The 68,076-nt window shown below is 43.8% G+C and overlaps 1 protein-coding gene and 1 non-coding gene across 7 annotated transcripts; both read left to right on the forward strand.

Moving 5' to 3' along the window:
• Positions 1–1,163: 1,163 nt before the first annotated feature.
• On the forward strand, positions 1,164–47,807 carry Ptpdc1 (protein tyrosine phosphatase domain containing 1). Of its 6 annotated transcripts, none has more exons than XM_085831112.1 (10): positions 1,164–1,446; positions 19,653–19,740; positions 33,720–33,824; positions 34,813–34,893; positions 35,098–35,216; positions 36,247–36,384; positions 38,343–39,589; positions 42,456–42,641; positions 44,821–44,931; positions 45,834–47,807. In XM_085831112.1, exons 3-10 carry the CDS (start codon positions 33,796–33,798, stop codon positions 45,939–45,941), a joined length of 2,019 nt encoding a protein of 672 aa, XP_085687238.1. In that variant the 5' UTR covers positions 1,164–1,446; positions 19,653–19,740; positions 33,720–33,795; the 3' UTR covers positions 45,942–47,807. The 6 variants fall into 6 exon arrangements, with proteins under 6 accessions (XP_085687238.1, XP_021036470.1, XP_085687236.1 ...); XM_021180811.2 differs by having other exon boundaries at positions 1,165–1,446; positions 33,720–33,891; positions 45,834–47,806; XM_085831110.1 differs by lacking the exon at positions 1,164–1,446 and adding an exon at positions 14,298–14,427 and having other exon boundaries at positions 33,720–33,891; positions 45,834–47,806.
• A 5,355-nt stretch (positions 47,808–53,162) lies between these two features.
• On the forward strand, positions 53,163–53,294 carry LOC115029140 (small nucleolar RNA SNORA17). Its single transcript, XR_003834709.1, has one exon. It is a non-coding gene; the product is annotated as a small nucleolar RNA SNORA17 (small nucleolar RNA).
• The last annotated feature ends 14,782 nt before the right edge of the window (positions 53,295–68,076 follow it).

A 68,076-nucleotide genomic window follows, 5' to 3' on the forward strand; every position in this document is an offset into this window, starting at 1 on the left:
AAGGACATGGTGGATGGTGCTCCGTCTACGATTTTTAACCATGACACAAATTGAAAGGAAGCCTGATTTTTTTAAGGGTGACATGGCAGAATGTTTGGATCCCTGGGTAGAGCTTTAATGAGAAGGCATGCCTGTGAGTTTAGATCAGGATTCTGGAACCTGGGGTTTCTATTACAAGAGGGCAGAGACCAGTCAGCCACTATTAATGACAGGGGCCCTGTTCCTGTCCAGACCTGGAGTCACAAGAGGCTAAGATGCTGGCAAGGCTTTGACAAAGAAAGTCTAAGAATTGCAGGAGAACAGAAGGAAGAGGCTCTGGTGTTATGGAAAACTGACTAAAGAAGAACCAAACACCACTCTGAGAGTTGGAGAATTCAGATTTATTAGGCTAGCCTACTCCACTGTGGAGAGACATAGTATTTATGGGTTTTTAGCTTTGGTCATCCAATTGCTACAGCACTGGTGTCTTTAAATTACTGCCATAGTGACCATTTGCTGATGGTCTGTTTCAGAACAACCGAGGGGAAATTTCTACTTGAGTTAAAGCATGCTTACAGAACAAGTGGCAGTTGGGACTTTCGTTAGCAACACGGATCGTTGCTAACAGATACAGTCGTTTCACCAGATACCTACAGGACCCATACTTGTGACAGCACTTGGTCTTCATTTTATCCCCCTCTACATAATTCAACTTCCCCCTACTAGACCAACTCCAGAAATTTATATTTAAACTGTCATAGTGCAAGACAATATTGACTATATTAGACAATATTAAATATAATAGTTCAAGAATATTAGGGGGAGAAATGAAGACATTCGATGCATAATATGGGCTTTTCTTCTTCTTTGGGCGCTGCGACGGAACACGTGGTTCCGTGAGCGAAGCTCCAGAGCAGTCCTCGCTCCTCCTTACTCACCTGCGACTCCGCACCGGGACTCGTGGGGAGTCGGTGCCCCTCGCCCCCCATGCTGCAGGCTGGCGGGCTTTCCGCGCACACGCCGTCGGCTCAGCGCGCGACCACTCAAGCCCCAGCTCGGCCTCCCAGCGGCGCCCGAAAACCTTAGGAGCTGTCCGCCGCATCACGGGCCGCCTCGAGTCTCCATTGGCTGGCGCGTGTCACGTGCACCGAGCGGCTCCGGCTATTGGCTGTCGGGTCGGGCGCGGGCAAGGCCGCGGCGGCGATAGGGCGTCCTCGGCGGCCGGGCTGTGGAGTGGCCCGTGCGCGCGCCCGAGGGAGACGTTGTGTAGCGCGCCTGGCGGGGAGTCCCCCTGCTCAGAGGCGCGGCGGGGAGGCCGGGCCTGCGGGCAGGCCAGCGCCGCGGAACCCGCCCGAGCAGCGCCCGGGGCCGACCGGTCCTCTCCGCCCGCGCCTCCCGGCCCTAGACGTGAGACACCGACCCGTCGTCTCCAGGGCTCCGAAGCCGGAGAGCGAAGCGCGCCAAGAGGTTCGGAGTCCGCAGCCAGTTAGGCGCCCGCCGAGCGGTCCCCAGACGGTTGTCCTTACGCGGCGGGTTATCCAGGGAGGCGTTATTTGGAGGCGCATCCCTAGAGGCGGGGCGGGGGACCAGGGCCACCGGGCGCCCCTCTGTCTTGCTCAAGTGCTGCGACACTCTGATTTCTCGGGAGCAGTTGGAGGCTTGCTTGGGTGTTTTAGTTGAAATCTCTTGATTAGAAATATTGGCAACTAGTTCTTCATTACAAATAAAGCAGACAAGACAGGCACAAGCAGCTATCAGGCTACCACTTTGTGATCCCTAATTCGGACCTCATTCTGTCAGTAAACGAGTCACGTGACCTTGACCAAGTCACTTTTTCTCCTGACATGCATTCTCAACGTTGATAATGATGATGATGATGTCGATGTCCCTGCTCTGGTGTGTGTGTGTGTTTTCTTATATAATAAAGGGTTTGTGGCCTTTCAGAGGACCACACCATAGATACACCCTACCTGTGGTATTAAATTTTAATGGAAAAGAAAATTTCGTAAACAAAGGCCCAGGGAGGAGAGGGGTGGAGCTTGAGAAACAGTGCTTTAGGGAAATTATTAGGAATTAGTTATTGCTAAGACGGACTATGGACTTCCAAATGGGAATCGTCTATGAGGTCTTAGGCAAATTTCATGCTGGTCCCAGTTTGTCTCTAAGACCTGGGTATCCACACTTTTTAAAAAGCCACAGGTGGGGCTGATGAGATGGCTCAGTGGGTAAGAGCACCCGACTGCTCTTCCGAAGGTCCTGATCAAATTATTCCAGCAAGCGTTGTCTATGCTAAAAACTGAACACAAACTTATCATTCGTTGACTGCGAGCTGAAGGAGCCTGAGAAGCTGTTATCATGGCGGGCACCATTAACCTGTGTGAACATGTATATATCCACCTCCACCTCACCCTCAACCCCGACCCTGCACAGCATAAGCTTTCTTGAGTTTAACCACAAAGTGTCATTCCAGGTTGTTGTTTTGTTTTTGTCTTTCCCTCAGAGAGAAAGGAAGGCTTGGGTGATTTGCCACAATCAGAGCTGTTAGTGGAAAGAAATAAGAAGTAAACACGCATGTATGGCCCCAAACCACTCACTCATCACCATGTGGTTTCTACCTGTTCAGTTGTAGTGAAACTTCTCGCTACCCACGAATCCCACCTGTGGCTTTTTTTTTTTTAAGATTTATTTATTTATTATATGTATGTACACTGTAGCTGTCTTCAGACACTCCAGAAGAGGGCGTTACGGATGGTTGTGAGCCACCATGTGGTTGCTGGGATTTGAACTCTGGACCTTCGGAAGAGCAGTCGGGTGCTCTTACCCACTGAGCCATCTCACCAGCCCCACCTGTGGCTTTTTAAAAAGTGTGGATACCCAGGTCTTAGAGACAAACTGGGACCAGCATGAAATTTGCCTAAGACCTCATAGACGATTCCCATTTGGAAGTCCATAGTCCGTCTTAGCAATAACTAATTCCTAACCCGATACCGGTGCCTTCACAGCATTGTGTCCTGGAGACCCAGATTCCCCATCTCAACAGTATTTCATGTCCTTTTAAGGGAGGATGGGTTTTCATCAGAAGAAAATCCTTTGTTGGTGGAATCCAAACGAATTGAGAGAACACTATTGAATAGCTCTCTCTCTTTTTATATGATCTTCCTTGACCACTACTGAATACACTTTAAGAAAAAAAAAAAAAAAAAGAAAGAAAGAAAGTCAAAGCGAGGCATGGTGGCGCACGCCTTTAATACCAGGACTCGGGAGGCAGAGGCAGGCGGATTTCTGAGTTCAAGGCCAGCCTGGTCTACAGAGTGAGTTCCAGGACAGCCAGGGCTACACAGAGAAACCCTGTCTCGAAAAACCAAAAAAAAAAAAGGGTCATTTTTAACAGATTCTGAGAAAACTAAAGGCAAAAAAGGCCATCTAGAGTTTCCCATGACCACAATCATATCTTTAGTGTCTCTGAAAATATTTATGAACACTTATGTTCCAGGCCTTTGATACTGGTGATATGAAGAGGATCTTCAAGATGCCTGGTCTTATAAAAATTAGTATATGAAGAAAACACTAAATAAAGCAGTGCATTTATAGATTGTGATAAATCTAACTAACATCTACAAAACTAACATGGTCAAGAAATATGCTATGAAAGTCTTAAACACGTAAGTCTCAATAAAAATACATTGTGTGTCAGAGAATAGAGGATTTAAGGAAAATAAGTAAGAGTACAGTTAAGGATTTCCCATAATTTTATAATTTTTATAATTTTAAAATTCTTCCATGAAATGCCAGTATTCTTCAGCTTAACTTCTAACACACACACACATACCCCTCTTTTCCTTGGTTTTCATTTTTTAAACACTAATTACTGCAGGTACCTTGCTTGGCTGATATTACTATTTGTTTGTGTATTATCTGCAGTACTGGGGATGGGACCCAGGACCTTGCACACGCTGGGGAAGTGCTCTACAGCATTCTATTATCTCCGTTCTTCTGAGGCTTTTCCTATAAATTACTCTAAATTGGCCATTTGTACTTTTATATATTGCTATATAAAATGATGTTATGATTTGTGACTGGTGTGTGAAGTAAATTAGCATCTACTGCTTCATTTTTTTGTGGTGAGAAAATCTGAAATTTGGCACTCTGGAAACATACAACACGATAGTGCTGAGTGTAGTCATGATGCTGTACAACTGAGGGGAAAGTCCTGTTCCTCCTGTGTGACCGTTTTCTAGCATTCCTGCTGACAACCATCTCTCCACTCCCCTGTCATCCCCTCAACCTCTCTGACTTCTGTTCTGCTCTCTTCTGTTGTATTTTCCTTTCGGCTCATTTCCTTAGCATCGTGCTTCCCACCTCCAGCCGTGTGTAGAAACTAATAGGGTTTCTATGTGTGTATGCATATATGCGTCTGTGTATGTGTGCGGGCGCATATGCACACTGTGAATAGTGTAGCGTAAACATGGGAGCACACATAACACTCTGACAAACTGATTTCAGACCTTTGTGTAGATGCTCAGACATGGTGTGTTTGTTTGTGTTTTGAGGAACTGCCATACTTTTCTCTGTATTGCTTAGAGCAATGCTTGTGTCTCCTGAGGGTTCACAAGTGTCCTCTTCTTCATAATTCCCTGCACTTTCTTTGACACACTGATAGCTGCCATAACGCAAGTCTAGGAATTACACAATTCTAGGACTTAAAATTTTACATCTTCCTTTTAAATCTTTGATATGTTTTGAGTTAATTTTTTTTTTTTGAGATAGAATTTCACTATATAGTTCTGGATGTCCTGGAACTCATTATGTAGACCAGGCTGGCCCTGAACTCACAGAAATGTCCCTGACTCAGCCTCCCAAGTGCTGGGATTAAAGGAATGCGCCACCATGTTCAGCTTTGAGTTAATTTTTGTAAGTGGTGTAATTTTCTTTTCCTTTCTTCCTTCTTTTTCACTTTTTCTTCTCCTTTCTTGCATATGGGTATTCAGTTTTCCCCAAAACCTTAATTTAAAAAACTGCATTTTTTTGCATTGTGTATCCGCAGTGCCCTTGTTAAGTGTCAGTGGAATACAAGTATGTGTTTATTTAGATTACTCTTTAACCATGCTTTAGAACTTAGCACTTGACCTCAGGTCATTACCATTTTAATTTTTTCTTGTTTTTTCCCCATTAATGTGTATTATATCATACAATAGGTTTTATTATGACACTTACACACACACACACACATTGATATCACATTCACCCTATCTATTTCCTTTCTTACCCACTTTTCCCTTCCACATCTCTAATAGATCCTTTATTTTCATGGCCTTCCCAATCTTCACCCCTAGATGCTCCATATGAAAGAATGTAAGTGACTCTTCTCTCCATGGAGTCCGCTTGTTTTGTTTAGGATCGTGATCTCCAGTTCTATTTCCCTCAAACATCACAGTTTGTTTTCTGATTCCTTTATTGGTGGCACCAAGATTAGTTCACTAACTAGGCTGTGTCCAGCAGTAAACCTGGATATGCAGGTATTTCTGTGGTAAGCAGACTTTGATATACCCAGAAGTGATTGGTATAGCTAGCTCATACTGGTTTCCATGATGGGTGGCTTATATTCCCATCAAAAATAGAACCTTGGAAGGCTTCTTTCCCTCTTTGTATTCTCATTAGCATTCACTGGTTTTGAGGTTTTGGGGTTTTGTTTTTGTTTTTGTTTTTGATGACAGCTATTATGACTGAGGTGAAATGGTATCTCAAAAAAAAAGGGGGGGGGTAGTTATTTAGTTAACGACTTTTTGAGTGGCAGATCTACATAGCCTGGATCTGGCTGATACAAAATACTTCATTTATTTGGGATCTTTCTCTCTCAGGGTGGATAACTATGAGTCTCTAGACCAGACTTCCTGTTTGAATGCTGCCATTTTTATATAGCAAACGTAGCTGGCCACCATAGGTGAAGGCAGGTTAACAGACGACCCACAAATAATCACAGGAAGGAAATGGCGTCGTTTTTAAAGGTCTAAGTTATCTCTATTAATTATAGTTCAAATAAAATTGTTCTATACACACCTGTTCCATTTTGTGGTTAGGACTTTATTCCCTTTACCCAACTTGTCTCCCTATATGTAAAATTCTATAGCAAGTTCCTATGGATATAAGGAGGACTCTGAGGTTACCTACTTAGGGAAACATTTTGCATTTAGATTCACAGCTTTGCCAAGTCAGACTTTGATAGTTCTTATTTATTGTTTGTTTTTAATACCTGGTTCTAGAGATTTTACATTCGCTCCATTGCTTGAGCCTTCTGTTAATTGCCTGCTTTTAAAATTCATGTCATGGCTCTGCTTTTATTTTATTTTGTTCCCAATATTGCTTCCCAAGAAGTATGACATATAATACAATCATGTTTCATAAATAAAATGTTTTTCTTCAAAGATATATAGTCAAATTTAGAAAATAATCTGTAATTAGAAAAGAACATAAAAATCTATAATCTATTCTTTATATATACGTATATATATATATATTTAAGATTTATTTTATTTTACATATGTGAGTACAATGTTACTGTCTTCAGACACACCAGAAGAGGGCCTCTGATCCCATTACAGATGGTTGTGAGCCACCATGTGGTTGCTGGGAATTGAACTCAGGTCCTCTGGAAGGGCAGTCAGTGCTCTTAACCACTGAGCCACCTCTCCAGCCCCTATAATCCATTCTTAATTTTTGTTGTGTATTCTTCCAGTCTTTTATCTGTGTGTTATATGTAGAGTGGAAGTATACTCTATATGATGTGTATGTGTATAAGCTGTATTGTTGCTGTGGTGTGTGTAGAAGTGTGGGTACATGCATGTCATGGCCCGTGTTAGGTTAGAGAACTACTTTTTGGAGTTGTTTCTCTCCTTCCACAGTGGGATCCAGGGATGGAACTTAAGTCAGTCAGTTGAGGGGGCAACCACTTTTATACCACTAGCCATCTCGCCAGCCTGTGTATTAGATTTTGTGACATACTTTTTAATATGATGCTCCGTGGCAATAAGCATGTTCTTTACCCCTGTGCCTCCAGTTCTGTTTAGACAGCTGTTTTGTTGCTAGAGTTGGGACTTGAAGACTCCTGTTACTAAATTACTGCACAGGACAAATTCAGAAACCTAAACTGCTGACCCAGGAATAAAAGACCCTTCTCTTTTTCTTCCTTTCATTCCTGCCCCATTTCCACTTTCCTAGTCCCAAGACAGCGGGGTTCTGTTGGCGGCACCCCCGAAGGGAGATTTAATCAGAGACATAATCAGCACTGTACTTTCCTTCTAATGTTTTCCAGATGTAGTTGGCTATGCTAGAAAGTCTTGAATCTGAAAGCATCCTATTTAAAGGTGGTCCTATAGCTCAAACCAGTGGAAGAGGTTGGCTTTATAGGTAGAGAAAGCAGAAAAGCAAGGAAAGGAAAAAAGCCAGATTGGTCATTGGAGGTAACTACAGGAGATATGCAGGTTTAGAATGGCTTCTATTCATCTTCTTCTGTTTGGGACACTGGTTCCTTATGAATTCTGTTTGACAACCTGACATCTAGTGCGAGTGAGCATTTGGGCTGGGCCTGGCCTGTTGGGCCTAGTACAAGAGCACAGTCTAAACCGCTGACCACTTCAGGTTTTAATCTCCACCCTTATTATCTGCCTTGGATGTATATGTGCTAAGTGTATCAACCTTTTCTCCACTCACACTTTCATGCTAGAAACCAAATGCAGGGCCTGGCACCTATTAGACAAGTACTGTTTCAGTGAGCTGTACCCCAGCCATTAAGTATTTTTAACCCGTTGTAAGAATGGGTGGTGTTTTGGTTATCTGCAGATATCTGAGCCACCATGAGCTTTTGAAGAAAGGTGACTAAACTAATTTTCAAAAACTAGTTCAATCATCTTAATAAAATAATAAGACATAAAGAAATTATGTAGAGTAAAATGTAGAAACATAAGTGGGGAAAGCTTCTTTTCTTTCCTCCTCCTCCTCCTTTTTTTTTTTTTTAAATAATTCCAGGGGTGTTTGTTGAGCACAAGTGTTGAGCACAGGGTAGCATCAGACTGCCCCATTTCCATAGTAATCAACAGGCCTGGTCACAAGCTACAAGTTGTTGCTTCCATCTGTGTGAATTATTAACCTAAATTTAAAAGGAGAATTTGCTTTTTTAAACATTAACTTTGTATCAAAGTTGTGTGACTTAAGAAATACAAAAGTTAAATGAGCAGGTGAAAAACTCAACCCTAATGGCTGTCCGGTTAGCTTTGAACTTTGTCTGACATGTTTAAGCAGTCAGCACCCATCTGGAGAGTAAAGGTAGGTGGGGCTTGATGACTCTATACAGGTCATCTCCATACTGCCTTTGGCATATGTGGGTCCAGCCTCAGGCTAGGTACCATGACTAAGGAGGTAGCACAGGACCTGGCCAAACCCTGCAGCCAGAGTAAATCAAGAAAAATGGCTCTACCTGGCATTTCCTAGCTTTGGGGCTCCCAGAAGGCATTTCCTGCCTTTCCAGCCCCAGCTATGGCCAGATTGCAGGTCTCTAACTGGAGTTTATGGTTACTGCAGACTGGCTACTGCTCAGCTCTGGGCCTTTATTCAGAATTCTCTGTATCCAAAGGAGAAGGCTGATCCCATCGTCTCAGGCTAGGGTGAAAGGGAAGGAGGGTTGGCTCAGATCAGGTGCTGCCCCTTAGAGCTGGGGCTTAGAACATAGGAGAAGCCAGAGCAAAGCATGAATGTCATCTCACTGGACAAAAGGCAGGCAGAACACAAGTGAGAACTGTGGCCAGCTGCTTGCACAGCAAGGCCCTTTCCTATGCACATTTACATATATAGAATTTTATCTTTGACTTCCTTTGAATTCTATTTTTGTAGCATTATACCTTGATTTTTTCATATTTTCGTGTACTGCCAAAATAATATGCCATAGTGAATGCCAGCATGTATCTCTCCCAACTCCTCTTACATGAGATTTCTACTAATTGGCTGCTATGTCTTTCTTTCTACCCAGTAGCTGAGCTCATTTCAGTCATGAAAGTCTTTGTACCTAATTTGTAAAGGTCCTATCATGCCACCATCTTATCCTGCCTTATTGTGTAAGGCAAGGACTGTACGGAATAGCTGACTTTAGTTCAGCATTTGCTTTCCTTTGAGCAGAAGCTTTTTAAACAAAGATGATAAGGATCAACCACAGGGGAGGGCTTTTCTCTCTGCGGTTAGCTATGCTTGTTCTGATACACTTGGGGAAAGTATTCTCATTTCTGTCCTTCTCTATGATGACATGGTTCAAAATATGGAAAGCGGAATGCTACTGATGATTTGTAGATTTTTTTGAAGGGTGAATGCCCATAATGATTTAAGTTGATATAAATGTATGGCAGAATAATTGCACTTCTAGCCTGCCTATACCTCCCATTTGTTTTCTGAGTTACTATTACTTAGATCAGTATAGAGTTCTTGACAGACAAATCAACTCCTCAAATAAGTGAACACAAAAATCAAATTGAACAATTTTTTCTATATTAAAATTTAGACTTTTAAATGTTTTTTTTTTTTTTAGAAAATTAACTTGTCTAGGTGATCTCAAATTATAGAATAGCACCACTCTTTTATTGTAAAAAAATTAAGGTGAGGGGCTGAGGAATTGGCTTTGTGGGTAAGGCTTGTGGTGCAAACATGCGGAGCTGAGTTTGGATGCCAGGTAAGGTGAATGAGGTGGCATATGACTTTAGTAATCTCAGTTCTCCTACAGCAGGATGGGAGCTGGAGACAAGAAATCATGGTAACTCACAGATTGGCTAATCTGGCATAGCTAGCAGTAAACAAAAGACTCTGTCAGACAAGGTAGAAGGCAAGGAGCTATACCTGAGTTTCTCTTCTGATCTCCACTCATATACTCAGTACATGTATGTCTGCATATTCATAGATTTAAAAATGACATATTACCTTAAAGTCTGTGTTAGGCATGTGATGAAGAGATCTTAGAGCCCAATGCAGCCTATTATAGACTAGCCTTCAATCTTGGATTCTCTTCAGATTGTATCAGATCTGATTTCCCTTGCTTACAGCATCCTTAGAGTATTTGCACTTGTTAATTTCAGGGTGTGCTCTTCTATCCCTTTTACTAAGCATGTACTTCCTAAAGGTCAAAGACTGTTTTATTTATCCTTGCTCTCTACTACTCTGCATACCATGTTTTTTGTGGTTCCTGTTAAAGGCTCAAGTATTTCTCAGATTGAGTTGGTTCATGTGTGCCTGTCACATGGTCTCTTTCTCTCTGAAGATGTACAGGTATGTCTGCCTCCCCTTTAGCCTTTATTTCTGTATGTGCCTTTCTCCTGTTTTGGAAAACTATACCAGCATAATGATATCATTTTATGTTATCAAAAGTTGATAAAATGTTACATGAATGGCCTGAATTTATAGTTGTGCATGTGAGGGGATGTTGCTGCTAGCCAGCGTGGGCTCTACTCTGCTTGTCCTGCTCTGCTGTGCTCTGTTCTGCTCTGCTGTGCAGTGCTCTGCTGCTCTCTGCTCTGCTGCTCTCTGCTCTGCTCTCTCTGCTCTGCTCTGCTTTCCCTTCTCGCTCTGCTCTGCTTGCTCTGCTCTGCACTCTCTGCTCTGCTCTGTTCTCCCTTCTCACTATGCTCTGCTCTCTCTGCTGTGCTGTGCTCTGCTCTATTCGCTCTGCTCCAGCTTAGCCATCAAGCATGCTTTCATTTGGCTCCTGTTCCTTTGACATTGTCAACTAGAGTTTTGAGTTCTTACCTGCTTTGTAGCACTACAAGATGATCTAGGCTTATCTTGAATATACCCTTCTCCAGCCCTAAAAAGAGTTGGTTCCACAAGGGTTCCTGTGTCCCTTCACTGGAGAATGGTATTAGAAACCAGATTTGCTCTGATATGCTCATCAAGCTAGGGTTTCATTGCTTTCAGGTAACTGACTGACTGTGACCACAGATGTGTGAGTGTGTGTATGTGTGTGTGTATCACATATATGCTTCTACTGCAGTGATCTCTTATTTGTGGTTTTGCTTTCCATGGCTTTGGTTATCTATTTAACCATGGTTTGAAATTATGAAGTGGAAAATTCCAGAAATTAAAAAAAAATTGTAAATTTTACATTGCGTGCCATTCTGAGCAGCATGGTGCAGTCTTGCACTCCACCCTTTCCTGCCCTGGCCATGAGTCATCCCTTTGTCCAGTGCATGCATGCTGTGAGTGCCACCTACTCATTAGTCACTCACTCATAGGCCGTCACAGGCCTCCTGTTCAATTATATAGCAGTACATGTGTACCTTTGTGCAGCAGGCTAATGGCTGCATCACAACACCTGTGTCCTTCTCCTCTCTTCATCTAATCATGCAGGCATTGTATTGTCTAACATAGAAGCTAGAATGTAATAAGATATTTTACATAACTGTTAGTGGTTACATAACTATTAGCAGTATATTGTTACAATTGTCCTATTTTGTTAGTTATTGTTAACCTGTTATTTGCCTATTTTATAAATTATTCTATAGCAAGTGTGCATGCATTAGAAAGAGTGGAGGACATCTGTGGCCATTACTGTGCCTGGTTTCAGGCATTCACTGACAGGCCTGGAAACATGTCCTTGCAGATAAGGGAGAGAACTCTGTTAACTTAGCAGGAGTTTCCCACAGTGCCACGCCTGCAGCCATGGTTCACTTCCTCCTTACTCCCCTGTAACTTCCTAGTCCACGTTCTGGGTCGCCCTTCCTTTGCTGTCTTTTCACTTGTATTCTCTGTCTCGGTGAACACGAGACAGACTTAGGATTGCTATCCTGACCGCCGTAGAAGCAGAACCTAGTACCCATGGATAGATAGTTCCCTCTCTCTCGCCCTTCATTTCCAAAGTTACTTGTACCTTTCTCACCATTCCCACAGTGAGCGTCTGTCTTCCCTTTATAATGCGATTAAATTCCTTTGCTTCCTCTGGGATCTGTGCTGCAACCCATCCCCTTCTTGGTTAATGTTTTAAAATCTTGAATTTTAAAATACATTGGTAGGTATTCTTTATGTTGTGAAAATCTATGGTCCTCGGTAACTAGATTATATGTATTTATCATAACACTAAAAAATAAGATAGTTTTTTTGGTCCTGAAAATAATCTGTGCTGTACCTGGTCAGCCCTCTCTACCCTTCTGAAAACCCTTGCAAAAACTTGCTTGCTTGCTGTCTGTGCAGTTTTTGTCTTTTCCAGAAAGCCTATGAATGTATTCACATGATATATAGCCTTTTCAAACCAGAGTTTTTCACTTAGCACAATCCCAGAACACGTGTGGAGAACAGTCAGTTTCCTTTTAGGATTTACCTGAGTCCCTCAGATAAACAGCTCTTTCATTTCCATCACAGAACAGCATTCCTAGTACAGTGTGACATCACAGCTCCATCTGGCTTTGTGCGATCATAAATAATGCTCTGTGAGACTCATGGGCAGGTGTTTGAGTGATGGGCATCAGATGGGGACACGATTTTCAGATTTCATGTAACACTCTGTTTAGCTTTATGAGCAAATGTAAAGGAGTGTTCCCACCACTCTCTGTATTTGCCAGCACTTGATAGACTATTGTTGGACCTCTTTGTACGCTCTGGCTTCTGTTTTATATGTGCATCCCATGTATGCAGAGGACCACTCTGGGGAGTCCATTCTCCTTGCACAGGGTCGGTTCTGGTTGGCCTTACGTTGTCAGGCTTATGCAGCAAGTGCTTCTGTCTGCCAAGCCCTGTTGCCAGCCCAGGCTCTTTCTTATTTTTCCTTTTAGCCATGTTAACTCATGGTTAGTGCTATATATTATGGCTTATTTTTCTCTTTCCATATATTGAGTGAACTGCCAAATGCTTGCATCAGTGTTCTTGATGTGTTTGTCCAGGTACTGGACCATTTCTTCTTTAAGTTAGCATACAAACAGATGCATTTCATCCTATCATATTCAAGCACATATTTGATTTTACTTTGTTCTTTCTTATTTATTCCTCCTTTTTTATATCAAAAGTATATTTGATTTAAAGTTCAAGCAACGCAGTAATGTGCAAAGGGAATGCAGTGTAACATAATCTGTCTTTGTTCTGAACCTAAGTCCCTCATACTATGTTATTGTTCTCCTTGTAGCGATACAAATGGCATTCCCTCTTGCTTTGCAATTTTTTCACATAGTTATGTGAAAAATCACTACACTGCAACTTAATTTTACCTTTTAACTTGTTTACAGTCAAATTCCCAGGTCACCATTATGTATAAGTCTGATTTAAAATGTAACTGATTTCTTGCTGTGTTGAACTTGCCCCTTCCTGCCTCTACCTCCTAAGTGCTGGCATTGTAGATATATGGTACTAGATAGAGCCCATACTACTACTAACTCAAGGTTTTTTACTTAAAAACATTCTAATTACCACCAGTTGACTTTTTACAACAGAGATAACAGCGTTTTCAATGAACTTGTTTGTGTAAGTTGTCTGAATTGGATGCTTGACCACCTTTATCACTATGTAATTTGAAATATTTTCTCCCAGTCTGTTTCCTCTTCTCATTCTCTTAATGTCTTTGACAGAAAGAAAGTTTGAACAGTTTTTTTGTAATTGAAAATAGATTCTTGGGCTGGAGAGATGGCTCAGGGGTTAAGAGCACTGACTGCTCTTCCAGAGGACCTGAGTTCAATTCCCAGCAACCACATAGTGGCTCACAACCACCTGTGATGGGATCGGATGCCCTCTTCTGGTGTGTGTGAAGACAGCTACAGCGCACTCATATACAATAAATAAATATTTTTTTAAAAGAAAATAGATTCTTTTCTCATACAGTATACCTTGATTATAGTTTCCTGTGACTCTACTCTTCCAAGTTCTTCCCTCCTCCCCTCCCCTCTGGATCCACTCCCTTTCTGCCTCTCATAGAAAGGAACAGGCTTCTAAGAGATACCAGACACAACAAAATAATAATGATATAAGAATAGCAAACAACAACAAGAATAATAATATAAAACAACTCATTACATATAAGTTGGATAAGGCAAACCAACAGAAGGAAAAGAACCCCAAGAGCAGGCGTAAGAATCAGAGACCCACTTGTTCAGATGCTCAGGAGTCCCCTAAAAATAGTAAGCTAAGCTACAATATATACACAGAGGACCTGGTGTAGACCCGCGCTTGCTGCTGCAGTCTCTGAGTTCATATGAGCCTTGCTCAGTTGATTCAGAGGGCCTTGATCTCTTGGTGCCCTCCATCCCCTCTGGCTTTTATGCCTGCCTCCTCTTCCTCAGGGATTCCTGAGCTCTGAGGGGAGGGGTTTGATGGAGACAGCCCATTTAGAGCTGTGTGTGTTCCACGGTCTCATTCTTCCTGCACATTGTCCTGCTGTGGGTCTCTGTATCTGCTCCCATCTGCTGCAGGAGGAAGCTTCTCTGGTGATGGCTGAGTAAGGTACCAGTCTATGAGGATAGCAGAATTCCATTAGGAGAGTCATTTTGTTGATAATGGTTTTTTGTTTGGTTTGGTTTGGTTTGTTTGTTTGTTTGTTTGTTTGTTTGTTTGTTTGTTAAGACCAGTAGTATTTGGTTTTACCCTGGGTCTCTGAGCTGTCTAGGTTGAAACTTTTAAATGATGTTAAAAAGTACTTTAAGTCACTGGAGAAATGGTTAAAAACAGATGCTACTTTTGCAGAGAATCCTAATTTAAAACTCAGCAGCTACATCAGGTGGCTCACAGCTGTCTGAAACTGGTTCTAGAGGATCTCTTTTGGGTACCAATGTGTAAATACAAAACTAACTAATTCTCTCTCTCTCTCTCTCTCTCTCTCTCTCTCTCTCTCTCTCTCTCTCCCCCTTTTCCTCTCCCTCTCTCTCCCCTCTCCATTTCCCTCACTGTATTTATAAAATTAAAAATTTTTTAGTTGGTTAACTGTATTTTTTGACTCTGCTCGAATCTGCTTTGTTACATTGATTGATGCAACAAAACTCTTTCCTTGCCCCTCCCTACTCCTTGCTGTAGCTTTACAGTAAGTCTTGAGACTCATGATGAGTCTACTAACTGTGTTCTTCTTTCTCTACAACTGAATTGTCTAGTGAGAATCATGTAAGTTTTAGAGAAAGCTCTTGCATGCGTGTGTGTGTGTGTGTGTGTGTGTGTATGTGTGTGCGTGTGCGTGTGTGTGTGTGTAAACCCAGGTAGGGTTTAGAAGCTGTACTTTAACCCTGAATTAATATTCTTAAGAATATTCTTAAGAATATTAATTCTTAAGAATATTAATTCAGCAGCAGTTTCTTAAATGATGAAATAGGAGGGCTTGTGGAGTGTTGTTTTTCCATGCTGTGTGACTTGTCTCTTGGGAACCTTGCAATCAGCTTGCAGACTTCCCTAAGGTGTAGTTCAGGTGTGAGATCACAGAAACTGCTAAGTAGATTTGTCAGATGGCCTCAGCTCTCTCCCTAAGGATTGCCAGAAGCTGTTTTAATAGTGTCCAAGCCTGCATAGGTGAGCCTTTCTTCAGATATGAGTCCCATATATAGTTGGCATTTGAGAAGGCTTCATAACAGAGAGGAACTACGGGCTGGGGCTGAGAAGAAAACAGATCCAATCTCTTGAGGATTCAGAAAGAGGACAAAAAGATTGTCAAGATGAAAGACTTACAAGAACTTAGAGAGATGTAAATGTATCCAGGAATCTGAGATATGACGCTGTCCTTGTACTTGCATTGTTCTAGGTGTGTGCTGTGGCCTGTGCATACACACTAAATAAATGTGAAAACCAAAAGTCTACTAAAAGTAGGAATAAGTGTTCTGTCTTATGTAATAGGGTATGATAAGAATTAGAAGAAATAAAGATATATAAAGGAATTGGATTAGTTCCTGACATGGAGTGAGCTAGTATCATTTGGTTATCATCTATCTTAGTTAGGGTTTTACTGCTGTGAAGAGACACCATGACTAAGGCAACTCTTATAAGGACAACATTTAATTGGGGCTGGCTTACAGGTTCTGAGGTCCAGTCCATTTTCATCAAGGCAGGAGCATGGCAGCATCCCGGCAGGCAGAGGTTCTTAAAGCCCACAGTGAAACACTTCCTCCAACGAGGCCACACCTACTCCAACAAGGCTATACCTCCTAATAGTGCCATTCCCTGAGCCAAGCATATTCAAACCGCCACATCATCATATTATGAATGAGCATAAAATACGCTTTCATTTGAGCATCATAGTGTCTACATGGCTTGGATAAGTCATCACCTTCCTGAACTGTGATTATTGTCTAGAATCTTAGCACATTGGCAGTGTTGTGCTTAAGAGTGAACAAAACCTCACACATCAGAACGCCAGAGAGTAAAATCTGAGTGCCCCCTGGAATCAGACACTAGGAAGCAGGGACAAGGAATCTGCACTTCACAGGTGCCCAAAGTGTCCTGATGCATGCCCAAGGTGCAGTGCTGGAGCTGAGAGCATCAGGGAAGGGTTGGAGCACTTGCTTAATGCAAGACCTCACAAATTCTCTCCAAGAAATACGCACAACACAGTTGCATCCAGAAAAGAGAGGAGAGTGCCGAGGATTCGCTAGTACCTCACCACTTAGTCTGTGAACAAATTCCTTAGGAAATAGAACATTACTTCCTAACTGTTCTCCTTAGATGTGTGAGTAATAGTTCACCACTGCACTTGAGCTCTAAGTGCTGGGTACTAATTAGTGAACTGTGTGACTAATTCTGAACAGTTGAGTCATTTTCGGAGATTTTAGGGATAAAAGAACTGTAGGATATAGTGAACAAAGCACTTGTCATTGAGTCAGGAAGTGAGTTACATAATGTGTGATCACAGAGTGAACGTCGGGATTCAAATCGAAGCTCCTTGTTCTGTAGGTAGGCATATGAATAAAGTCAGTTGTGAATGGGCCTAATGTTTCCTTAAGACTTTTTGGAAGCTCAGCTGTTACTACTAGCAGAAGAATTAGACAGGAAATGCAAAGGATCTCTTACAAACTCTTTAAGGTAGGAGCAAAATGAAGTAACTGTAGCCAAGAAGAAATGGAAAAATAGTACAGTATTGTAAAGTAAGCTAACAAGTGTTTGCTTTGTGGCTGGCCTTGCTTTAGTGGTGTTACACATGCACAAACACTAAGTCTTTCATAGGTTGTAAGAACCTATGAAAGTAGATATATATAATCCTCATTTTGCAAAAGAAGACAAACAGCGCTCAAGCCAGTTCATATCGTTGGCAGTTGAATCATTAAGTTTTAAACAGAACTTTGACTCTATAATATATTTAAATCATGATATTTGATCAGCAATTATGTATAATTGTACTGTTTCTATGCAATGGTGGCATACTGCAGACATTGTTTCAGAGATCTAAGATTTGAATTTCAGAGATGAGTGGAAAGATATCACTCCAAATAGATAAATAAGCAGATTTCTTCTTACCCTAACTAAAATTCTAGACAACCTTTTAAAAATGGTTGGAAAGTAGGCAGCCCAGGCTTCAGTCTCTTAGACTGAACAGGGGGTAAACAGGGGAGTCTGAGGTTGCACCAGTTGCCTCCCTGGGGGCAGTTTCCAGACTTAGTTTAGGGAGAGGACCAGGCCTTCCAGAGATGCACAGAGGGATGAACTCAACCGAAGGCTCTGCATAGATAAGGTCTCAGAGAGAATGAGGGAGACCCCACCCTAGAAAGCCCTCAGAGCTTTGCTGAACTGCAGAGTGGTGAGTACTGATCTGTACAAATGTCTGAGGCCAGAAAAATGTAAGAGGTCAGCTGGCTGCAAGTAATTCTGCTCCCTTAGCCAGAGTGGGAAGGCCTCTGGACACCTCACTGCAAACCCTTGGGAAGGTTAGCCTTAGCCGTGCATCTAAACTAACCCGGAGTCAAGGCCAGAGGTCACTCCCAACAAAAATACCAAAGGACATTTCCAAAGAAACCAATTAACCCCTTTAATGAAAAGTAGATAGTTAAGACCTGATGGAAATATATCCAGGCTTTTCTCGAGGAAGGTAGGTGAGAAGGAGTCTAAAGGGGGAAAATGGCGGAAAAGTTACAGCCATCTGGGCAAAGAGGAAAACTTAAATTTCTACAGCAGTGAAACTGAGGTAAGCAGATTCCCAGATAAAGGCAGATTGACAAACACAAAGAAAGGAAGGAATCTGCATGGCGTACTGGAGGGCTCTGCAGATATGGGCAGAGCTGACTTTCTGTTACCTGAGGGTCTTATAGTCAATTTCTCAAACTGACTTTTTATTACATATCTCAGATTTGTGAAAATTGACCCTGTAACTCAAGTAATTATTCAGGTAATTAAAGTCAAACTTTCTATTCTGCTACACTATTTGTTTTGGTGGAGGCTTTTCACAATGAGAGGGGTTGAACCCAGGCCTCCAGCAAGCTGAGCAAGTGCTCTAGCTTGGAGAGCATCCCTTGTATCTAAGGAGATAGGCTCTACCAGAGCCCAGCCCTCAGTGCTGCAGAGCGGGCAAGGGGTTGGTTGGTTGCTTGCTTGCTTGGTTGGTGGGGGTGGGGGTAGGGTAGGGTAGGGTAGGGGGTGTATTTGTTTTGAGATAGTGCCGCACTTTGTAGCTTCAAATTTGAGATCCTCCTGCCTGCCTCTTGTGTGGTCAGCCCTTTTGAGGACACCAATCTGTGCACAGTCCCAGCCACAGATGTTAACAGCGATGCAAGCCAGAGGCATGGGACGAGCACACTGACCCTGTGGAGAGTGGAGGCTGCGCTTTCGGAAGCCACTTGGTGGAAATACTTCATTTTACAAAACAAAATAACCCCCATTCTTCCTGTTAGATTTTTTTTTTCTTCCCAAGGAATCAAAATGTACCCAAGTATATGATTGTCAGTGGGAATGGGCACAGAAATCAGATATGGACAGTTTTGCATTTTCATTTTTATGTGAATTTTCAGTATAAATTCAGGAACATAAAACATTAAGTCTAAACATGACAAAGAAAAGCAGTTTAACAATATAATAATTGTAAATAAAAATGTAAGAATTTCTGTACCATATCAGCATCTAGTTTTGACTTTTTTGGTGTCTGTGTGCATGATGTATGTGTGCTATGTGTGTATGTGTGTGTGTTGTGTGTAGATGTGTGCATGTTAGGGCACACGTGGAGGTCAAAGCACAATCTTGGTTATTAGTAGTAGTAAGATTGTTTTTACTTCTTTCTCTACCTTTCTTTCTCTAACTCTAACTCTCTCTCTCTCTCTCTCTCTCTCTCTCTCTCTCTCCCTCCCTCACTCCCTCTCTCCCTCTCCCTCTCTCCCTTTCTCTTTTCTTTATTTTCTTTTTTTGAGACAGGGTCTTTCTATATTGCTCCGGCTGTCCTGGAACCCAGACAAACTCAAAGAGATAGATCTGCCTCCCCCATGCTGGGATTAAAGGAATGTGCTACTTTGCCCAAGTTTAGTTTACCTTTCTTTGTACTGAATTTTCAAACAGTACATTTGAACCTAGACTGCCTATATTTCAAGTATTAGGTATCTAGGGATGCAGCTCAGTAGTAGAATACTTACTTAGTATTTGTGACATCCTGAGTTCAGCCATACAGGGAAGGGAGAAAAAAACCCGAAAGGGCCGTATAGTTAATGACTGCCATATTGGGCGGCAGATGGCTAACGTGGTTAGTAAGTAATGAACTTCTTTAAATTTTCCAACAGACGAGGATGGCTGCAGGAGTCTTGCCACAGAATGAAGATCCGTATTCCACGTTGGTGAATAGCAGTGGGCATGCTGCACACATGGATGGTAATAACCTCTTCAGTGTACTTTCTGTCGCTTTGTGGAAATTCACACTTAATAAAAGTACATTGAAAGGCTCTGAAAGAAAAGCTCTATTCTTCACTTCAGAGGCCCAGACCCAGGTGTTGTTTATGGCCTGTGCTTTCTGCCTCACTGTCTGGCCTGGTAGAATTCCTTTACAAAACCCTGAATAATGTCTTGGCCTTTTGAAAAAGAGGTGTGGCAAACTGAGTTCATCTCCTGTGTTATCATCTTAGGCTGAGATTTGTTCCTGACCTCACACGCCTGCCTGGGAAGCAGCCATTCATTTCTTTCCCCTTCAGTTACATGCAGGAGTCCCTTGCAAAGCGCATTCAGAAATATCCAGGCCCCCTCTATCAGTGGCTTTTGTGTGGGTTTTTCCTATGACACCCAGGCAAGGAAGTGTGCCATAACTTACTCTCCTATTGCTGTGCTTGCCTCTCATCCTTTTGCAGTTCTGAGCTAGGAAATGGATGAAAGAGTCCACTCTGACCTCCTTGGTTGTGCTAGGCATCATTCCATTGCTGTGGCAAAATACTGAATAAACAGTTTGGGAGCCAGTGAGATGCCACTGGGCCTGAGTACCAGAGTTTGACCCCAGAACCCATCTGGTATAGGGAACCAGCTCCTGCAAGTTGTCCTTTGAGCTCCATTCTTCTGTACTCCCCCTCCCCCAATATAAATAGATGTAGTATGTAATAAAACTTTTAATTAATTTAAAGGAGAAAATGTTTATTTTGGCTCATGGTTTCAAGTGTTTCAGTCTGTGGCCAGCTGGCCCATTTCATTTGAGCCTGTGTGAGCCAGATATCATGAAGGAAATATATGGCAGAGAAAACTCCCTGGACTGGGAAGCAAAGACAGAGGGAGGGTCAGAGTCTCAATGTTTCTGTTAAGGGCATGCTCACAGTGACTAACTTCTACTATAATCCACCTCTTAAAGGTTCCACTACCCTTCAATAGCACCACAGACTGTTAACCAAACTATGAGCGTAGGGGCCTTCGAGAGACATTTAGGATCTCAGCCATAACGTGGGTCCTGTTGCTGTCAAGTGATAGCCAGAAGAGCTGTTGAGCATTTTCTTGGCAGTCTTCTTGCAGGATTTTCTAACAAGTTCACTTTAGTGCTGTGGAATTAGAAACATTGCAGGATTTCTTCTAACGGTTCAGATTAGATGATGGGAAGGTAGAGGAGGAGGCCCGGGCTGCAGCCGTTCCTTCCTTCAGTGCTTACTGGGAACAATCAGCTCTCAGTGCATTGTGTTCTTACTGGAATCTATCCACTCTAGGAGGGCCCTTTCTCACATCAAGAAAAACAGTGTTTCCCACATGGCCAATCCAAAGGCCTTGTAGATTCTCAGTCTGTCTGCTGCTCTAGCTTTAAGGGGAATACTTCTGTACCTACCATTTATGGACACTTGATGGGCCAGTCCTCTTACCTGCTCATTGTTTGGTCTTAGAGAGAAGTGCTAAAAATATCAAGTGTGGTGACAGTGTCCAGCCTGTGCTTCCCTTGTAGAGTGAGTATTCCCTGGGTGTCACCCCACAGCCTACACGCCTGCTTCTGCCCTCGTTCCTTCATCAGGCTTATCAACTAGTGGGGTTCTCTCCAGCAGGGTCTGTCAGCTTTGATAGGGTGAACTCATTACACAGGAGAGAAGCCGGGCTCCAGCTACTGAGTCCAGTCAGCAGCTCTTAGGGACACCAAACCGTTCTGTGTGTTCCTGGACACCCAGGCAGGGAGACTGTTGTAGTCATCCACTAGAGAAGATTTTATTTTTTAACCTTTCAAATTTTCTAATTGAATAATTTATTAATATTGAATTTCTCCCATAAGTACAGCTAATTTTATATTAGGGAAAATATGAAAACATAAAATTCCTATTATCTAAAAAGTATATCTCATTAAATATAGTCAGTTATACTTTATTTTATTTTAGGATAGAGACTAGGTTTTTGAATGTTGGCTAATGAATCATTGGAAAATTTAATGTCAGGTACATAAGTAAAATTCTTACTTTTAGACGGAAGTAGAAAATTCGTCAAAAACCAGCTTTATAATGAGACAAACCTAGGTTTAAATCTTGGCTCAACCACTTAAAAACAACTATGAACAGAGAATTTCAGACATTCATGGAAGCACAGAGGACAACCACTTAAAAACAACTATGAACAGAGGATTTCAGACATTGATGGAAGCACAGAGGACAAAAGAAAGTACACACAGTTGCCAGCTGACAATTGCAGTCACTCACGTCCTCTGATCATTTTCTCTGCGCTCACAGCAGGAATCACTTTATTCAGTGAACACCTACCTCCCTGCCATGAAGAAAATCCTAATTCATAGTATCATCCGCTCTCTGAGTCATGTTCAGACTTCTCATTGTCTTCTGATACTCCTGAGGACGGCACCTCCTGCCTGCATCTCACACACACACACACACACACACCACACACCACACACACACACACACACACACACACACACACACACACACACACACACACACGCGCGCGCGCGCGCGCGCGCATGCAGTCTCTCAGTTTCTCATATGCATGCAGTCACCTACAGCAGATTCCCCATTCAAGTTTTTGACTGCTGTGCCTATAATACCTATAATACCTTTTTAAAAAAGATTTATTTATTGATTATATGTAAGTACACTGTAGCTGTCTTCAGATGTTCCAGAAGACGGTGTCAGACCTCATTACAGATGGTTGTGAACCACCATGTGGTTGCTGGGATTTGAACTCAGGGCCTTTGGAAGAGCAGTCAGGTGCTCTTACCTGCTGAGCCATCTCACCAGCCCCCTATAATACCTTCTAACAGCAAAAAGGTCTTCTTTTCTTTTCTTTTTGCAAGGTTTTGTCATGTAGCCCTGACTAGCCCCAATCTCTCAAGCGACCTTGAACTTTGTCAGTCCTCCTGCCTTGATCTCCCAAGCACTGAATTATGCATGCTGTAATGTCCTGGCCTTCTAAGGAGGTTTAAAACTCTCTCAAGGACCTTAGGTCTTTTCTTATGACCTTAGTTTGTTTCCAGTCATGGCTTAGTTTCTTTGTGTATCCAGATTGTCTGCTCTTTCCTAACAGTAAATCTGAGATTTTGCAGTTTTGTTAGAAGCCTTATAGAAAGGAATTTCTCACTGTGACCCCCAGGTGACCCAAGCTATTGTGCTTCATCACTGGGAATGTTAAGTCGGATCACATCAGTAAGCTGGTCCCTGCCAAGATTTGCCCAGTATAAATTATCCTTTCTCCCTTCGTAAGTAATACTTCATAGAAAGATGCTTTGAAGCCACATACCATCCTGTTCCATATCACCTTTGACTCAGTAGCGTTAGCACCTACCGATGTTTCTCCTGAGTCATACTGTGGTCAGTAAGTATATTTGTTAAGTGGCATTGTACTGTGAGCAACAGTGTTCTCTTTGCTCAGTTATTTCAGGGGATTTGTATTTTGTTCAGTGAAACTGGTCTCCTGTCATTTGCCTTGATGGTTCAGCTACCTAAACTCAGCCAGCCAGAGCCCTGCCAGATGCTCTGCTGTGTCTGCAGTGTTCCTGAGACACATGCTGCAGGGTCTACTAGCTCATTTTAGTCCATCTCTGTCCTCGCTCTGAAAGCAGACATTTCTCCAAGAAGTTCTAGTTCATTTTAGTGGGGAAATGGCCCTCTTAAAAACCTAATCTGGATTGGAGAGGTGACTCAGCAGTTAAGAGTACTTGCTGTTCTTCCAAAGGATGGAAATTGAGTTCCCAGCACCCACATTGATAGTCTCATAACCACCTGTAACTCCAGCTCAGAGGGATCTGATGCCATCTGGCCTCAGTATGTGCATGTGCACATTTGTGCACACACTCTCACACACACACGACACACGTGTTTTACATCTTACACTTAGTGCTACATATATGTATGTGTGCATATGTGTTGAAAACCACAAGTTGGCATTGTCACCTTGACGTTTAATCCAATAGTATACTGTCCTTGTTTCCCCCATCTATATAAGTCGCTTGTCCAGAAATGAGGCACCTGCACTTACCCTAGCTTCCTTATTTCTCTATTCAGCCCTTCTCTTCTCAGCCTCCCAGCCCTGCCCAGACACTGCCTGTTTTCCTACCCAGGGCTGTACCCACTCAGGCTCCAGTTTTCCCCACCCTGACTCTGGACTCTGTTGGATAGCCCTGGTTTAGGTCTACCTAGTGGATCTTCTCTGTGATAATATATTTTAAATTAGGAAGTTGAGGACTGATACTTTATCTTGTTTATACTGTCTTTGAATCAGAAAACCCTCACATTATAGAAGGGGACTGGATATATGCCCCATCATGGCCTGGAAGGTATTATGTAAGAGTGCTACTCTCCTTTAAATGTCTGGCAACATTCTCCAGTAGTCTTGTAAGCCTAGAGATTTTTAAAAAGACACTTAAGAACTAGGTTTCTTTACTCCTACTATGCGTGTGTTCTTGTGTTGAGTCTTGGTAGGTTAGAGTCTTTAAGAGGCTGTTCATTTCTTTTAAGTTGTCAAGTGTATGAGCTGAATGTTCTTCTTACTAGTTTTGTATTATCCTTTCAGGTGTGTCCAGCCCATGGCTCTCAGGCTAAATGCAGCCAAGAATAGCTAAGAATGTGGCCTAACACAACATTGGTGTGTGTGTGTGTGTGTGTGTGTGTGTGTGTATGTGTGTGTGTGCTGTAACTTGACTGCACAGTTCTTGAGTGTGAACTGTGACGTTGTGCCACACTGTCAAGGTCAGGCATACGAATGAGTGGCAGATTGAAGTGATGGCTCATCTTTTGATCTTTATAGTTTGTGTTGGCTTTCTAGACATTTATGAGTCACACTAATATTTTCGTGGAGCCACTAGGAAGCTACCACTGTTTTTCCCTTTTCATTCTTTATTTCTCTTCTTTTCTTACCATTCCAGTGCTTGCTTTGTGTCCTGTTTTTGTTTCTTGTTTTGGGTTGTTGTTGTTTTTTTTTTCTCTCTCACCTTTCCAGTGACTGGGCTTGGAACTTGGGTTGTTGACTGGAGACCTTTCTTCTTTAGAGCAGTATACGTTTCCTTTATTACTGTGCTGTGTAATTCAGTGTATTCAGTTTCATTTTGACTCTACCTCTGTGTTACGTGAGTTTCCGTTGAGACTCTCTTTAACCCACAAATTGGTTTATACCTTTGGCATTTAAGTCTTTATAGAGTTTTTCCTCTTGACTTTGTCTTACTGATTTCTAGTTTAGTTCTTTTTTTGTTCAGAGAACATTCTAAGCTTCCAGTTCTTTTAAAGATGAATGCCAGGGCACGTTGTAATTGCAGTTCTTATTGAATAATTTCAGTGTTACATGTCTGCTGATCAATCTCTTCTCAGTCAAGTTGTGATTTCCTTAGTTCTTGGTGCGACAGAAGATTCACGACAGATTCTTGGCCCCTGCATTTTGTTTTTTCTTACTTAGCAGGCAGTTTCCCCATGGGCAGTCAGCTACAGATTCAAGCGAGATCTATCTGCTCAGCCTCCCATTGGCAGGCTACCACCCATACAGCCCCATGGCATGTGGGTGGGGTGGAAACACTGCCCTGATGACACCTGCAGGGTAGAAGTGGAGCTGTGCCTTGCATAGTCAGGTTGCCTTTGAATCGGGTCTGATTAGCTCCTTGAGAAGTGAAATGATGATCTGGGCCCCACTGCCATCTAGGACAGATGGGAGGCGACTTGTACAAACGCTTTGTTGCTGTGCTCTGTGAGTCTCAAAAGAAGAGGGGGTGGGAACTCACAATAGAACAACGACTTTAGTCTCACCCTTCTTGGCTCATAGATACCAAGTTGAACTGCGGGGTCAGCTACCCACTGGATCCCACTAACACGGGGATAGGAAAGGGAGTCTAGACCACCACATATCACATCCCTTCCTTCTCTTTCCTAGAAGGTTAGGGTGGAGAGACTCGGGTTCCCTGGGCTCCCCTGACCCTGAAAGCAGCAGTGTGAACCAGCTTGGCTTCCTGCTTCCTTGTTCAGCCTTGTTCCTACCAGGGGAATGTGTAGGCTTTTCTCCCTACTAGGCATCACTAAGACCAAAGTTTGGGGAAAGTAGCCAAACTTTCCACTTACCAGCCATAGCTAGCACTGCTTTCTTCAGGCTCCTTGATGCTGGCTGAGAATGGAGGCTCAGCTGAGGAACCGGCGTGGGAAGAGTTGTCAAGGCTAGAATTGACTAGCTGTGAATCAGGCTCCCATTAGGACTTGGTGTGGCAAAGCAAGTATAGACCCAGGCACTGCTTGCCAGGAGAATTTCAGCATTGCCCATTTGTGCCTGATAAGGATGTGAAAACCTCTTCTCCCAGCCTGTCACCTCATCCCCAGCAGGCGACCCAAAGTGCGTCATCCTTCTTTCAAGCAGGATACAGAAAGTTAGGGCTCTGCTGGATCCTCGCTGCCACCCTGATAGACTTGCTCTTGCTTTTCGTGTTGGTCCATCTCCTCTTCTGCAGAGCTGGGATGTTGGGAGATGAGCAGCTTCCCTGTGTCCCCTCTGAAACTAGACTAAGAGAGACATTAGCAGTCCCCAACCCTGGGTCTTCCTCCTTCTCAGCTATCCTAAGAACTACCAGTTAACTTTCTGTCCTCCACAGAGAAATTTCCTTTTCCTGAACATTGTTTACACAGAATTATACAATATGTGGTCTAGTGACTTACTAATTTTGTTTGACTTAATGACTTTTGGAGTTCAATTGTGATGTGCATGTTAGTACTTCTGACCTTCAGTTGCACAGATAATAGCACATTGTAAGGGGTCAGTTGATGAGTTTTTGGGTTGTCCCCACATTTTGACTGTTGGAAGTATTGAGTCTGTGCAGGGCTGTGTGTCGAGTGTTTTCTCTTGCTTGGCTTTATAACTAGAAGTCGAAGGCTGGTTCATCTGTCACTTTCTTTAAGCATTTTAGGAGCTGCCAGACTATTTTCCAAAGTCGTTGTTCTATTGTGAGTTCCCACCAGCAGTGAGGAGGGGCTCCCTGTCTATCTCTCCTCATAAGCACTTGGAGCTCACCTGCCTGTTCAATTATAGCCATCCTGGAAGGTGTGAAGACATACTTTGTTGTGGGTTTTATAAACATCTTCCTAATGACTGGTGGTGTTGAACATTTTTTAATCTATTTGTTGATAATTTCTGTATCTGTTTGGGGAAATTCCTATTCAAATTACTTGTTATTAAATTATTAATATAGAATTTACATATCAAAACTTCACTCCTTTAAAGAAGTCATTGGATGCTATTGTAAACATACAGCTGAGTTTTGTTCCTCACTGTCTTGATCCAAAGCGTTTCGTCAGACCAGAGAGCAATCTTGTGATAACTGGAAGCCGATTTCCATTCCACCAGCTCCCTGCTCCCAGAAATCACTCTGTCTTGACCCCTATCAATCTGCCAGTAGAGTTTTGTATTTAGGAAAAATGAAATACTGCAGCATGTGCTCTATTGTGTGTGCACTTAAAATAATGTCAATCTTTAGCCTCATGTAAGCAAATTGTACTGTGTCCTTTTTATTACTAATATTCTATTATGACTATAGCACAGTTTGTTCATCCGTTTGGGTGGAAGGATACTTGGATTTTCTCTGCTTTGGTTGCTATGAGTAAATGTTGTTGTGAATATTTGTATTTTTCTGTGGGTGTATTCCTTTTTATTCTTAGGCATAAATGTTGAGTAGAATTGAGAACCCATGTGGGAACTGCATGTTTAACATTTTGAAGAATTAAAGCCACCACATGTTTTTGATTTGCATTCCCTACTGCCTACTGATGTTGACTGTTTTTCAAGCACCTGTTGACTATTTCTTTGTCTTCCTGGGAGGAAGGCCTGTTCAGGTTCTTGGTCAGTTTTGAAGTTGGGCTGTTGGTCTTTGTACTGTTGAGTTGGGTCTGTTGTTAGAGTTCTTTGGATTCTTAACTTATTATATTCCACTTTTCTTTTTGCTCTTTCTTATTCCCTTCTTGTAAGGTTTGTATTATCTTGTATTGTTCATTATTTGAGTATAATTTCTGTTCCTCCCCACTTCTTTTGTGCTTGTAATGAAGTCACGCGTCTCTGCTGTATGGCCAACAATGAGTGCAGTTACATGCATGTTGTTTTGTATACTTCTTTTATATCTCCTCAACTTCTGCATTTTACCAGTGTTGCATCTTTTATGTAGGTCTTATTCTTGGCCTGGGTAACTTGTTTTTAACACAAAGATTTTCTAGGCCCTCCTAAATGGGCCTGCCACACAGCAAAATTCTGTTCCTATTTATCTGAGAATGCCTGTATTTCTACTTCTTTTTTTTTTTAAAGATTTATTTATTGATTATATGTAAGTACATTGTAGCTGTCTTCAGACACACCAGAAGAGGGAGTCAGATCTCGTTACGGATGGTTGTGAGCCACCATGTGGTTGCTGGGATTTGATCTCCGGACCTTTGGAAGAGCAGTCGGGTGCTCTTACCCACTGAGCCATCTCACCAGCCCCTCTACTTCATTTTTGAAAGATGATCTTGTAAGATTTTTTAATTTAAGTGTTTTATTTTTAGAAATGTGAATGTGTGTCCCTATATTTTGAGGCTTCCATTGTTGCTGATGTGAAATTTGGCATTAGTTTTATTGGGTTCCCTTGTAGGTCAGGAGAAAATGCTTATCTTGAGGCATCTTACAGACCCCATCTGGATGTGGAGCCATGTGTTCTGCTGCCTAGAGCTCGCTGAGCCACTCAGCGACTCCACCCTGCTCTTCACGGCATCTGTGATGCTGAAGCTGCAGTTTCTCTCTCGGCGATCTTCTGGGCTCTCCTACTACATTCTCGGTATATGTGTTGGTACACTTAGTGCTGACCACATTTTACAGAGGCTTTCTTTATTCCTCTTTATTCCCTATTCTTTCTGTTCTTCCATGTATATAACTTTTGTCATCAAGTTCTCTTACTTCTGGGTTTATGTCTGCTGTTGAGTTCCACAAGTACATATATATTTGGTTTTTTTCTGCACTTCTACATCTCTGAATTTTGATCTGCTATACTAGAGGACAGTGCTTTCAGTGGGCTTGCTTTCCTTGTCTTTCACATATCTTGCTTCCAGGCTGTTGTTAATCCCCTTCCTGTGAGGATCTAGATCGCTGTGTTGTTAAACCACACTCAGGAACCTCTCTCTCCACAACTTGAGCAGTGCTAGTTTTGCGGCCAGCCTGGTAGGCTTGCATTTATTTACTCTGTAGGTTACTTCTTGGTTTTGTCTCTCCCTGTTCTGTGCCACGCTACCGTATGTGTGACTTAACTTGTTCTCATAAAGCTGCGTGGCTCTTCTTAGATCTGTAACACCACAACCTTCAGTGGTGCCTTAAGCTTAAATTTCCCATACATTGCTCCAGATAGAGACAGTTGCTTTGGGAGGAGCTCCACAGTCTGCTGTATTAGGTGTTGTTGCTGTTTGGTTTAAGGAAAGGTTTAGCACTGGCTAGCTTCAAACTCACAACCATCCTTTATCTCGGCCTCTTGCACGTGGTTAGAGGCAGGTTCCTCCATGTCTGGCTGAGTGCTCTCTTTTACAGTCTGCTTCTCTCTAAGCAGACTCCCTAGCTGTGGATCTGGAGCCTAGGACAAGAGCATCGGCTCATTCTGGGCCGTGTAACACTCCTGCCTTCACGGAGCAAAGGCAAGAGTCTATGGTTCTCATGGCTTCCCTGGAGCAGTAGACCACGCCTACAGATGAAGTGGGAGTGCGGGCAACTTAGACTTTAACACTCTCAATGTGCTCCACTGGAAATGGAGAAGACTAGGAAGGAGAACCAAGGGCCCAGAGAAATGCAACAGCTGGCTATTCATGAACCAGAAGACAGCACTGTTTCAATGCCAGGGCAGTCTAACATGGTCGACAGAGTCCCTTTTGAAAGCCCCTAGGCATAGGAGAGAAAAGTCCATCTAGGTTGTAGGAAGAATCTCAAAGGACCTCCAGACAGGCAAAATAATCTTGAAAAATAACAAAACATTCATTCCCTAGTCTTAAAAACTTTTATGCAATGCTACATTCACCAAAACAATGACAAATATAGTGTAATAGAATGAAAAGCTAGAAATCATCTTTGCCTGTATGACTGGGGTGGCAAGGCAATTCCATGTGCGACAGTAGTCTGTTCAACAAAGGATAGTAGGAACACTGGCTTATTCACACGCAAAAGCTTGGTGCTGGGTTTGTGCCTGAGGCCACATACATACAGACATTAACCCAAAGGCCACGGTTTTAGGTGACAGAATCAGAAAGCAACTTCAGTGTCCCATTTCATGACTTACATCACCTGGAAGTGTTTTAGTAGGAGAGTAATTTTTTTGAAGGGCCGTGCTTTCCAGACACTTCTCAGGTGAAGAGGTCTTCACAGAGCGAACCTTTAGCAAGTTAGCACTGTACAGCCTGCTCATCCCGAGCAACCCTCTTCCTCGTCATTAGAATTTATGTGCAGATGACAAGCACCGCACCGCTGTCACATCCTCACACACCTCTAACAACTAACGCGTGCTTCCCTCCGCTGACAATGCAGTATCCAAAGGCGCACACAGGAAAGAGTGTTCAGTCTCCTTTACACTGTGAACACAAAGCACGGGACACTATGCTCCCATCTCTCTCCTCTCTCCACTTCCAAACACGCTACTTGGGCTTCTACCACAGCCACTGCATAAGAGTGTGGGGCTGGCCAGGGTCTGAGCTAACGGCTCTTGTGGCCACTGCCTGTTTGCAGCTGGGCAGAACCAAGCTTAGACTAATACTTCAAGAGAAAAATGAGATATCTTATACAAAATGCAAAATTATACATTCTCTTGGTGAGCACAAGGAAAACAAGCCAGTTCAGCAGTACCAAGTGTGTCCTTGGCTTTTCCTCTTTGATTGTTCCAGGAGGTGGTTCAAATCCCAAGCATCCCAGGCAGGCCCTGCATTCCAGTAACTGGGCATTTTCTTCTGAGTTCAGGGTTTCAGCAAGGGCTGTTTCCTGTTCAGACAAAACCATATGACAGGAAGCCTTCTAGGCAGTCCAGGGGAGCAGAGATCCACACACTTATGTTCTTGGTCCACAGATGAATCCCCTGCCCATATTCCTACTACCTGTGATTGTCTCTAGACCCTTCCCTGTAATTCTCCTGAGGCCCTTCTCTTCCTGCCACAGCTAAGTCTTTATAACACCTCTGCTGACGCTATCAATCATCTCTGTTGCTTGTCCAGCCTCACATCAGCTCTGGCTGCTGCCTCTGGGGTCCCCTGAAAATTGTTAAATGGGCCTCTTTGGTGATCCATTTAAAGTAGATGCTACAATTCTATTTGCTGAGCAGTGCATAACACAGACCCTTGGGCTTTAATTATTTAATATCTTTTAGAAGGTTTGTTTTCATTTTGAAGTCTTTCAGACTTGGTGTGGGGGTGGGGAGTTACAAGTTACAACACAACGATGATATATCTGTTCCTTGAGCCGTGTGAGTGTGAACTGCAGAAGCTGTTTCTGAGGTGATACAGAAACCATCCCTTCCTTAGCTTAGTCCAGGTAAATCCCCCACATCAGATCACTTTGGATCTTAGTTCCCTCTATAGACACCCTTCAGTGCCCATTCTCTGGAATCACCCACTGACTGGCACTCCCCCAGTTGCCTTAAATATCCATGCCTGCCACGGAGCTCGAGGGTTTCTCCCACAGCCTGTACATAGGCACTGTGTGAACCAGCTGAAAGATCTGTTGGTCACTTGAGCTGGACTTCCAGCTCCACGGTGACACCATAGCAGTCCACCCCTTGAAGTGTTTCCCATCCACAGCTCCAGTCCTCGTCAGACCAGAGGGAGCCTCCCATCCTTGTCTCATTCAGACTCTCCTTGCACTTCCTGCCTGCTTAGAATCCCAGTCTTCTCAGACTCTATCACCAGAGTAACAAGCACAGCTCTTAGGCCTCCTGCCTTCAGGTCCCTCCTTGCTTTCTTCTAGTATTTTCTATGTTTTCCTCTCATGTAAACTCCATGGAACTGCCATATATAATTCTAAGGGTCCAGTAGGCCTTGTCTAGAATGTTTTTCAGGGCATTCTTTCAGGCAGAATGACTGCTTTCTGAAGGAGGGGAGGGGAAGGCAAGTGGAATTCTTATCCTTTTCCATTTCTGTGTGATACTACAGATAAAGTAGTAATTGGAGCATCAAATTAGACTTCTCTGTCTCCGTCTTGTTTCACAAAAGTACACGATGCCAGGGCTGTGAGGGTGGAATTTTAAAAGCATAGATTGGAGCCTAATCTATAGCAGTAGTTATGTTTCCGCCACACACCACTGAAATACCATTTGTGCATCGAGCACAGGAGAGAGCGCAGGCACAGCCTGACATTAACAAGAGAGGAGGCGGACAATAAGTGCATTGCAGTTGTTGAGTTTCTGTTTTCTTTCTATCCTTTATTCTCAAACTGCCACCTCCCCCTCACCCAGTGCCTTTAAAAATGTGATACTTTAGTGAATTTTATTCAAATGCCTCCACCAAGACTTAGAGGCTGTTTTTCTCCCCTAGCAACGAGAGGCAGGGACTTACAGTTTTGAACTTTGGGAAGGCATGCCTGCTCGTAGTTATTCTCCCAGCAGCGTATAACCAAGAGTCAGGTTTCCACCTCTGAAAGTACAAAACAGAAACGACTTCTTAGCTCTAAAATGTCTTTATTTGTTCCATTCAAATATTTCTATCAAGAAAAGAGAGGAAGGTGGTAGCTCTGAGATATCGAATAATCCTTTAATAATGTTGTAGGTTCTAGCATAGACCTCTGTATTATGATAAACTTTTTATTCTATCCTTTTTCAAAGAAAAGTAGAAGGATTTTCTTTTAAAACACCTGAGGACCGGCTATGAAAAGCACAACAAAATGTAAACTTTTTAATATGTGTAAAAGGCAGTGTTTTGTCATTAAAAAAACATTTTAAAATTTATTATAGTGTTTTGGAAGTGATTCTTTGAGGAGTCAGATCTTTAAGTGCATCTAAGAAGCAAAATAATCTAGATTTAAAAGCAATCTACTTTAAATGCATATTATTCTCCCCAGTATTTGAACAATTTGTCCAAAACACAATCCGTTCGTGTAGGATTTTTGCCTGTTCAGATCTAAGTGGGAATCAGTAGTTTCTTTGTTGGTCACTATGGAAACGAATCAGCCTATCGTGAAAAGCTCTTAGATCATACAGACCGATGCCTGTGTCTCAGTGTAGCTCCTCACTGAGCAAGTCAGAGCTGGCTGGCAGCTGCCTGCCTCCTACTCTAGCCTGCCTGGAGCCAGTGCCATGCAGATGCAGGACCCATCCCGGAGGCCCTCAGCGGCCGTGCACTTCCTCAGTGCCTTTCTGCAGGGCCGCCGGCACTCCACTTCTGACCCAGTCCTGAGGCTACAGCAAGCCCGGCGTGGCTCTGGCTCTGCCACCAAACTGCTGTCCTCATCTTCTCTCCAGGTGATGGTGGCTGTGTCTTCTGTCAGCCGGACAGAGGGGACTCCAACTTTCCCGGAGAGAAAAAGTAAAACTCTCTTCCTTATAATTTGCTAGCCCATGTGTCTACGTGTAAGGACTGTGAATAGGTAGTTTCAACTGTACTTGTAGAATGTTGACAGTTAATTGTGTTTATGCTTTTTACTCTGTGTTTGCTAAGACCAAATGGATATGTAAGAGGAGATAAAATGATGGAATGATTTGTGGATTTTTTTTTGTTGTTGTTGTTGTTGCTAAAAGTGTAGTTCTGGACAAAATTGATCCTCTTGAAAAAGATGGGCTTTTGTCTTTTCCTTTTATCAATATGTAGAGATTATTGCCTGGGAAAGCTTTTTTTAATGTTGGACGAAGGGATTGGCAGAGCTCCCATACAATCCTGAGGTAAAATGAAACTGTTTCCCATGGTACCATACTATGGGAAGGATAGAATCTTGACTCTGACCTTCCTTGTATATTCTAGAAAATTCAGGACGCCCAGCACCAAAATACACGAAGGTGGGAGAACGTTTGCGGCATGTAATCCCTGGGCATATGGCATGTTCCATGGCGTGTGGTGGGAGAGCGTGTAAGTATGAGAACCCAGCCCGCTGGAGTGAGCAGGAGCAAGCCATTAAGGGAGTATACTCATCCTGGTAAGTGTGGTGTGGGTCTTGCACAGCTGGGAAGGGTGGGAAGAAGCAAGAATGCTTATGGGACCAGCATCAAGTTCCATGGAGGACACATGGGCCGGGAATTCGGGGAACCTTGCACACATCCCTGGGTTTACCAGTAGGCTAGCTGGGGGATACTGGCTTACTCAACCTGAGTTTCCCATTTACAAAATGGAAATAATTAAGCCCAAAGCTTTTTACATTAAGTGAAATGATATGTGTGAAGTGTCTTAAGTTAATAGGTAATTAGATAGTTCTTAAATTTCAAAATTTTCCAGAAATTTTGCCACTACATACTTTCAGATACCACTCATTTTCATAAAACCTTGTGAGATGTTGATGCCATTTTATTGGTAGTCCAAAGAGATTAATTAATTTGCTTCACAGATAGAAAGCAGAAAACCAAAACAGCATTTAAAGTCAGTTGACTCTGGGTCCCCACCCCACCCCCTTCTTTGCTAAGTTACAGCACATTGGTATTTATAACCATTGTCCAGGATTGGTGGTAAAGATGAATTGTATGTGCACATCCTATTAACTTCTCACCAGCCCTGTGGGTGTCTGCATTACTACCCCATCTCACATCATGAAACTGCTGTCCAGTACCAGCCCCCAGTTGTCCTCCATTTAGTAGACTTGCCCTTAGGCATAAGGTGAAGTTCCCTTGTATATCCACTAGAAGGTATTGAGAGCCCCTGGAGACATTTTGTCAGAATCCTTAGGTCCTGGAATTTTTTCCCCAGGGATTTAAGGAGCTGTAAGGTTTCTAATTGTGACATAGAATTGAAGCCAGATTTATGTAAGAATATAGAAGTTGAAATCATTGAAGAAAAAGGTTATTGCTCCTGTAATGTAGACTCTCCTGAGTTCTGTGTCTCTCAGTTGTCCCATGCCCATCTTCAGGGTCACTGACAATATCCTGGCCATGGCTCGTCCGTCTTCCGAGCTGCTGGAGAAGTATCGCATCATCGAGCAGTTCCTTGGGTAAGGACTACATCAGCCACAGCCGTAGTGGGAGCCAGGGCGACGTGCTCTTCTTGAGCTGATTATGGGATCAAGTGAAAAACAGGCAGTGAAGAGCTGATTTCATATAAAAGTTTGAGGGCAATTAATAATGTTTTACTAGTGCTAAAATCTGATTTTTCACGACTCCAGGTCCTTATAACCGATTGTTCTTTTTCTTTGAAGTCAAGGCATAAAAACAATAATCAACCTGCAGCGTCCTGGAGAGCATGCTAGCTGTGGGAACGCTCTGGAACAAGAAAGTGGTTTCACCTACCTTCCGGAGGCATTCATGGAGGCTGGCAGTAAGTTTCTTCACCTTGAATTATCCCATTCTGAAAGGACAATACCTCTGTCTTCCAGGCTGTAGGCTAGAAGGGCAGTACTTACCAGTAGGATCTGCTGCACAGTCATGAGGATTTGAGTTTGACTTTAACGATGCTACTTTTGATGTTGCTATTGTGAGTACAGGGTTTCGTTTTTCCTCTGAGAGAGGAGCTGGGACGAGATGCTGGAGTAAAAAGGCTCCATTCAGTTAGTGCCTGTACCCTGTCAGATAAAATGACGACCTCGTCTTGTCCTTAAGAATTGTGTGACACAGCTTAAGCTTGGAGTCCTCATCTCCTGACATCATGTAGCTTAGAGAGACCAATGAGGATTGGAAGGTGAATATGTTTGCCCCCCAAGAACGTGTCCTCATGGCCAGCTCAGAGCTCATCACAGGGGTCCTCTCAGCATGGTGGTTCAAACCATGCTGAGCAGGATGAGCATGCTGTCTGGGAACATGTTCCTCAGAGGCTTATTTGTCTAGCTTTCTTTCCACCCTAGTCAGACTCTCTTTATATAAACTCTATAGCCATGTATTAGCCTTTTAGAGAATTTCTGTTCTTAAACGTGAATACATGTTATTTACCTCCATTTTAATTTTTATTTCTACTCCATCCATTATAATTCTTGCCAGCTGAGTTTCACAGAAAATGTATTAGGTAATAAAGGATGTGCTTGTAGGAAATGTTAAGTTAAACTTCCTAGAAATATAAACTTCCTGTTAGATGGACATTGTGGCTCACGCCTTTAATCCCAGCATTCGAGAAGCAGAGGCAGATGGATCCCTGTGAGTTCAAGACCATCCTGGTTTGAATATAAAGCTCCAGGTCAACCAGGGCTATACTGTGAGGCCCTGTCTCAAAAACCTTAATTAATTAAGTAATTAATTAATGCCTCTTATTGTAATACTCAGTGAGTTCTCCATGTCTTGGAACTGATTTTTTGACTGTCCTGCGAGTATTTTACATGCATGTTAATTTTGTTTTTCTTTTTCCTTTCACTGCCTAGTTTATTTCTACAACTTTGGGTGGAAGGATTATGGCGTGGCTTCCCTCACTGCCATCTTGGACATGGTAAAGGTGATGACGTTTGCCTTACAGGAAGGGAAAGTGGCTGTCCACTGCCACGCGGGGCTCGGCCGCACAGGTGAGGTCCAAGAAGCCACACTAGTGTCTTCTGGGCATAATTAAATAAGTAGGAATACGATTTCCTAATCCTAAAGTAAGTATCTTTTAGATCGTAACAAAGTTTTGAAAAAAAGAAATAAACAACTTTGGAAGTATCTTAAGCATGTATAATAACCGTGTATTGATAAGTGTTCCTGAATAATTTAGAGCTGAAAACTCATTGTGTTTGAAGCATGTTTTAAAAACTACTTAGCTGACTAGCTTATGTAAATGGAGCACCTCATTCTAATAAATGGAGTTTTTAAAACATTTTTCATAGATACTGATTTTTATGTCTGCAAGTATTTGCTTGCATGTGCTCCTATGGACCACATGAGTGCTCTGTGCCCATGGAGGTCAAAAAAGGGTGTCAGTCTCCCCTGGGACTAGAGCCACAGATCATTGTGAGCACCATGTAGCAGCCAGGAATCAAGCCAGAATCCTTTGCAAGAGCAGCAAGTGCTCTTAACCACCCAGCCATCTCTCCAGCCCCAAAATACTTTCCTTACCTGGAAGAACAACTGAAATAGCGAGCCTGTTCACCTACTATGTTCTGAGTATTTTGCATTTGCTGTCTTTGAATTAGTTAGCAACTATAGGAGTTGGACTGCAGTTTAAGAAATCTGCTATGTTTAGTGAGGGGCAGGGTCAATATTACATCTGTGGCTGTCTGGCTTCATCTTTCATGTGCATGTGTAAGGATTGTTTACTTGAAGGGAGACTGTTGGCATGTCGAGTTCTATGTAAGTCAGTGGTTTATATAAACACTTAGCAAACTTCATTACATTGCTGGTCTGGTAATGAAAAGTAAAGGGCATGGGGTCAATAGCTTCACTGTCATGTGACTTAGTCAGACAAGACCATCTCAGTGTAATCCCCCGCCCGGGGTGTTCTACCTGCCTAGGAGCACTCTAGGCTAGGATACAGCTCATGTAGGTATTGGGAACTCTTAGGATAAAGCCAAAACTCTGTTATATTAAAGATGCACTATATCCACATGAGAAAGCTGTATTATATTCACTGAAAACTGGAGGGACATGCAGATCTCAGAGGTTCTTGTTATCACGTGTAACTACATGTTCGCAAATCTATGAATTGTATAGTTGTCTTTGATTTGCTTTTTACATTAAGATCTGTTGGCTATTGTATTAGAATTTATTGATTATGAATTCTTACTAAGAAGTAGCTATTGAAAATAACAGCCACTATGCTGTAGCACCTGACGTCCTTAATAGTGTTTGCTTACGTAACAGAGTTATCTCATGCTCTGGATTAAACCACAGACTAGTGTAGACATAGTTTGGAAGAATTGTCAGGCAGAGACGTATGCTTTGAATGTAGATGATCCCAAAACGAAGCCTCCCCAACCTGGGAGAAGGCTCAGCAAGGATGTGCTGGCAGTGGACAGCAGCGATGACAGAGCAGGAAGTCTTAAGTGCAGAGCAAGTCATGGACAGGATGGAAATGTCAAGAGCTGTTGACACTGGAACACAGAATCAGGATGTGGCTTCGTCCCATGCCAGCACTGGGCAGGAGGGGGCGCCTAGAGCAGCTCCTCAGCTCAGTCACCTATCCTCTCTTCACCCCCCCACCCCCTGCCAGTGCTGTGTCAGCTCATCCCTGGGGTGCAAAGCTGACTTGGTCACCTGAGTGAGCTGTCACAAAGGCATGGCAAAGTCTTCGTAGTAATAAATGTTTGAGGAGTTGGGGGTTTAGCTCAGATGGCAAGGTGCTTGCCATAAAGGAAGCTTTTATCCATGCATAAAGCTCTGGATTTGATGCCCAGTGATACATAAGCTCAGCCTGGCAGTGGTCACTGTTACTGTGCCTCCAATGTGCTTGTGTTTACATGCTTTCTTAACAGTATGCAAGTTTTCAGTCATCAAAGACTGATGGGTTCATGAGACCTTTCTCATAGTACTCTTCTTTACTGTTTAGGTGTGCTAATAGCATGTTATTTAGTTTTTGCAACAAGAATGACTGCTGACCAAGCAATTATATTTGTTCGGGCAAAACGCCCCAACTCCATACAAACAAGAGGACAACTGCTCTGTGTACGGGAATTCACTCAGTTCCTGGCTCCACTCCGTAATATTTTCTCTTGCTGTGACCCCAAAGCACATGCTGTTACCTTAGCCCAGTACCTGATTCGCCAACGACATCTGCTTCATGGTTACGAGGCACGACTTCTGAAGCATGTGCCAAAGATCATCCACCTGGTTTGCAAACTGCTGCTTGACTTGGCTGAGAACCGGCCAGTGGTGATGAAGAGCATGCTAGAAGGACCTGAGCTCTCGGCTGAAATTGAAAAGACCGTGTCGGAGATGGTCACGATGCAGCTAGATCAAGAGTTACTCAGGCAAAACAGTGATGTGCCCGACCCGTTTAACCCCACTGCAGAGGTGGCCGAGTTCGAGAATCAGGATGTGATTCTCTCTACTGAGCAGGAGTTTGACCCCCTCTGGAAGAGGAGGAATATTGAGTGCCTTCAGCCCCTGACACATCTGAAAAGACAGCTCAGCTACAGCGACTCAGACTTAAAGAGGGCCAAAGCCATCCTGGAGCAAGGGGAGACACCTTGGACAGTGCCTGCCCAGGAGTTGCTAGACCCCAGTCTCCAGCATCAGAAGCCCACGAGCCATTGCTACATGCCACCAACTCCAGAGCTAGGCTTTAATAGGGAAGCACTGGTCCAAAATACATTTTCTTTCTGGACTCCGTCAAAGTGTGGAGACTTAGAAGGACTGAGGGATGAGGGATCCCTGCTTTTGTGCAGGAAGGACATTCCCAAGGAAGTACAGCGGAGCAGAACCTTCTCTGTGGGTGTTTCTTGTTCACACAATCCTGGAGAACCAGTGCCACCCAACTTCACAAGTATCCATAAGGATCCAGAGCAGGTCACCCATTGCCGGTGTGAGGCTCCTGGTGGCTGGGTCCCGGGCCCTGTTCACGAGATGGGCAGGAGCCCCTGTAGCCCTCTGAACTGTGGCTCCAGCTCTAAGGCGCAGTTCCCATACAGACAGGAAACCCAAGACAGCACAGAGCTGTCTGAGGCAGTGCCACATGCTGGTCTGCAGCCTGAACTGAGTGCTGAAGCAAGGAGAATACTGGCGGCCAAAGCCCTGGCAAACTTAAATGAGTTTGTTGAAAAGGAGGAAGTGAAAAGGAAAGTGGAGATGTGGCAGGTATATTTATATTTTGTTTAAACACATGTGGGCTTCTGTTCCATCTGACGGGGACCTGGAAGCCAGCTCTTGGCTCTTACTTAAGAATGTGGGCCTTTACAGTCTAACTCCTTCCTTGTGTTTTACTTTTAGTGGGAAGACCTTCTTTAGCTGTACGTTGTTTACCTGGGAGAGTACCTTGTCTAGAAAAGTTTGGGCCCCTAAAAACTCAGTCAGAGAAACAGAACCTGCCCCAGCATGGCACTGCCGGGCAGGCTTCTAGACTCAGAGACATCCTGAATAGGCATCCGTACTCTTGTATGGATTACTTGAAAGACTTTATTTTATTGTTAATTATGTGTATTTGCAGGGCAGGGTATGTACAGTTTCATATAGGTGCCCTCAGAGATCAGAGAGCATGTCTGGTTTCCCTGGAGCTGAAATTGCAGGCATTTCTAAGACCCCCCAATATGAGTGCCGGGAATCGAACTCAGGTCCTCTGGAAGCACATGCTTTCACCCCTGAGTCACCTCTTCAGATCTCGCTATTAAAGTGACTGCTACTCTTCCACACTCCACTATCCACTGAAACAAGAAGCTAGGAGATTGTCAGAGGCAGGAAATTAAGTTTGGACCTCATGCTGACTAACAGTGCACCACAGAGGAGAGAACCAAATAAAAGCTCTTCTGGATTAAAGTGCTTACCTAACGAAACCCAGACAGTGTTCCTTCCAAATACATTTTCTTTATTCCTCACTATAAACTGAGAAGAAACAAAGTCTCTCCTCCAGTCAGCAAATATTTCACATGCATTACTGTACATTAGCTAGCAAATGGGAGGGCCTTTGTGTAAAGTATGTCATGGGGCTATTTCTGGGTCAGCCCTGCATGCCCCTCAACCAAGTGCCCACGTGACATGAGATGGGTTTGGGTCCGGAGCTTTAATCAAGACCCGTGAGGCAGGAACAGTCGAGTCTTTGCAGGTTCTATGATCTGCACAGAGTTCCAGGTCCCTTCTTACCTTCTTAGATTTATTTCAGAACTCCGAGTACCTAAACAAGCCAGTGGTACTCTGGGAAGTGGTAAAACAACCATGTTGAATGGCATGGTGCTGTGTGTGCTGAGCTAAAGCATTTGTGAATACACTGTGCGCTTCTCACAGTAACCCTAGACTCAGGTGGACAGTTTAGAGACTCCTTATTACCGTTATGAATTCCGTGTCAGCGATGAGGAAACTAAGGACTCCAGACGTCCAGTGGCCTCCTGTAGGCATGGTTGATGTGTCAGAGCTAGAGTACAGTTTGACTAGTCAGTCTCTCTTACATCTCTGCCTCCGTGGGAAGCTCCAGCCAGCACCGTGGGGCAGTACTTATTTCACAAGATAGCTTTTGTTCTGCCCAGTTTATCTCCTCAGATAGCCCTAAGATTAAATTAAAGGCTATCCTGTACTGTACACGGTGTGTGAGATAGGCAGGGGTATGGACGGCTCCAAGTGTGGGCTTATTTCTAAGAGAAAGGGAAACGCAGGCCTAGCGGGTTCCTATGCTACGGCCAGTGGAGTAAGGCGAGCTAATGGAGCACTTTCCACTCTTCTCAGGCCTCGAGCTCTGCACAAGCGTGTCTCCACCTCAGTGTTGATCTGTGAGGAGCCTCCCTGAGGGTTGCTATGAAAGCCAGGAGTAAGTCCTGTGATGCCGATGCTGTCACACTGTGGCACATGCTGCAAGAATTGACTGGACAACTAAGTGGATGTTAATAACTACTTTATTTTTTACAATTGAACATTTTTATTCAATTTTCCAAAACATAAATCTGATCTCAGAAAAAAAATTTAACTCCTTTTTATAAGGTGAAGTCTTAAGATCTCATGTGAGGCTGGCAGTATGACTCATTAAAGAGGAACCCCTCTGAGCTTGAGTCTGTTCTCCAGCACCACATAATAGAAAGAGAAAAGCAGCTCCACAAAGTTGTCTTCTGGTCTACACACACTCACACACACACACTCACACACACACACTCATACACATTCACACACATACACACTCACACACACACTCATATACACACACTCATACACACACACTCATACACACACACTCATACACACACTTGTACACACACTCATACTCACACACACACTCATACACACTCACACACACACTCATACACACACACTCACACACACTCATACACACACACACTCACACACACTCATACACACACACACACACACACGCTAGTAACATGCACATGCATGCACACATGTGCAGGCACATACACAAATATACACAAATAAATAATTAAACTCATAATTGAACTTCCCAGATCTCAGAGTGCTGGACCCATTACCTGCTCTGTAGGATTCTAACAAGCACGTGGAAAAATGCATACCACATTTATTGGCTTTAATGGAAGTCCCTGTGTGTGTGCATGTGCACTCTCGTGCGCGCGCACACACACACACAAACTTTGAAGTTTCAGTTAAAAGGTTTAGCTGAGATCCCAGATTAACTTATAAGTGGTCTCTTATTTTTAATCTACCATTTTACTTCATTTGCTGTCAGATTTCTGTTTTGTTTACCAGATGCCGGAGAAAAAAGACTCCGTTTTGAGCTACTTCTATGGTCTCTGAATTAGTCAGAGCCACACAGTGTAGTGGCTCTTCTCTCAGTAGTTAGCTAACCCTGTTTGTGACAGGAATGAGTCTGGGCTTGGGGAAGCTCCTGTGTTAGCCAAGTGCCCATACCTAGAGGTGCAGGCCCCGGGGAAGGTCCAGGTTGCACCTCAGAGCCCAGCCTTGACTCTGTAAGTGCTTATGGATCCTCTAGATCGGGTTCATACACCTCTTTTTCCCCCAGATCCATCCCTCTCTCCCTCTTCCTTTGTAGAAAGAACTAAATTCCCGAGAGGAAGCCTGGGAACGAATATGCGGTGAGAGAGACCCTTTCATCTTGTGCAGTTTGATGTGGTCTTGGGTTGAGCAACTGAAAGAGCCTGTAATCACCAAAGAGGATGTGGACATGCTGGTCGACAGACAAGCAGATGCTGCCGAAGCCCTGTTTTTACTAGAGAAGGTAAAGTAGCAATTGGACCGGCTAATGAAGATAATTATGGCCTCACTATAAGCTTCAGACATGTGCAAAAAATCCATTACCAAAAGAATGAATTCTCTATTTATGTCTAACTCAGGGGTTTTTCTTTCCTTTTACACCCCAGTTCTGTGTGTATGGTCTGTGTGCAAGTTTGTATGTTTGCATGCAATGCTGACAGAGGACAGGAGAGGGCATCTGATTCCCCTGGAGCTGGAGTTATAGGCCTTTGTGAGCTACCTGCTGTGAGTTCTAGGAACTGAACTCAGGTCCTTTGCAAGAGCAGCGCATGTTCCTAACCACTGGACCATCTCTCCACTCCCCTAATTGAGTCGTTTTTCTAAGATAAGAGAATAAACTGGGGCTGGGATGTGGCTCAGTGGTAGAGAACTAGCCTAGTGTGTGCGAGGCCCTGGATTTGATCTGCAGCACTGTTGACGCAGCAAAACTGATAAACAAAGTAAGCATTCAGAAAACAGAAATGGCAGTGAATGCTTGTAATCCTGCCACTCAGGAGGTAGAGAGAGGATTGTAAGTTTGAGGCCAGCCTGGACTACATACTAGATTCCAGGACATCTTGTAGTGTGCAGCAAGACTGTCTCAAAAAAACAAGCTGGGGAAGTGGCTCCCTGCTAGATCCTTTGTGTAGCATGCTCAAGGGCCCAGGTCTGGTGCCCACCCCAATAAAAGGAAGATGTCTATAACTGAGACGGAGATGACCACACTTTCAGGAATCATTTCTAATGTGTGAATTTTGGAAGAGTCACATTAAATTCTTCCAACCTTTCTTTTTAAATCTTTTCAGTGTAAATTTTAATGTAGCAAATATCATTAAATTTTAGATTTTATTTTGTCTTGAAAGTATGGTATTTTTCCAGGTGTGGTAGTGCATACCTTTAATCCCCTCACAAGAGTCAGAGGCAAACCTATCTCTGAGTTTGAGGACAGCCTGGTCTACGTAGTGATTTCCAAGCCAGCCAGGGCTACAGAGTAAGACTCTGTCCCCAAACAAAGCAAAACAAAAAGATGTGAGTGAGCATCTGTGGTGGAGGCTGTGGAGATTAGTGCGGGTCCTAAGCGGGCTGTGTTATAACTCTCCACCTTTTCCAAGTCTTGTTTCGACTCACTGTGCGCCTGTGTCCATAAACACTAAAATGCCAATTGGAATGTGCACTCCTTAGGAACTTTTAAAGGGCAATATATCACAGGTACTTGTATGTGTGCAGACATCTATATAGCATATATATGTATGAAGTAGAAAAGAATATCAGGAAGCTATCAACTAGTTCCAGTGTTTGCCATCAGGGAAGGATACTGTGAATATAGGAAGAGACGGAGATGATTTTTCATTATAGACCCTGTTATACAGTTTAATATTTTTAACCAAATAAGGATACAATCTCTTTAGTTCAGAATAGGCTTTGCTTTTGTGTTGGGGAAACGATGCTGTTAGCCTTGAGTTGCCTTCTGTGTAACCATCTCATTGTTCTCAAATCCTCACTAAAATCTGTGACTGTGTCTACTCACAAACTTCTGCCACAGTATGTTCACAGACACACTTGCTGTGTGTCATGTATGTGTGCATGCATGTGAAGACCTAAGGTTAATGTCATATGTCTTCCTCCATTTCTCTCTACCCCATGTATCTGGCTAGGCTGACTAGGCAGTTTACTATAGAAATCCCATCTCCACCTCCCTGGCTGTGTTTATAGCGAGGCCCCTCATGCCCACAAGACTTTTTGCATGGGTTCTAGAAATCTGAATTCCAGGCTTCAGGCTTGCACAGAAAGCTCTTTACCTGAGCCATCTATGCAGCCCTATGTATACCTTGTAAGGTAAGAATTTTTTTCCAGTGTGTAGAATCCTTTTCTTAGGATATTTCCCCAGGGGTTAAATGTCAGAGATAAAACAGGAGATGGTAGATAAGGAAGGAGATTAACCTTGTTGAGCAGCTGAGAACAATCCCTTCGGGAAGTAATTCCACTCTCACCTCTGGCCATCTTGATAGTCCTTGGAGATGAAGGACCCCTTTTACAGACAAGGCACAGTAGAGTACCTTGCTCAAGGTTTATGGCAGGTATCCAAGTGAGATCAGACTGGATCCTACTGAAACTCATGCACGTGGTCTCATCAAGCCATCTGTAATGATAATCTGTGTCCACAGGGGCAGTACCAGACCATCCTCTGTGTGCTGCACTGCATAGTGAGCCTGCAGACGCTTCCCATGGAGGTGGAGGAAGCTTGCCTTTCACATGCCATTAAAGCTTTCACCAAGGTGAGTCCCTGTGTCCTCCACACCAGTCACAGCACCTCTGTAAGTCAGGGATCCAAAGAGCAACTTCTCTTCTCAAGTAAAGCGTTCAGCTCTTTCCTGTAATGCAACTGTGTTTTATAATTAGTTACAGGATTGCCTAACCATGGTATCAGGACAAAGCTGACCTGTTAGGTTGTTGAAGAATAATGTGGGAGCAAAGAGACAAACAGCTGGGTATTCCACAAGTCTTTTTAAATCCTATTCTCGTAAGAGTCAGAGGTATTTGCATGTCCAGCCAGTTCCACCTTGGGTTTAAACAAGAATCATCTAAGCAGAGTTAACTGTCCAAACTTTTCAAGTTGGTACCCACAAAAATATGAAATAAATGCTTCTAGGAGAAATGCAGTTGTTTATTTCTGACGTGTGAGCCTTGTGGACGCCATCAGCAAGACACTGGCAAACAAGTAGAACAGCATCCTGAATCCCTTGTGTTGTTGATGAAGTGAACAGCCTTTTTCGTGTGATTGCTTGTCCAGGAAGGAGCAGTTTGTGGAGGGAGATGCTGCACCAGGATCCGGATTCCCTCTCAGTAGGGCGTCCCTTCCTCTGGGACAGTACAGGGCTCTCTTGCAGCTCCGTGGTCAGTCTCAGCTTCACGCTGCTGCTGGCAGCCCTGGTGGCTCCTGCCTGGGTTGTGTTAAACTCCAGGGGTGACATTAAATGAGTTTTCAGTTTGGTACAGACGTGGGTGACAGCTCTAACAGTCTTTCAGCTAAATGTGTGAAACTTAGCATATGTGTTTAACTATATGTATTTTTATATAAACCATTGTTGTTTTTTCCAACCCCTTTTCTCTTTGTAAACAGAAACATGTTAGATTTTTTTACTACAGACTCTTAAATAAAAATTTTCTTCGTCACCAGGTTAATTTTGATTCTGAAAATGGACCAGTAGTTTACGACACCTTGAAAAAAATATTTAAGCACACATTGGAAGAAAAGAGGAAAATGGCAAAAGACAGCCTCTCCTGAGGCTTTCTTCTCTGGACAAGCATCCAACCTGAGCATCCATCCCTCCTGAGGGTGGCGCTTCTGCTCCCCACCCCGAGGACCAGTGCTGGCCACGCTTCCTGCCTCAGTCCATTGTCAGTGCGGCCTCCTGTGCTGAGGATGCGGCTCCTCTTTTAGTTATTTATTTTAAACATATCTTTGAACTGTGTCTTGAAAAATTGCCATGGAGTTGGTGCCACTTTATTTATTCACTGACTTGATGTTGTTGTGTTGGCATTTTAAGTATGTTGTATCTGTGCCCTTACTCTTGTTGACATTTTAGAGGAAAAAACCCTTTCAAAACAGTTATTTTTTTTGACAAAACTCTTTGTGGAGTTTTAACCAAATAGATCATTTTAGTAGTAAAACCTCACTATGTATCCTTTCCAAGACATGTGTCCCCTCCCTCAGAGATATGACCTAAGATAGTCACCAAGTGTCTTAAACAGTTTTATATTTGTTACTACTAAGAAGGCTATTAATACATTTTAAAGTACTTTAAAAAAAAACTTGAAGCCTTTTGTTCTTCTTTTCTTTCTTTACAGATGTGGCCAAGTCTTTGAAGGAATATTATTTTCAGTGATTCAGCAGTTCAGCTTACCTTAGCAGACTGGCTGGAGTGGTTAGGATTCTGTACTTGTAGAAAGTAGACTTGCTCTTTGTCAGGCTTCCAGACAACCTCTCCCTTGGCTGTCAGGGGAGGGAGCAGCTCTTTACCCAGAAACCTTATTCTGCTTCCCCCACCTGCTGCTGAGCCAGGTCCCTGCTGTACAGAGAAACGGACCACAAGTGGCCAGGATGGGCAGCTGCTAAGGAGCAGAAGTGGCCCTTGTCCTCCCCGGGACTGTCTGTGCAGAAAAGACAGCAGTACCAGGGGGCAGCTCCTAGCCAGCCCTGCTCACTGGGGGCAGTGTGACCATCTTTCACAGGCCGCTCAGAGCTAGAGCAAGCCAGGCCAGCCACTTTCTGTCAGGAGTGCTGGCATTGCTGCCTGGCTTGTGCCCAGCCCCAAAGCTGCCCTTTCACAAGCCCACTTGCCTCAACCTGCCTTGGCCTGCTCTGTTGCTAGTGGCTGTTTTGCTGTAAGGATTATAATTTTTAAGTTGAATTTGACCCTAACTGGCTTCAAATAAGGACAGGTGGCTGGTCAAGCTTGTTCCTTTAGATTAAACAGGTAATCAGCAATTGAGGCCTTATTTAAATTGAATTAATACATAGGAGTAGCAGAGCCCATGCCATAGTAGTTTTCTTGACAAAGGTGGTAACTAGACCAATTCAAACTAAAGAATTAACTCAGAATTTTAGGAAACAAGCAAGACTGAATTAGAACAAATGAAATTTCCCTAACTCATGCATTTGTGAATTACAGTCTAGTGTATCCAAAACTATGTCCATCATTAGCCTCACCAACTCTGATGACAAAAGCCAAGTGCAGTTTCCTTCACCATGAATGTTCTTCTTGGGAAAGGAAATACGGTGATGGTTAGTGAACCAGCTTACCCAGTGCTGAAGTATCTTTTCAAGTGCCTAGCCTAACAACAGGAACTCCGAGCACTCTGTCTCCTGTGTACATTCTAAAAGCTGATATTCAAAGAGAATGCTTGTCATCACCTTTTGTCAGCCTTGACCGGGCAAGTGACACTGTGGACCTCGGTCACCTCCCTCCCTAAAGCCAGTGCGCCTGTGCATTTGCAACACTTGTTTTAAGTTCTGCCACCGCCATGTGCTGACACCACTGCATGTCAGAAAATCCAAATAACAGCGTCCTGAGGAGACGCTGTCAGGCTCTGTGTGGGCATTGTGCTTATTTGAATAAAGGTGAAAAGGACCAACCACTGCCCCGCCTTGTGGTTCTTCACTATGGTGCTCTTGGGCACTGTGCGTTCTCCTGGGATACAGGGAAGAGGTTGCTCTCAACTGAGTTAGCAGCCGAGGTTGCTAGCTATGCTCACCTTCATGCATGGGCCATGATGGAGAGCAGGCTCTAAGAGGAATGGTTTTTAAAACAAAGTCCAGGCAGACAAGATTCCAGCCTTCCTCTATCTAAATGAATGAAGACTTCTTTCTAGCCAAAAGGATGAAAACGTCACATATTGAAGAAGTTTTAAGGGTGCATTTTTGGTTTAAGCAAAGCAACTGAGAGCACCCCATACTGAGTGTGCTCTTCTCCCTGAGGGCAGGAGGTACCTTATCCCCCTCAGCACCCTGAAAAGCATTGTGGATGCCAACTGTTGAAGACACCAAGTAAGGCAGACTCCCCACTGTGTGCTCTCTGCCCCCACTGCAGCCTGCAAGCTCTTGACTGGTGGACCATCGCAGTCTAGCACACTCACCAAGCGAAAGCCCGTGATTCTCGTGCTGTTGGTTTCGATGCTCTCTAGACTTCCTAACTGCCCCCTGGGAAGGATTGCTGCTCCTGCTGCAGAGTTTGTTTATTTGCATGCCTCATCCTCTGTGCTGATTTGCTTGATCATATCTTCAGCCCGCTTTCCAGTGCGTGTGAACATGCCGTGCTGTTACAGGTGCAGGTAAGAGTCTAGAAGGCAGGCAGATGCTGACATCTCCAGGATCGTGTGCCAGTTTACAATGAGTTGTCCAGAGACCCAGGGATCATTAGAGGGAAGGAGATGGTTTCTTGAGATAGAGAAGGGCTTGGAGGTGTGCCATATGTCCCCTGTGGCCTGGCTTCGAGAGGGCAAGAAGGGTGAGAGGGGCCAAGAAGATTGAAATATCCTAACACCTCTTGTAATTAAGTTTTATGTATCCACAGTGACTCATAGCTACCTAACTCATTCTGACTATGTAACCTAACCTGCGGTTTGCCTCTGGTGCATGGCTACTCTGATGGGTGGGAGAGAGTCTCCAGTATTCAGGGATGGCTTTGAACTCTCTACATTGCTGAGGATGCGCTTCCAATCATCCTGCCTTCTCCTCAGTCACGGAAAGAACCAGCTCCCACCTCAAAGGATTAAAAGGTGTGGTTTATTCTGGAGCATATGAGAGTGACCATGGCCCTGGAGCACAGACAAGTTACTCCAAATTCTGTGATCTAACGTGGATGCAGTTTAATGACGTTTTAAATACAAAAAAGGTTGTAAGTTTACATTGGTGGGTACATCAGAGAGGCAGAAACAGCAAGACAGGGGGAACTTTTCTATAAACCCAAGATTCTGTGCAATGGCATTCTTAGCTTCTGGGTCTGCTAAGTTAATAGATTTTTTAAAAAAGCTTTTATCTGTTGTTCACAAGATTTAGGTTCCAATGCAGGCAGAACACAAGGACCAGCTGTTCCAGAGGCCAGAACTTAGCCCAGTATAAGGTAATGAGCCCCTGGACCTGCAACGTTGTGATCTCTCCACAGTACTGTGGTACTAAATTAGTCAGTCAGTCCTCGAAGACACAGCTTCTTTCCAGGAATTCTCATCCACACCTCCCAAGAACTAAGATTATGCCTGGTGTGTGCAGTGTCGGGGATCAAACCCAGGCCTGTGTATGTATTAGTCAAGTGCCCCTACCATATTTTAAATAAGACTTTATTTCTGTGTGTGTGTGTGTGAGAGAGAGAGAGAGAGAGAGAGAGAGAGAGAGAGAGAGAGAGAGAGCACATGTGCTTACACATATCAGTTCAGTACCTACAGAGGCAAGAAGAAGCCTCAGATCTGGAACTGTAGTTATAGGAGGTTGTGAACTGCTATATGGGTGCTGAAATCCAAACTCAGATCCTCTACATGAACAGGGTATATATAGAGAGGGCTGTGCTAACGCTCCAGCCCTCTACCCTTTGATTTCTTGTGACTTTTTTTTTTTTTCATTTTGTTCTTTTTTTTAAAAAAATGGGCTCGGGAAATACTCAGTGGCTAAAGCACTTGTGCATGCATGTCTGTATGAAGGTGTCAGATCCCTGGAACAGGAGTTACAGAGAGTTGTGAGCCAATGTAGGTGCTGGGAATTAAACTGGGGTCCTCTGGAAGAGCGGCCAGCACTCTTAATCACTGAGCCATCTCTCCAAACCCCAAAAGAAAGAATTAAAAACACCCAGGATTTTGATTTCAGATTCATGTAGAAGGACCATTTCTTTAGGGAAGAAATGGTCAAACTGAGCATTCAGTGTATGTAGTTCAACCTAGAATTGAATGTCCCTGTGACTGGCAGGGAGATATCCCCTGGGTCTTGGTAAGGTCTATCTTAGATGACCATCATGCTAAAGAGCATCCTACACTTTCACACAATTTCTTTTACAAATGTAAGGGACTTGGCTTTTGGTTTGTTTGTTTGTTGGAGCAGGTCATGTGCCAGTTCTGTGCTGGAGCATGTGGGACATGGGAACCACGTAGGCATGAGTCCCTTTATCCAGGAGCCAAGGTACTATGGTCCAAATGGGCACCAAATCCACACAATGGGGACTGAAGCTTCACAGCAACTGTGCTGAGGGAGAGCCTCTGCAAAGCTGCTTGCATCTGTCCTCATGGCCAGATCCTGCCACCACCAGCTAGTCTAACTTACTTTTCCTCTCCACCACGTGAGGATACCATGTTCTCCCCCATTCCCACCCCCAGCTTGAAATGTCCATCTTGGCAGCAGAAGTCAGCCCTCCTACAAGGAACCTTAGCCTGACCTCGCAGCCAGGATAGCAGTAAAATGATTCTTTAGTTATTAAGAAACCAGCACAGAAGCAGGGTGTTGCGGTGACAAGCCAAAGTGCAGAGGTAGCTTGGGAGCTGGGTTAATAAAGACTTGCAGTAGTTCTGGAGTTGTGTTGCCAGGACTGATACTGTAGCCTTAACTCATTCTTGGAGGTCGTGTGGTAAGTGGGCTACACCGGAAACAGAAGATATCAAAGATATTAAGAAGATACCAAATTCATAAGTGACACTGGTTTTGTGGGCTGCAATTTGTAAAGTGGTCCTGATTTCTCTCAAGAGCTGGATGTTGTTAAGCAAGTTTTTTTTTAATTACAAGTTTGATTACTAATATTAACATCTCAGAGCACTCTAGCACCAAGCCTGTCCTAGACATTTCTAGAAGTCAGAATGTAGGGACTATGGGCTCCTATATTCAGCAGATTTCTTCTGTCAAAAAAATCTCCAAGCCCCAATGTGTTTTGGACGCTGCCTGGCTTCTCTTAGGTGCTTTTAGTAAAGCAGGAGAAGAAATTATTTAAACCAGAACTCATAAGAGAGAAGCAGAGCACAGCTCCACACCAGGCACCCTGGATAAGCTCAATGTGTCCAGAGGGAAGCCTGATGCTATTCATCAAAACCCAGGGCAAGTGTCTAAGAGGCAGTGCGGAGATCTTCCAAGCTGTTGCGAAAGCTTGGGGCGGCAGACTAGTATAGACAGGACCTGGATGCCTGCAGGCCTCCCCGGCTGCTGCTCAGGCTCGTCCTTAGCCACTGCTGCTCACCCTCACTGGTCATGGCTGCAGCCCATGTGTAGAAGACCTCCTCCCCAGCTGCAGCACTGTTGGGGGCTGGGGGAACTTTTAGGCAGTGCAGCTTGATGGAAGAAGTTAGGTAACTGGGGCCGTGTCTTTGGAAGAGATAATCGGGACTGTAGACTCCCTCTGCTTCCTCCATCTCTGCATCCTGTATACAAGGTAAACAGATCCTCTTCCTCCCCTCCTCCCACTGCGGGACTGTGCTGTGACAGACCCAGCTAGGGAGGCCAAGTCCCCAGAGATAGAAGAAGCCTTTGAACCGTGGACCTTTTGTCCCATAAATCTTTCTTTAAAATAATCCTGTCAGATATTTTCCTCCCAGCCATGGAACGCTGACAACAGCATGACTTAAAAAATTTTTCCAAGTCTCTTATTTAAGAAAAGACAGCTGGATTCTCACGGCTAGCTGCCTCCTCGTGCGATCTGTGAAGAGTGTCACATGCCACGCTGCAGCTGGAGAGTCCCCTGGTATATTCATGAGAATGCAAAGTCCACATGCTATCTTAGGCTTCCGGAAACAGTTTGAGCCTTACAGATACCTCAGAGGAATGTGAAGTCCTCAGAATGGGGCTTGGGAGATAGCTTAGTTAGTGCCTGCTATGCAGGTACAAGGGCCTGAACTCTTTCTCCTGAACCCATGTCAAAAGGCTGGGCATGGTAGTGTCTGCTCTCAATCCCAGGGTTGGGGAGGGAGGAATGGGTGGATCCCCGGGTCTCAGTGGCCAGCCAGCTTAGCCCTAATCAGCAACTTCCAAGCCAAGAAGAGACCGTCTCAGACAGAAGGTGGACAGTGACTGAGGAAGAACACCAGAGATTGTCCTCAGAGCATCACATGTCATGTATGCACACACATGTGCACGTGTGCCTGTGTGCATACATGTGCACACACACACACAATGAAGTCTCAGGGGTGCACAACAGTAGAGGATCTCTATAAATCTTCAAAACCAACCCGAGAAAAGCCTTCCACAGAGGAGGTGATGCTGGAGGTAGATTCAGTTGGTGAGAAGGGAGGAACAGGGTGGCTCAGCTGTTAAGAGCACTCGTTGCTCTTGCAGAAGACCCAGGTTGGGTCCCTAGCGGTCACATGGTACCTCACAGCCATCCACACTTCATAGTTCCTAGGGATCCAGTGCTCTCTTGTAGACTCTGTGGGTTCTAGGCATGAATGTGCTAAGAGGACAAACATACAGGCAAAACATCTCCTACACACGAATAAAAAGTTCAAAATCAAAATAGACAAGTAGCAGTAGAGATCCATACTCTCATCCCATATAAACTTATTAAAAGAATAAAAAAAATTAATGGTTTAGTATACAGAATAACTCTGTAGGTAACGAGAATGTACTTTTTCAATTAATAAACTTATAGATGATGTGAGAATGCTATAAGAACCCAGCAAAATTTAAGATTTGCAAATTTCATAAATGAACTGCTCGGATAAAAGGAAGACATGAAAAAAAGTGAACTTAAAGATCAATGAGATAGCTCTCTGTGTAAAACCACTGGCTGCACAAACAAGCCCCAGAGTTCCATCCTTAGAACCCACAGTGGAAGGCGAGAACACAAAAGGTGGTTCTCTGACCTACATGTGTATCATGGCATGCACATGCCTATACACACACACACACACACACACACAAGGCAAGGCAAGATAACTTTTAAAAAATTCTTATCTGATGAAATACAACTTAAAACTATATATATTTTTTTTTAATCACTCCACCTATTTGACTAACAATGAGGAATATTCTAGAAAAGTTACTACTGCCCCTAGAGGCATTGCAGATATGGCGGCTGTGTCACATGTGTGCCAGTAGGTGGCAGAGGGATGAAAGGTTATGTCTATGCTCAATGTTCTGATCTATGGACATCTGAATAATTAGTAGTCTAACAACCCCCCTCTCCCCCCCAAAAAAAAAAAAGTGAGCCTGAGACCATTACGGGTCTGGCACCAGGGAGCCCAGACAAGAAGCTAGCCTGAGACAATCACCACTTTAGTGCCAGGCAGACCTGGAAAGACTCACAGGGCAGGAAGCAAGCCAGAGACTAGAAGAACCCCCATTTGAGACCAAGGGTCCCTCAGGAGGAATGAGCCCAAGACAGATGGCCACTTGGGCGGGCAGGAAGAGCTGGCCTGGCATGTCCATCAGACTGGCCCCGTGGGGGCCAAGACAGAATGAGCCTGAGATGACCACCAGTCTGGCGCACCGGGATCTGGAAGGGGCAGACCATGCTTGAGATGACTCCTGCCTGGCGCCAGAATGAATGAGCAGGTCATAACACTCCTGAGATCACTCCTGAAACAAACCTAGACACTCAGAGACCTCGGGGGCTACTAAGAGGAGCAAGTAAGAGGTGGAGATATGGAAGAGAAAGAGAAACCGAAGGATGTGGGCACAATGAAGAGAGGCCGAGCTGGATACTCAAAGGTAATGAAGAATAGCCTGATGTGAGTAGCTGGTGATTGTCACCTGGGACCATGGTGGGGTCCTGGCCTGTGCTGACACTGGGGTCCAAGTCTGGGTCCATGACCCTGCAGCAGTATGGATCTGTTACCACCAAAAGACAAGCAGGCGTCCGTGGTCTGGGCTGCCACTAGGAACTAGTTGCTGTCTGAGAGTTGTGCAGAACTGACTCCACCCCTCACCTGGGCTTCAGGGGACAGCTGGGCCTAGAGGCAAGAGGTTCTGAAAGGTGACCCAGCCCCTAGCCAGCTGCAGTACTTGGGAGAGCAGAGCATTTCGGGAGTTGTGGGTGAGCAGGCCCGGAGGATAAAGGTGTGGGAGAGCTGGCTGGCCCTACCACTAGTCTCCCTGTAGTGGTGTGGACTAGGGAGAAATACTCTCTTCCCTTCTTCCCCTTTTCCCCTCCACGTGCTCCAGGCAGGAGAGCTAGCCTGGGGTCATGAGAGCAGGAGAGCTAGCCCTGTCCCCCACCTACTGCAGCAGGTACAGGGGTCGGGTGGAGTGGGGGGAACTACGGGGGAGATAAGCGGGGTACATGATGTGAAGGTCACAAAAAAATCAAGAAAAAGATTTTTTCTAAATTTGTTTTAAAATACTGGATTTTAAAGGGGAAGGGGTAAAAATTAGATAACCAGAACTAAAAGGCCAAAATTTACAAGGAAAACAAAGTCAGAGAGCTAGCCACCAGGTTTGCTGAAAGCAACTCATGCCAGAAGTGATTATATTGTTAGGGTGTATGTGTGTGACCTGTAATTCCAGCTTTTCAGGGAATAGAGACAGGAGGTCCCCAGAGAAAACTGGTTAGTGTTGGCTAGCAAAAACAGAAAGTTCTGGGTTCATCAGGAGCCCCTGCCTCAACAAGTAGGGCAGAGTGACCTAATATAAACTCAAGCTCTTCCATACATGTATGCACACACACATGCAAAACCAGTGCACAAATTCAAATGCAAACATCTGCACAGAAGACATTATGAATTCCTGAAGGTCCTATACCTGAGTCACCTCTAACTGTAAGTTTATCAGGGGACAGAAAATTGTACTGAAGACAGTGTATAGATATCCACTCAATGGGAAACTACAGGATTAAGGACCCATTTCCTTCCATAAACAAGACACGAGAGAAAATTAGAGAGGAATCTACGGATTCCTATGAGAAGAACTTGTGTGGACCTGGCTTTCATCCTGACATGAACAAACCATCATGGAATAGGGATGCCAATGCCCACAGGAGATCTGGTGATGCCAAAGGAGGTACTACAATTTTTGTTTTTGGGTTTTTTGTTTTTTTGTTTGTTTGTTTGTTTGTTTTAAAGATTTATTTACTTATATGTAAGTACACTGTAGCTGTCTTCAGACACCCCAGAAGAGGGCATTGGATCTCATTATGGATGGTTGTGAGCCACCATGTGGTTGCTGGGATTTGAACTCAGGACTCAGTGCTCTTAACCGCTGAGCCATCTCTCCAGCCCGCATTTTTTGTTTTTAAAATAGAGGGAGGGGAAACTGTAATCAAAATATGGTGGCACACACCTTTAGTCTCAGCACTTGGGGTCGGGAGTGTTGGGATGGGGTTGGGGGACAGAGGCAAGTAGATCTCTGAGTTCTAGGCCAGTCTGATCTACAGCTCTAGTTTCAGGACAGATGGGGCTACACAGAGAAACCCTGTCTTGAAAAACACAGTAGATAAATAAATAAAATAAATAAATAATTTAGAAAGATATGTTGTATGAGAAAATTATCTATATCCCACAAACAGAAATTTAAAAATGAGTTTAGCAGTTGTCTTTCCACCTTCCTTCTTCTTCCTCCCCATCTCTCTTACTTCCTCTTTTTCTTGCTCCTTCTGATTTTTAGAGAGTATCTCCCTCCAAAGCCCAGGGTGGCCTGGAACTACCTAAGTCCCAGGAATCCTAAGGCGCCACCACACCTGACTTTTCACTGCATTTACAAACATCAGGGAGTGATCCAAACTTGAAATTGCAAAGGCAATGCCATTTATCCTACCATCTAAAAGACCAGATGCCAGGACATGAACCCCAGGACCCGTGAACGACCTGTTTGTTGTATGAGCTTTGGAGAGGCTGCTATAAACCATCAAATCTCGTGACTTACCAGGAATGCATCCTGTCAAAGCTCTGCTCAGTTTGTGAGTCTGAGTGGCATGTTAGGAGGGCTGCGTGCGGACCCTTCAGAAGTCTCTCACCTTCCTTGGCACCCAGCGTCCGCAGTGTTTGGCTTGTTGCTAAAATACTAATTAGCTCCAGTGTGTGTCTCCATAGCCACGATCTTCACACCTGTCTTCTCCACAGCCCTGTCCCTCTCTCTCCTGGCCCCTTCCCCTCTTCCTCATACATGAGCTCTATGGCTGTAGGGCCATCTGGGTGACCTAGAATGATGCTTCCAAGATGCTTAAATATATCTGAAGAGCCTTTTCTTCCACATGAAAAGGCCACATCCAGGTCCTGCAGATGAAGTTAAGGGTGGCGTGCTCTGGTGAAGGTCATGGTTCACTGTACTCTGGCTGTAACTGGAAACCATGATAGAGTACAGCATTAACTAGACAGCGGTTAGCTAAGTGGACGATGTGCCTTATTTATAAGTAGGAAGAAGACTCATGACTATCAGAACGTCACACCCTCTCGGATTTATATTTCAGTGTAGTATGAAGCAAAACCCAGCAGTCTTATCTTAGAGAAGTTGAAATTTTGGTTATGAAATGTATATGGAAAGGCAAAAGACCAGACAAGCTTCGACAACTTTGACATCCCGTGGCCCCTTGAATGATCCTCCTTCCAGAATGTTAGCGTGTGTGTTCCTGGGATAGAAAGTTTTCTTCGTCGATTATAAATATTATTCATTTTAACAGATTTAGTAAGAGCTAATACACAATCCTTGGCAATTTGGTAAAGGTGTGTGTGTGTGTGTGTGTGTGTGTGTGTGTGAGTGAGTGTGTGTGTGTGTGTGTGTGTGTGTGTGTGGTTGAGTGTGTGTGTGTGTGTGTGTGTGTGTGTGTGTGTGTGTGTGTGTGTTTGTGTGCGTGTGTTACCAGGGATCCAGCCCAGGGCCTGCTGTACACCAAGCATGATTATCCAATGAACTACATCTCTAGCCCTGATTGAGTGGGCTTTGACATATGTCATTGAAACCAATACCACAGTCAGGACCCTAAGAACCTCCTGAGACAGTGCACGGAACCTCCCTCCCCAGCCAGGGAGGCCACAGACCTGATTGTGGATTGGCTGCAGCTTAAGGCTGAATCAGAAACAATGTTCTCTTTTTCTGTCAGATTTCTGTCTCAGCATCATTTGGCTGAAGTTCATTCCTGTTACGAGATGTACCTGCAGCTTATTCCTTTTAATGGATGAATAATATTGTCCCCAGTGGATATTCCACCTTTTCTTTAGTTTTTTTGAACTAGTCTCTCTCATGTAGCCCTGGCTGCCCTAAAACTCACTATGTGGTTCCAGGGTGGCTTTGAACTGTAAGGGACCCATCTGCTTCTGCCTCCTAACCGCTGGGGTTAAAGGTGTGTGTCACCAGGCCAGCTCACTCCATAGCCGTTTATCCAGTCACAGGCTCATTGCTTCCAGTGTTCCCAGAAGTCATGAGCACCTGAATTCAAGTCTTTGTGGATATTTAGAAACAGCTGGATGATATAGTAGTTCCATATTTGAGTGTTTGAATGTCTCTGAAAACTATGTTCCAGAGTGATTGGGCCATTATGTTCCCCACGGGCAATATCAGAATTCAAGTGTCCTTATATCTTCAGTTATACCTAGTGTGGTGAATCCTGCTTGATTTTTTTTTTTTTTTGAAATCCTGCCTCTGCAAGGCCCACATGTATGTACACGCCTAAGTGTGTGCTTGTGGAGGCTCGAAGTTGATACCAGGTGTCTTCGTCAGTTACTCTCCACTTTATTACGACAGGGTGGGTCTCTCCCTGAACTTGAAGCTCACCAGTGTGGCTGGACAGGTTGGCCACCGAGTCCCCAGAACCTGCTGTCTCTTCCACCAAGCTCTGGAGTCACAGTCACACAGTGCCAGCCCTGGTTGTTTTTGTTTGCTTGCTTTTTATGTGGGTGCTAGAAGATCAGAACCTGAGTCCTTATGCTTTCATGGCAAATATTTTCCCAACTGGGCCATCTCCTCCCGTTGTTACTATTACTGTTGTTGTTATTGTTTTGAATTAAAAGTAAGTAGACAGCCAGGCGTGGTGGTGCACGCCTTTAATCCCAGCACTCGGGAGGCAGAGGCAGGCGGATTTCTGAGTTCGAGGCCAGCCTGGTCTACAAAGTGAGTTCCAGGACAGCCAGGGCTATACAGAGAAACCCTGTCTCGAGTAAAAAAAAAAAAAAGTAAGTAGACCTTCTAACTGAATTCTTGTACCTGATTGTGGATCCCCAATGAACTTCTGCAATTTGCTGTATTTTTAAAATAGGAGACTTAGGCTATTTTACTTTATACTCTAAAATGTCTTTGAATAAATTGAAATTTATTTCTTAAGTTTTCCTTTTCTTGAGAATTTCTGAAGGGTTGGATTTGGGAAAAAAAAAAAAAACCAATCTGTGTTGTAACAGCTGTCTTCCATCCTTCCTCAGTCCCTGTCTCTAAATATTACTCAGTAAGAGTAAACCATCATTTTTCTAGACTCTGACTGATGCTTTCTTCTTCTTCTTGGTTTTCCTGGCCACCACACATTTAGCACAGCCTCGCTTGCCAGATGTTTGGCTTCCTGCTTTCTATATTTAAAACACACGGAGGAGATATAGCTGTGATAGCCACATAATTTTTTATTTTCTTCTTTGGGTCAGTGATTTAAAATGTTGACATCATTTTAATTTGAAGGCACAAGAATGCCGGTTCCCTAACCTCGCTTAGGAAAGGGTACAGTCTTCTGCGGGGCTGGGAGGGAGGTCAGGCCACGGCCCGGAGGCCTCCTCTGCAGGAATTCTGACACAAGGCCTCCTGGCTGTGGGCCAGAAACTGAGTCATGGCGAAAAGCTGCCTGCAAAATAAACCTTTGGGCTAATGAGAAATGCTGCTTTAGAAGGCCCTTTGTCAGAACCGAAGTTAGAGGTCTGAACACAATAGCCCGGCCTTCATTCAGGCCTGACTAGAAACACTCTGGAGTCCTCCCAACCCCCCTCTAGGTTAGGGACCCTTGAGCAGCCCATACCGAAGGAGGGGCACACGTGGGAACAGACAGCCGCCCCAGGCAGAACGGCTCTTTTCTATAGGACATTCCAAGCCAAGTCCTGTGAAGATTGAGAAAGCCACAGGAGACCACATGTGCTCACCTGGCAGAAGGGACTGGCTTTCTGGACACAGGACCACTAAATGTGAGCTCTTTTGTTCCTTTGTTCCGAGAAGACCAAATAATTCTCTGTCCCTCCACAGGAAAACAGAGCCAGAGGGTCATTCTGGTGACACATTTCTAAGAGCCATCCATACTTTCCCAAATTTTTTTTTTTTTTTTTGGTTTTTCGAGACAGGGTTTCTCTGTGTAGCCTTGGCTGTCCTGGAACTCACTCTAGACCAGACTGACCTCGAACTCAGAAATCTGCCTGCCTCTGCCTCCCAAGTGCTGGGATTAAAGGCGTGCACCACCACCGCCCAGCCCAGCTTTTTTTTTTTTTTTGGATTTATTTATTTATTTATTATATGTAAGTACACTGTAGCTGTCTTCAGACACTCCAGAAGAGGGAGTCAGATCTCATTACAGATGGTTGTGAGCCACCATGTGGTTGCTGGGATTTGAACTCTAGACCTTCGGAAGAGCAGTCGGGTGCTCTTACCCACTGAGCCATCTCACCAGCCCCCAGCTTTTTATTTTGAGGCAGAATTTTACTATGTACGTCTGTCGAGCCTCAGAGTCACAGAGAGCTTCCTGCCTCTGCCTCTCGGGTACCGGCATGAGTCACTAAATCCAGCCCCGTTTTTATTAATCCACCGTTAGGGTTCTTTAATCTCAGTGTTTATGTCAATCCAGAATTGCCCCAGCTCCCCACACTCACCCTCTTTGAAATAAGGCATCATGTATCCCAGTCGGCCTTGCATTCACTATGTAGTTTAGCCAAGGGCAACCTTGAACTTCCGGTCTTCCTGCCTCCACCTGGTACATAACTTGTTTATGTGAGGCTTCCTAGATGCTAGTTAAACCCTGTACCAACTGACCTACATCCCCGGCCATCTTTCTGCTTCCCTCTCAGCCAGGCCCGGCGTACAGGCTTGATTCTCAGCTTATCACTTTCAAACTTCAAGTCTCAGAGTAGTGGGTCCAGAGTTGCCTGAAAAACATCAAAGCAGAGTCCATTTGGAGCCCTGTTCATGTTCATTCATCAGTCAGAGCCGCTGTCCTGGTCCCTCACACGAGCAGAAGAGATTTGGTAAATCGTCTGAAGTGAAAGGAAATCTGTGCTGGCTTCATGTGGTGGTCCTGTGATGAATGAGTGGGACCGTGCAGGTGGAACACCGAATGAGGTGCTCAGCTCCATCACAGCCCTCCAGCTCCCTGATAGACATGCTCTATCATAGGCTGCGATCCTGCTGGGTGTGGTGAGTCATTCCTGACATTCCTGATTCTTCAAGCAATCAAACAACAGGTGATCATTGGAGCAGGAGCAGAACCCAGGCTACTCCTTCACCTCTATTCTAGTGCACCATTGTCCCATAGAGGAAGTTAAGAGTAAGGCCATGCTAGCACAGTTCTAAGGAAATTAAGATGTAGAAAGAGGAATGTGAATTTAGAAACAGCACCAATCTCCCAGTGCTGATGGATAGAACAGTTCCAAAGTTGGGTTTGTATTCTTGTCCTTTTTGTTTTTATTTTGCAGTATTTTATTTTGAATTTTTATTGAATATACTCATTTTATGTGGTACCGTGTTACATAAAAGATACCTTTGCCGGGCAGTGGTGGCGCACACCTTTAATCCCAGCACTTGGGAGACAGAGTCAGGCGGATTTCTGAGTTTGAAGCCAGCCTGGTCTACAGAGTGAGTTCCAGGACAGTCAGGGCTACACAGAGAAACCCTGTCTCGAAAAAGAACAACAACAACAAAAAAAACAAAACAAAACAAAGAAACAAACAAAAGATACCTTTGCACAAGTATACATTGTATACATTGTATGTTGGGCACATTACCTCTTATTTATTTTTATCATATTTTTATAAAAGCATCGATCTGGAGGTATGGCACACATTTGTAATTCCAGAACTTGGGAGGCTGAGACAGGAGGATGGAAAGTCTGAGGCTCTCCTGGGTGAAACAGCAAGACCCTATCTCAAAAAACTAACCAAAGAAAACAACAGGGGCTGGAGATAAGGCGCAGTCGGCAAAACTTTCTGGTCACCAGGTCTGGCCAACTCATGAGCTCCAGGAAGAGCACCTAACTCAAAACATAAGGCAAGAGAGATGGAAGTTATCCAACATGGACCAGGGCCTCCAGATGCATATATATGCACAAATGCATGCATGCAACACACACACACACACACACACACACACACACACACACACCTATGTTATGTTACTCTGCCTTTGGAAGCAAATAGCAAACACAAAACATAACAAATACTTATAACAATACTTTTAAAGGCACTGGATGTTTGTCCACCAGAGACGATCCCTGAGATAGAAAACAAACAAGGTGAGTGTACAAGCTCTTCTTCGCCTTCCCTCCTTAAGAGAGTTTTCTAGCCTTGGCCCTGACAGAGGGAGTTTCAAGCAAGGAATTCAGATAGCCTGAGTCCCGAGAGACGAGAGTGTGCACAGAGCATCTGGAGACCGGCATAGGTCTCAAGTACAGGTCTGTAAGAAGAGGGAGCACATGGATGATGGAGCAGGCCTAGAATAATGCCTGTCCCCGGCAGCAGTAAAGGAAAACTCAGCAACCGTAAGCATCGGGGAGGACTTGTCGGGTTTTGTTTCAGTAGTGGAAATAATCAGCCCTATCCTGACACTCGCTCTGCCCCTAACTGTTTCTAAGTCACTCAACTGCATCGCAGAACAAAACGTCAGGTTGGTAGGAAAATCTTACCCAACTGAGTAAGATTTACTGTGTCTGGCATCTCATCAAAGATAATCAGGCAGGCAGCGAAGTCGGAAAACATGAAGACAATAACCACAGAATCACCGCCAAGTCAGAACAGACAGATGGTAGAATTCACAGGCAAAGACATTAAACATTATTCTAACTGAGGACCGGGGAGCTCGCACCTCAGATGAAGGGACTTGCTGTGGAGCTTGACCACCTGTGAGAGAAGACACTTCAAGTTTCCTCTGTCCCCTGCATGTGGTCATGGGATACAGGTGCCCCAACACACACATGCACACACTAAATAAACAAAGCGTAATACAATTAAAGTTCTTATAATTTGGTGGCAGCCTGAAGAAATGCTTGCAAGGAAGATAAAGTGCAGGCACGAGGACCAGCATCTCGAAATGCCAGGTGCTCTTATATGCCTAATAACGTCAGTGTTGGGGGTGGGGCAGAGACAGGCAGATCCCAGGGGCTCGGTGGTCAGCCAGTCTCACTAGAATGGAAAGCTCTACATTTAGTAAAAGACCCTGGCTCAAATAATAAAGTGGAGAGTGGTGGGCTAGCAGAACAATACGTTCTGGCCTTGCACATACATACATAGGCAAGAACACCTGCAAACACATACATATACAATATACACACATACAGCACAGATACACACATGTTACACAGCAAGGCCCTCTTCCTCAAAATTTAGGTTGAGGTTTTTTGGTTTGGTGTTTTTGTTTTTGTTTTTGTTTTGTTTTTATAAAACCTACAATGTCATGAAAACAGAGTCAACGGCAGACAGGTACTATGAAAAAAGAAAAATAACCTGAAGATAAAACAGTAGAAATTACACAGGATGAAACAAAATAAAACACAAGGATTTTATTTTATTTTTTTGGAATAGGTCATTGGTGAGGTGCAGAATGACTGCAAATGTTCCAAATTCGTGGACGTTTTCTCTTCATGCCTTGTCACATGTTTGCCTCTTACCACATATCTAGATAAATGGAGTCACTGAAGGAAAGATAGAATGGACAGGAATTTATTTAAAGAAAAATATGGCCAAAAGTTCTCCAAATGTAAAACTTGACAAATAATTATATATGCTAATGTGTTCCCTTGTGATTGGTATGTGGTGTGTGCGTGTGCATGTGTGTATACATATATATGTGTGTGTGTGCATGTATGTGCATGTGTTTGCATGTGTATTTTGTGTGTGTTTGTGCATGTGTACATGTGTGTGTGCATGTGTATGTTTGTGTATGTTTGTGTGTGTGTGCATGAGTGTGTGCGTGTATGTGTGATGCATGCATGTATACCTATTTGTATGTGTGTAAGCAGATGCAGGCCAGAGGTTGACACTGGCAGTCTTCCTCTATTGGTTCCTGCCTCACCTTTTGAGACAGGGCCTCTTATGAAACTCGGATGGAGTGCACCAACTCAATGATGTATGTACCTCAAGCTCTGAGCAGCCATTAAAATAACCGAAGAGTCACAGCCACTAAAACTACTAAAGAGACTTCGTGGAATTATAAAAAATAAGTAACGGATTAATCCTAAAGAAGATCTGAAAAAGGAGAAAGAACAAAAAGGCATTGGATACATCAAAACAGACGGCAAGGTGGTCAGACTCAAACCAACTGCATCAGTAATCACATTGATTCAAAGCCCTCCATGAGCCTATTAAGATGGCATTTGTCAGAATGAGTAAGAAGTCAAGATCTAAGTATTAAAAACACATCTCAGGACCAGGGACATGGCTCAGTGGGTAAAGGTGACTATTGAGTAAGCCTGGCAACCTGAACTCCACCTTCAGAAAGGTGGAGGGAGACAACAGGTTCCACCAAGCTGCCTTCTAATGTCCACACCTGCACTGATACCTGCACCCTCCCTCCCTGTCCCCCAGGACGGTAACTACTACCGCTAACAACAGCAACAATAACATAAGTAATAACACATTTTAAAACACGCTTCAAAAGAAACTGAATTTAAAAACAATTCACAATTTAGATTAAAGCCTTTTGTCTTAGTTAGGGTTTACTGTTGTGAGCAGACACCATGACCAAGGCAACTCTTACAAGGACATTTAATTGGGGCTGGCTCACAGGTTCAGAATTTCAGTCTATTATCATCAAGGTGGGAACATAGCAGCATCCAGATAGACATGGTGCAAGAGGAACTGAGGGTTCATCTTCATCTGAAGGTTACCAGTGGAAGAATGACTTCCAGGTAGCTAGGATTAGGGTCTTAAGCCCATGCCCACACCAATAAGGCCACACTTATTCCAACAGGGCCACACCTCCTCATAGTGCTACTCCTTGGGCCAAACATATACAAACCATCACACCTATGGAGGGCACAAACTATATAATTTTCTCCCATGAAGAAATCAATAACCTGAATAGCCATTAATTGATAAAGTGGAATTTGCAGTTAAAATTTCTTCCATAGCTGAGTGTGGCAGTACACACCTTTAACTCTAGCACTTGGCAGGCAGATCTCTGTGAGTTTTAGGCTGGTGTACATAGCAAGTTCCAGGCCAGCCTGAACTATAGAGTGAGGCCATGTATGAAAAAAACCCAGTGGATTATCTCAGTCTCCAGCCCTCTCCTAAGCTTTCCCTCCAGAAGTTAAGTGGTTCCAGCCTTCAAGTTATGGCTTTCTGGTGACCAGCCCTATCCTGAAGCCATTCAGACCCTGTGCTTGATAGCGTTGTGTCAACTTGACACAATCTAAAGTCACTTGAGAGAAGAGTACCTCAATTAAGAAAATGCCTCCATAAGCTCAGATTGTAGGCAAGTCAGTAGGGCACATTAATAATCAGTGACTGATGGGAGACAGCCCAGCCCACTATGGATGGTGCCATTCCTAAGCTGGTTCTATAAGTAAGCAGGCTAAGTCAGCAAGATTTTGCTGAAAGGACCCTGATATAACTGTCTCTTATGAGGCTATGCTAGTGCCTGGCAAATACAGAAGTGGATGCTCACAGTCATCTATTGGATGGAACACAGGGCCCCCAATGGAGGAGCTAGAGAAAGTACCCAAGGAGCTGAAGGGGTCTGCAACCCTATAGGTGGAACAACAATATGAACTAACCAGTACCCCCAGAGCTCATGCCTCTAGCTGCATATGTAGCAGAAGATGGCCTAGTCGGTCATCATTGGGAAGAGAGGCCCCTTGGTCTTGCAAACTGTATATGCCCCAGTACAGGGGAATGCCAGGGCCAAGAAGTGGGAGTGGGTGGGTAGGGGAGCAGGGCAGGGGGAGGGTATAAGGGACTTACTGGATAGCATTTGAAATGTAAACGAAGAAAATATCTAATAAAATTGAAAAAAAGGAAAGGAAAGGAAAGGAAAGAAAAGAAAAGAAAAGAAAAGAAAAGAAGAGAAAAGAAAAGAAAGCAGGCTAAAGCAAGCCATGAGGAGTATAGGCCAGTAAGCAGTACCCCTCTATGACTTCTGCATCAGCTCCTGCTCCAGGTTCCTGCCCTGTTTGGGTTCCTGTCCTGACTTCCTTTGTTGATGAACAGGGCTATGGAAGTGTAAGCCAAATAAACCTTTTTCTTGCTTTGGTCATGGTGTTTCATCACAATAATAGTAATCCTGACTAAGACAGGGACCTGCTAGGACTTATCCCCCAATGCTCAGTCAGATTTAATGGAAAGACACTTGTTAAAAATAACAAAAGATGCTGTAGTCACTCAGGAGATCCCAAAGCTTTTAGGAGCTCTGGACCAGGGACTAGGGACAAAGATCAAACATGTATCTCTCACTACACCACAGGAAAACATGATAAAGGCATCTAGGAAAAATGAACAAGAATTTCACAGTTACTCTTAAAACACTGAACTCCTTGATCTAAGACCAGGTTGAAGACTGGGATGCTGGATCTTATCACTGTCAGTCAGGAATTCACTGAAAGTCTAGCCTGTGCAATCAGAAAGGATAAAGACATAGGGGCTGGTGAGATGGCTCAGTGGGTAAGAGCACCCGACTGCTCTTCCAAACGTCCAGAGTTCAAATCCCAGCAACCACATGGTGGCTCACAACCATCTATAATGAGATCTGACTACCTCTTCTGGTGTGTCTGAAGACAGCTACAGTGTACTTACATATAATAAATAAATCTTAAAAAAAAAAAAGAAATAGAATAATACAGCTCAAGAAGTCAGAACTGAAAAGGTCACAATGACATCATTTCCTAAAAACAAATAAGCAAGCAAACAAGAAGATCCACCACAACAAACACGTATCTGACCAAACCAAAGTAGGTTTTGTTTTGTTTGTCGTACTAGAGATCCAATCCTGGACCTTGTGCACACTGGGCAAGCCTTTACCACCAAGTTGCATCTAGTCATCTCTCAACCTTACACAGTTTGAGACAACTTCATTTGGTTGTTCTCACTGGCCTTGAATTCAGTCCATCCCAGGCTGGAACTGAACTTGTGACCTCCTGTCTCAGGCCTCTGAGTAACTAAGGTCATAGACCTGCATCTCTGGGCTTGGATCAAGTAGTTGTCTTCTTGTTTACAATGGAAAATGTGCTCTGGGAATAATAGAGCTATTTGTATGGATGGATCAATGAGTTAATGTATACAAGAACCTATTATTAATCTGAAAATTTCTGGGTACAAGAAGCCAGATTAAAAAAAGACTGAGATTTCCATTCATGTAAATCCCTGAAACTATGAGGTAACATTTAATTAGAAAAAGAACATGAATGAATGCTGGGGGTGGGGAGTGGGGAATGGTTGGAAGGAGGAAGTTACATAAAGATATGGAGGAGGGGGTGCGCTGGAGAGTTGGCTCAGCAGTTAAGAGTACTGCTCTTGTAGAAGACCTAGGTTCAGTTCCCAGAACCCACACTGTGGATCACAACTCCAGTTCCAGGGAATCTTAGTCCCTGGTCCCTGTCTTCTGACCTCCATGGGCCTCAAGCATGCATGTGGTCCACATACATACTTGTAGGCAAACATTTACATGTTTGTTTGTTTGTTTGTTTAAAGGTCATAGGGACATTTTTGGAAAAGATAGATATGTCTGTTGATAATGTGGTGATAGTCTCACACAAAAAACTGAGGTTTTAAAACATCATGAGCTTTAAAACTGTTGGCTTCAGTACATCATTTCTACTCCATGGGAGCTGTTGTAGAAACAGTTTAAAGGAGATGAGGAATCAAGGCTTACTGAACTTGAACCAGCATATATATATTGTCAGTAAATGGAATATATCCTCTCTCCCTCCCTCCCTTCCTCCTTTCCTTCCTTCCTTCCTTCCTTCCTTCCTTCCTTCCTTCCTTCCTTCCTTCCCTCATTCCTAGTGTGGGTCTATCAGTTAGTAGACTCTACTATCGCAATTCAGTATCCACACGAGCAAGACAACCTCAGACCCTCACTGTGCTCACTCTGAGTCCTGACAACATCAATACAGACACTGTCAAACCTGCCTCTTGTCCCAGCTGCTGGGCTTCCTCTCATCTCTGGCCTGAGTACAGTGGTAACTCCAATAGGCCTACTCTGCTTCACTACAGAGCCAGAGCTGTTAGTAAACGTTTAAGATTCTGACCTTTGCTTGCTCTCTATGTTACATCAAACTTTACACACAATATTACAGTTTCCTTGTGTGGTAGTTTGAATAGATGTGGCCCCCATAGATTCATGTGTTTGAATGCTTGGCTATAGGGAGTGGCACTAGTAAGTGTAGCTTTATTGGAGGAGGTGTGGCTTTGTCAGAGGAAGTGTGTCACTATGGAGGCGGGGCTTTGGGGTCCTATATAAGTTCAAGCTCTGCCCAGTGTGGAACATTCTTCAGCTGCCTTCGAATCAAGTAGTAGAACACTCAGTCCCTTCTCCAGCACCATGTCTGCCTGTGTGCTGCCATGCTTCCCGCTATGATGACAGCAGACTAAACCTCTGAACTGTAAGCCAGCCCAAATGAAATGGTTGCCTTTATAAGAGTTGCCATGGTCATGGTGCCTCTTCACAGCAATGGAAATCCTAACTAAGGTACCTTATATGTCCTATTTTGAACTCTGATTCAAATGATGATCAAATGAAATCATAGTTATGTTTGTAAGATAATAGGATGCATATACATGCCTCTCCCTGTTCCCTGGCTTTGTTTTCATTGGTTCCAGTGATGTGGTGCCAACCAAAACCTGAAAACATTGAAGGAATAATTCTT

Source organism: Mus caroli, unplaced genomic scaffold (genome assembly GCF_978045245.1).
Source record: "Mus caroli unplaced genomic scaffold, Mus_caroli_1 scaffold_15, whole genome shotgun sequence".
NCBI lineage: Eukaryota > Metazoa > Chordata > Mammalia > Rodentia > Muridae > Mus > Mus caroli.

What these genes read in the sequence shown, in the direction of transcription:
- Ptpdc1 (XM_085831109.1), top strand. Translation starts at nt 33,059, where the DNA reads ATGCAGATGCAGGACCCATCCCGGAGGCCCTCAGCGGCCGTGCACTTC. An exon ending in CGCGGGGCTCGGCCGCACAG is followed by an intron (nt 36,385 to 38,342) that starts GTGAGGTCCAAG and finishes TTTACTGTTTAG; the next exon opens with GTGTGCTAATAGCATGTTAT. An exon ending in GGAAAGTGGAGATGTGGCAG is followed by an intron (nt 39,590 to 42,455) that starts GTATATTTATAT and finishes CTTCCTTTGTAG; the next exon opens with AAAGAACTAAATTCCCGAGA.